Below are 72,089 nucleotides of genomic sequence, written 5' to 3'. Positions count from 1 at the left end.
GAAGAACAGTGACCAGCGGGCTTGCCTGGGGTTCAGCCGCTTGGCGGTCCTGATATACTCTAGGTTCCGGTGGTCAGTGAAAACCGTGAATGGCACGGATGTTCCCTCCAACAGATGTCTCCACTCTTCAAGAGCCTCTTTCACCGCAAGGAGTTCTCGATTGCCGACGTCATAGTTCCGTTCGGCCGGGGTCAACCTGCGGGAAAAGTAGGCACACGGGTGAAGGACCTTATCGGTCTTCCCGCTCTGGGAAAGCACAGCTCCTATCCCTGAGTCCGAGGCGTCCACTTCAACCACTAACTGGCGACTAGGATCGGGCTGCACCAGAACGGGTGCAGACGAGAAGCGCCGTTTCAACTCCTTGAACGCGGCATCGCAACGATCCGACCAGGTGAAGGGGACTTTTGGGGAGGTCAGGGCTGTCAGGGGGCTAACTACCTGACTGTAGCCCTTAATGAACCTCCTGTAGAAATTAGCAAAGCCGAGGAACTGTTGCAGTTTCCTTCGGCTGGTGGGTTGGGGCCAGTCTCTCACCGCCGCAACCTTGGCCGGATCAGGAGCGACGGAGTTAGGGGAGATGATAAACCCCAGGAAGGACAAAGAAGTGCGGTGGAATTCGCACTTCTCGCCCTTCACAAACAGCCGGTTCTCCAACAACCGCTGCAGGACCTGACGTACATGCCAGACATGGGTCTCAGGATCCGGAGAAAAGATGAGTATGTCGTCCAGATACACGAAGACGAATCGGTGCAGGAAATCCCGCAAGACATCATTAACCAATGCTTGGAACGTCGCGGGGGCGTTTGTAAGACCGAACGGCATGACCAGGTACTCAAAGTGACCTAACGGGGTGTTAAATGCCGTCTTCCACTCGTCTCCCTTCCGGATCCGAACCAGGTGATACGCATTCCTAAGATCGAGCTTGGTGAACATTTGGGCTCCATGCAGGGGCGTGAACACTGAATCCAACAAGGGCAAGGGGTATCGGTTACGAACCGTGATCTCGTTCAGCCCCCTGTAATCAATGCATGGACGTAGTCCGCCATCCTTTTTTCCCACAAAAAAGAAACCTGCACCCATCGGGGAGGTGGAATTCCGGATCAACCCGGCAGCCAAAGAGTCCCGGATGTAGGTCTCCATTGATTCGCGCTCAGGTCGTGAGAGGTTGTACAGCCTGCTGGACGGGAACTCAACGCCTGGAACCAAATCAATGGCACAATCGTACGGACGGTGGGGGGGAAGGGTGAGCGCCAGATCCTTACTGAACACATCCACAAGGTCATGGTACTCCACCGGCACCGTCCCTAGATTGGGCGGGACTCTGACCTCCTCCTTAGCCTGGGAACCGGGAGGAACAGAGGAACCTAAACATACCCGATGGCAGGTCTCGCTCCACTGAACCACTACCCTGGATGGCCAATCGATCCGGGGATTGTGTTTCAACATCCAGGGGAACCCTAGAATCACACGGGAGGTGGCAGAAGTCACAAAAAACTCGATCTCCTCCCGGTGATTTCCTGACACCACCAGAGTTACTGGTGGTGTCTTATGTGTGATTGGAGGGAGTAGGGAGCCATCTAGTGCCCGTACCTGCACAGGCGAGGTAAGCGCCACCAGAGGGAGCCCTATCTCCCTGGGCCATCTGCTGTCTAACAGATTCCCTTCAGAGCCCGTGTCCACCAGTGCTGGGGCCTTCAGGGTTAAATCCTCATAAAGGATTGTAACTGGGAGTCGTGTGGCAATATGGGTGTGTCCCACGTGAATGTCTCGGCCCACCCCTAGCCCAGTCTCTAGGGGCGGGCGTTGGTGTTTAACCGCTCGGGGCAGTCTCTTACCTGATGCTCTATCGAGCCACAAACAAAACACGCTCCGTGGGCCAGCCTCCTCTGTCTATCTGGTGCCCTAAATGTGGCCCTGCTCGTGTCCATAGCTTCGTCAGCAGGGGGAGCTGTAACCACACGGAGCGTGGGGGCCGTGGAGCGTGGGGAGGGCGGAACGCGGTCAGAACCGGAAGGGAGAGGGACAGCGCGTGCCCGGCCACGCCCTTCGTCTCGTTCCCGACGGCGTTCTTCTAACCGATTGTCTAATCGAATAACGAGATCGATAAGCCCATCTAAATCCCGTGGTTCGTCCTTAGCCACCAGGTGCTCCTTTAGGACCAACGACAGTCCGTTTACGAAGGCGGCGTGGAGGGCAGTGTTATTCCAGCCGGACCTCGCAGCCGCGATGCGGAAGTCGACTGCATAGGCAGCTGCGCTCCGGCGCCCCTGTCTCATTGACAGCAGCACGGCTGAAGCGGTCTCTCCTCTATTTGGGTGATCGAACACTGTTCTGAACTCCCTCACAAACCCATCATATGTCTGAAGGAGCCGTGAATTTTGCTCCCAGAGCGCTGTAGCCCAAGCGCGTGCCTCACCGCGAAGCAGGTTTATTACATAAGCTATCTTGCTGGCATCAGTCGCGTACATAACAGGACGTTGTGCGAAGACGAGCAAACACTGCATAAGGAAGTCCGCGCACATCTCCACACAACCTCCGTACGGCTCTGGAGGGCTTATGTATGCTTCCGGGGAAGGTGGGAGGGGTCGTTGAACGACCTGTGGAACGTCACTGTTACGCACAGGGTCGACAGGAGGGAGAGCCGCAGCGGCGCCCTGAGGGCGTGCTTCCACCTGCGCGGCGAGAGCCTCCACCCTGCGGTTAAGGAGGACGTTCTGCTCGGTCATTAAATCCAACCGAGCCGTGAAAGCGGTGAGGATTCGCTGCAACTCACCGATCATTCCTCCTGCGGACGCCTGTGCGCCCTGTTCTTCCATTGGCCGTTCAACAGCCGGTTGACGCCCCTCGGGATCCATGACGTTGGCCGAGATATCCTGTTGGGAAAGTGTAGGAACATGGACCCACAACAGGGGGCGCAAATGAACGGACAATGGAGGAAGTCAAATATCAACACTTTACTGTTGTGAAACATGGACAACAAACACAACCAATTACAATATCAGACAATAAGCCGAATCACAACGGTGTCATGTGGGCAGGCTCGAAGATAGGAGACGTCTGTCCAAGCAGAACCGGAACCACACGATTTCCTCCGCCACCGAACCCCGGTAATACTGGAGCCGCCAAGTCCCGAACTCCCAGGTGGCCACTGCCTCCGCTTGTCGGATCCGGTACTGCTGGCGAGGAACAGAAACAGTCAGATGTGGGTGCGTCTGCACCCAGCAACACGTATGGTGGAAACACCACCTCCACCTCTCGTCAGGAAAAACACTGTAGTGCAGGAATGTGAGTACTTATCCAAAATACAGTCTCTTGCTGTTCTTCTCTCTTTCTGTGTAAAGGCAAAAAGTATTTAATGGTCAAAAGATAATCCGTTAGGCTGGATACGTTACCTCCTTGGTAGAGCGATATCTCGGCAAAGAGGTGGAGACGTCGTCCTGCTGATATACCGCTGCGGATCAGAAGATTGGTAACAGCTGTCGTAGGTGACAGCTGTCACCCCGGCTGCTCCTGTGAGATGGCAGCGCCCTCTGGTGACTGGGGCCCGCACTCCAGGCAGGGTGCCCTCTGGTGGTGGTGAGCCAGCAGTACCTCCTCTTCAGCGGCCCACACAACAAAATTAGGATGTTTTCAGGTCGAAACAGGCTGATGACGGCACCTGGAAGCGCTACACGACGTCCCACTGTGTGGGAAGTCCTTACAGCGACAGAAACACCCCATAATCTCTCATCAGCCGTTAAACTTTTCACCGAAAACCAGCTTAGTTTCTCGAATAGTGTCCACTCGGATATTCCTCACAGGTCCAGAAAAAATTTTGATAAAGCAACGCGCGCCGTCTCGAGCAGCGTGTGAAACAAAGGAATTCAGCCGAGAGGGCGGGACCACATCTCACTCAAGGCCTGCCCACAGGGAAATGACGTGACCGACACGCGTGAAAAAACTCACGCATGCGCACGAGGGTTCAAGCATGACTGGTGTAATCGCACGTCATTCAAATCCATATAGTTAAAAAAAAATAAAAGGGTCGGTTTATTATCTAATAGACCTCGTATGTCTTCTTTTTTTTTCTCAAGGACCACAATGTAAATAAGCATCCATATTGGAAGCTTTCTTGTGTTATCTTTGGCAGTATTTTTTGTACTCTTATGTAATTTTATTGCAGAATAAATTCAAATCAAATCAATACTGACGGAGGGGTTGGTGAGTTAGTCTTTATTTCTTATGAATTTGCCATTGTTCCACCAACCATTCCTCAACCGTCTTTCCATTAGCATCACAAAGGCAAATGGCACTTGCGCAGCTACTACCGAACTCTGTGGTTTTTGGCTGTCCACACACACACTATACGAGGTCTATTAGAAAAGTATCCGACCTTATTATTTTTTCAAAAACCATATGGATTTGATTTGGCTGGACCACTCCTCCCACAAGGCGTGCTCACAGGTGAATGACGCAACCGACAGGCATGGAAAAACTCACGCATGCGCACGAAGGTTCAAGCTTGGCTGACGTAAAAACATATGAATCAAATCCAAAGATGCCAAAGATGATGATCCCCTTCATAGAGAAGCTACTCAGAGAAAACTTTGACATTCCCGAATCAAAGGACATGCAAATAGAGTGCACCGCCGCTAGCACCGTGACCCTCGCCAGATTCACAACCCAGATCCATCGTCGTGAGATTATTGAGCTACAGAATGAAAGAAGAGGTGCTTCAATTGATTCGGCAGAAGAAAGGCTTCATTCGAGATAATAACAAGATCAGTTTTGACCATGATTATGGCCCAGGAATTCTGCATAAGAGAAAAGAGTATGCTGAGGCACGAAAAGCCCTAAAAGATAACAACATACGGTTCCAGACCCTGTATCCAGCATGCCTCAGAGTGTATTTTGAGGACAGCATAATAACATACGAGACAGTGGAAGAGGCGTCGGCGGACCTAGTGGAGCGGGGAATGCTGATTAAAGTTATTGCACAACCAATGACGCTGATGGAAAGGATACAGAAGGCAGCGTGACAACCGGCGCGGAGGGGCGGACGAGCGGACGAGCAGAGCCAGGAAATCGAACTACAAGGAAAGACTGCAAGTATATAGACGATCACCAGTAGAAAATGCACACTGAAATTGATGAAAGATGGCGCTGCATGTTAATGAAAACTAAGTATAGTAATTATAAGAGACCTTTGTCAAGATACTGAAAAGGGACATAAAGAAAAGAGGACTTATTGTTGCAATGGGGGGCACAACGGGAGTAGATGCTATCCGTCAACCTTGGATCAGGTTGGTAAATGGACCACAAGGTTGGAAGTAAGGAAAGGAGCACTTCGTTTTCCAACCCCAATTCCAATGAAGTTGGGACGTTGTGTAAAATGTAAATAAAAACAGAATACAATGATTTGTAAATCTTCTTCAACCTGTATTCAATTGAATACACCACAAAGACAAGATATTTAATGTTCAAACTGATAAACGTTATTGTTTTTGTGCAAATATTTGCTCATTTTGAAACGGATGCCTGCAACATGTTTCATAAAAGTTGGGATGGGGCAACAAAAGACTGGGAAAGTTGATGAATGCTCCAAGAACACCTAATTGGAAACAGGTGAGTGTCATGACTGGGTATTAAAGGAGCATCCCCAAAAGGCTCAGCCATTCAAAAGCAAAGATGGGGTGAGGATCACCACTTTGTGAACACCTGTATGAAAAAATAGTCCAACAGTTAGAGAACAATATTTCTCAATGTTCAATTGCAAGGAATTTAGGGATTCCATCGTCTACAGTCCATAATATAATCAGAAGATTCAGAGAATCTGGAGAACTTTGTACACATAAGCGGCAAGGCCGAAAGCCAGCATTGAATGCCCGTGGCCTTCGATCCCTAAGGCGGCACTGCATTAAAAACCAACATCATTGTGTAAAGGATCTTACTGTGTGGGCTCAGGAACACTTCAGAAAACCATTGTCAGTTACCATAGTTTGTCGCTACATCTACAAGTGCAAGTTAAAACTCTACCATGCAAAGCGAAAGCCATACATCAACAACATCCAGAAACACCGCCGCCTTCTCTGGGCCCGAGCTCATTTGACATGAACACATGCAAAATGGAAAAGTGTGCTGTGGCCTGATGAGTCCACATTTCAAATTGGTTTTGGAAATCATGGATGTCGAGTCCTCCAGACAAAAGTATCTGTGACAGTATGGGGGTGAGTTAGTGCCCATGTCATGGGCAACTTACACCTCTGTGATGGCACCATCAGTGCTGAAAGGTACATCCAGGTTTTGGAGCAACACATGCTGCCATCCAAGCAATGTCTTTTTCAGGGACATCCCTGCTTATTTCAGCAAGACAATGCCATGCCACATTCTGCACGTGTTACAACAGCGTGGCTTCATAGAAAAGAGTGCGGGTACTAGACTGGCCTGCCTGCAGTCCAGACCTGTCGCCCATTGAAAATGTGTGGCGCATTATGAAGCGCAAAATACAACAACAGAGACCCCGGACTGTTGAACAACTGAATCCCTCTTGTTCAACAGAAGAATTCCACCTACAAAGCTTCAACAATTAGTGTCCTCAGTTCCCAAATGCTTATTGAGTGTTGTTAGAAGGAAAGGTGATGTAATACAGTGGTAAATATACCACTGTCCCAGCTTTTTTAAAACGTGCTGCAGGCATTTATTTCAAAATGAGCAAATATTTGCACAAAAACAATAACGTTTATCAGTTTGAATATTAAATATCTTATCTTTGTGGTGTATTCAATTGAATATAGGTTAAAGAGGATTTGCAAATCATTGTATTCTGTTTTTATTTACATTTTACACAACATCCCAACTTCATTGGAATTGGGGCTGTCTTTTATTATTATTATTATTCCTAATGTTTGATGTAGTTCTGTGGGATGTAGTTCTCTTTTGTTCTGCATTGCACTTACAGTCAACTCTTGAAGAGAAAGGTGTTATTAATGTCATTTTAAATACCCATGTCAGGAGAATCATTAGAAATTGTTTATTTTAATGTTCATGGTGTTTTAAATCCCATAAAGAGGAGTAACATTTTGTCAAAGTTAAAAAAGGAGAAGGCTCAGATCGCTCTCCTCCAAGAAACTCATCTGAGCAAACCTGAACATGAAAAACTAAGGATAAAGGACTTTAAGTATGTATTTTCCTCCTCATTTAAACAAGGTCATAGGAGAGGTGTGGCTATTCTAATTTTGAGTACAATAAATTATGAGCATATCTCAGAATTAAAGGATGGTGAGGGCAGGTTTATTAAGATAAGGAGAATAGAGGGAATTGAAATAACCATTACAAATGTATACATCCCCCAAGGAAGTGAATTTTGGCAATTTACAAACGGATCCTGGATGTTTGGGGGAACTTGCACCCGAAGAGTAGAGACTACACACATTGCTCATCTCCACACACCATTTATTCAAGACAAGAATACTTTTTTATGCTTGATGCTGACAGATTTAGAGTAAGAGATTGTAGTATAAAGACAACTGACCTCTCGGCTCACAGCCCAATCTCACTTACTATTTTCTTAGAGAAGAAGGCCTGAAAAGGGTTATGGAATTGAACACCAATAGTTTGAATGATTCTAAACTTAAAGAGAAACTAAAAGAAGAAATTAAAGAGTATTTTGAACTAAATGATACTGGAGAAGTGTCACAGACAATCTTATGGGACATGCTGAAAGTCGTACTGAGAGGCAAACGTATTTCAATAACATCTCACCTGAAGAAATTAAAGGGAAAAAAATTAGTAGACTTACAGGGAAACCTAAAACAGCTACAAAAAGCAGATAGTACCAGAGCAAATTCCAATGTGAAAAAGGAAATTAAAAAATGACAAGGTGAAATTGATGAGATTTACACACAGGAAACCCAGAAGAAAATAATTTTTTTGAAGCAAAAATATCATGAAATCGGGGGGAATCTAGTATATAAACTATGTAAACAAAGAATGGAAAATACCATTTATAAAATAAAGAACCCCCAAACCAAGACTATTGAAACTAAACTTCAGAAAATTTAGGAGAGCTTTGAAGTATTTTTCCGTGCCCTATACTCAGAATCTCAAGTTCCAAAGGAGATACAGTTTGAAGAATGTTTAAAAATCTCTAGACCTACCAAAACTCACAAATACTCAAAACGTGACATTATTACGACCAATAACAACTAAAGAACTGAACCTAGCCATATCTAAATTAAAGACAATCCCCAGGATCAGATGGTTACACTGCAGAGTGGGATAAGGTTCCGAAACAAGAATTATCCCCTCTTTTATTAAAGGCATTTAATTGGGTTATAGAAAAGGAGAAATTCCCTCATCCTAGAGAGATGCGGTCATTTCAGTCATCCCAAAGGAGGGCAGGGATAAACAGAAGTGTGGTAACTACAGACCTATTAGTGTTTTAAATTTGGATTTCAAATTATTTACATCTATCATGGCATGAAGACTAGAAGACATATTACCAGATTGATCAATTTAGACCAAACAATCTTTATTCAATGGAGTCAGACTTTGAAACCAAGGGCCCAAATTAAGATAAATGGAGATCTCTCCGATTCATTTGTCTTGGAGAGAGGTACGAGGCAGGGATGCCCAATTTCCCCTCTTCTTTTTGCCCGCTTTATAGAGCCTCTGGGCCAATTAATGAGACAGAGTGAGGTGATTAAAGGAATTACAGTGACAGGAGATGAGCAAAAAGTGGCGATGTTTGCAGATGACGTAATAGTCTTTATAGGGGAGCCTGAAAATTCATTTCCTGAATTGATGGCCGTACTATCCAATTTTGGGAATTTGTCAGGCTACAGACTAAATGTGTCAAAAACGCAGGTGATGACTTTGAACTTCAATGTTTCCAAATCATTACGTGACAAATTTGATCTTAATTGGGAAGCGGACTCATTGAAGTATCTGGGAATTATTTTGACAAAGGACCTTTCGAAATTAGTGCAAATGAATTATGGACCACTATCTTCAACAACAAAAACTGACTTACATAGATGGAATTTGATCCCCTTTCTAAACTTGAAAGCAAGGATAAATGCAGTAAAAATGAATACATTGCCACATTTATTGTATGTTTTTAGGACCTTGCCGGTTGAGGTGGATGATACACAATTCAGGGAATGGAATAAATGGATCTCCCGTTTCATTTGGCAGGGTAGGAAACTGAGAATTCACTTTACAGTCCTACAACTAGATAAGCAGAAGGGGTGGGGGGGATCACTCCCAAATTTAAGGTTTTATTACTATGCCTCACAATTAATTCCTATATTACATTGGTGAAGCCAAATGGAAAACAATAGAAATGAGCATAACATCAAATTTCCCCCTGCAGGCTGCAATCGCAGACAAGGTCCTAACAGATCAACTTGCAGAGTTGAATTTATGGATTAATGGCACACTAAACATATGGCAGAAAGTGGTCAAGACCTGTGAGATCAACAACATGTTAAAAAATATTTAGATGGTGTGCCTATGACACAGATTTCCAACCTAATAAAACAGATAAAAGATTTCAATCATGGACAAAGATTGGATTAACAACATTTACATACGGATCCTCGACCTCATGCTGAACTCCCAGGGCATAGTCATTTCTGAGGGAGACTCAAATCATGAACAGACTGCAAAGTTTTCAGAGTTTAAAATCTAAACACTCACTGGATAAGACAGATTTTTTTCAGGTTCCTTCAGATGCGTGCATATTTTATAAAGAATTGTAGGCTTACAAACCTGACACCAGATGAAATGGACTTTTTCAGGATTTTAAGTTTTCATACACTACATCTGTATGCAAAGCTATCTTTCGATTGTATAATGTGTTGCTTCAGGCCAAAAATGGGAGCACTTTACATATAAAGGACAAATGGGAACATGAAGCGGGAATAAATATAACTACAGAAGACTGGGAGAAAGTATGCCCTTCCATTGGTCCACCACCAACTTCCTGATGTGGAGGGAACACTGTTGGAAAAAATGTAATTAGATATTTTAGGTCACCCTACCAGGGCAAATATAAAGATACAAACCCTGTGTGTTGGAGACAATATGGCTCAACAGAAGCAAACCATTACCACATATTCTGGGACTGCCCCAAACTGAAGCAATATTGGGTTGACATTCATAAGGTGTTAACTTCAGTGTTTAAAACTCAAGCGACCGGTGATTTCAAACATTTGTACTTGGCTATATTGGAAATTTATAGAATGGAAAAATTAATATACTCTGAGAATTCAAAAGGACCATTTCTATGAAATTTGGAACAAATAGATCAATTTCATATCTCCTACCCATGCATTTACACGACTCCTCCAGGAATTTCTCATGTTGATCGCCGTTTGATTTCCCTTTCCTAATGAATGTTCCATGACTGTGAGTGCTTAGTTCAGATGCAATGTTCATGTTTATTACTGTTCTTAATTTGCTTGTTTTATAGTGTGTAAAACCAAAAACTAACTAACTGTAATTGTAAATGCAGAATATAACTGTGATGTTGCCTTTTTTGAACAAAAGGATAATAATAATAATAATAATAACAAAAAGAAGATTACCGCTTGGGTGGAAGCTGTCTATAGAGACCAGTGGCGACCGCTGGTCTGGATGCTCATTGTCGATTTACATCATAAAATTTGTCAATTTATTTATATGTAAATTCAAATATGTAAAATGGTCATAACAGTCCTTAGTTGCACAAGCATTTCAAAATTCACCCCTGATGATTTCCATGATTTTTCTTTATAAATCATTAGTTGTTTGGAACAGCAATTTAAATATATCATATAGCAGACAAACACTGTGATATTTGAGAAGTGAAATGAAGTTTTACATAAAGCGTGCAATAATTCTTTAAACCAAATTAGTCAGGTGCAAAAATTTGGGCATCAAATTTACATCAATGTTTTGTAGATCCTCTTTTGCAGAAATAACAGCCTCTAAATGCTTCCCATAGCTTCCAATGAGAGTCTGGATTCTGGTTGAAGGTATTTTGGACCATTCTTCTTTAGAAAACATCTCAGGTTTGTTGGTTTCCGAGCATGGACAGTCCGCTTAAATTCACACCACAGATTTTCAATAATATTCAGGTCTGGGGACTGAGATGGCCATTCCAGAATGTTGTACTTGTTCCTCTGCATGAATGCTTTAGTAGATTTTGAGCAGTGTCGTTGTCTTGTTGAAAGATCCAACCCCGGCGCAACTTCAACTTTGTCACTGATTCATGAACATTGTTCTCAAGAATCTGCTGATATTGACTGGAAGCCATGTGACCCTCACCTTTAACAAGAATCCCAGTACCTGCACTGGCCACACAGCCCCACAGCATGATGGAACAACCTCCAAATTTTACTGTAGCTAGCAAGTGTTTTTCTTGGAATGCTGTGTTCTTTTTCAGCATGCATACCACCCCTTGTTATGTCCAAATAACTCAATTTTAGTTTCATCAGTCCACAGCACCTTATTCCAAAATGAAGCTGGCTTGTCCAAATGTGCTTTAGCGTACCTCAAGCGACTCTGTTTGAGGCGTGTATGCAGAACAGGCTTCCTCTGCATTACAGCATCATACAGCATCTCTTTGTCCAAAGTGCGCTGTGTAGAGGAAAGATGCACAGAGACACTATCTGCAGCAAGATCATGTTGTAGGTCTTTGGAGCAGGTCTGTGGGTTGACTATGACTGTTCTCACCATCCTTTGCTTCAGCTTATCTGAGATTTTTCTTGGCCTGCCACTTCGGGCTTTAACTAGTACTGTGCCTGTGGTCTTCCAGTTCCTCACTATGTTCCTTACAGTGGAAACTGACAGCTGAAATCTCTGAGATAGCTTTTTGTATCGTTCCCCTAAACCACGATGTTGAACAATCTTTATTTTCAGGTCATTTCAGAGTTGTTTAGAGGCCCCCATGTTGCCACTCATTAGAAGAGATGCAAAGACAGGAAACATTTGCAAATGGCCACATTAAATACCCTTTCTCATGATTGGATTCACCTGTGTAAGGAGGTCAAGGGTCAATGAGCTTACCAAACTAATTTTGTGTCCCAATAATTAGTGCTAAATGTATTAAAATCAATAAAATGACAAGGGTGCCCAAATTTATCTGCCTGCCTAATTTTATTTAAGTAATTATTGCACACTTTCTGTAAATACTAGAAACTTCAATGCACTTCTGAAATATCAGTGTGTTCATCTGCTATATGATATATTTAACTGAAATTTCTGATCCAGACAACCAATGATTTAAAAAGGAAAATCATAAACATTATCAGGGGTGCCCAAACTTTTGCATACAACTGTATCTCTATTACATGCAATATTTTATGATGGCACAATTACCAAGTGGTTAGTGAGCTTGGTTTCAGTGCAGAAGGTTCCCAGTTCAAACCCCACCCCTGCTACATTTCTCCATGTACAACCTCTGGCAAAAATTATGGAATCACCGGCCTCGGAGGATGTTCATTCTGTTGTTTAATTTTGTAGAAAAAAAAGCAGATCACAGACATGACACAAAACTAAAGTCATTTCAAATGGCAACTTTCTGGCTTTAAGAAACACTATAAGAAATCAAGAAAAAAAAGATTGTGGCAGTCAGTAACGGTTACTTTTTTAGACCAAGCAGAGGAAAAAAATATGGAATCACTCAATTCTGAGGAAAAAATTATGAAATCACCCTGTAAATTTTCATCCCCCAAATTAACACCTGCATCAAATCAGATCTGCTCATTGACATTGACCCTATGCCATGACATTGACCCTATGTGTCTTTTTGCAAGGAATGTTTTTGCAGTTTTTGCTCTATGGCAAGATGCATTATCATCTTGAAAAATGATTTCATCATCCCCAAACATCCTTTCAATTGTCCAAAATATCAACATAAACTTGTGCATTTATTGATGATGTAATGACAGCCATCTCCCCAGTGCCTTTACCTGACATGCAGCCCCATATCATCAATGACTGTGGAAATTTGCATGTTCTCTTCAGGCAGTCATCTTTATAAATCTCATTGGAACGGCACCAAACAAAAGTTCCAGCATCATCACCTTGCCCAATGCAGATTCGAGATTCATCACTGAATATGACTTTCATCCAGTCATCCACAGTCCACGATTGCTTTTCCTTAGCCCATTGTAACCTTGGTTTTTTCTGTTTAGGTGTTAATGATGCCTTTCGTTTAGCTTTTCTGTATGTAAATCCCATTTCCTTTAGGCGGTTTCTTACAGTTCGTTCACAGACGTTGACTCCAGTTTCCTCCCATTCGTTCCTCATTTGTTTTGTTGTACATTTTTCGATTTTTGAGACATATTGTTTTCTGTCTTGACGCTTTGTCTTCCTTGGTCTACCAGTATGTTTGCCTTTAACAACCTTCCCATGTTGTTTGTATTTGGTCCAGAGTTTAGACACAGCTGACTGTGAACAACCAACATCTTTTGCAACATTGCGTGATGATTTACTCTCTTTTAAGAGTTTGATAATCGTCTCCTTTGTTTCAATTGACATCTCTCGTGTTGGAGCCATGATTCATGTCAGTCCACTTGGTGCGACAGCTCTCCAAGGTGTGTTCACTCCTTTTTAGATGCAGACTAACGAGCAGATCTGATATGATGCAGGTGTTAGTTTTGGGGATGAAAATTTACAGGGTGATTCCATAATTTTTTCCTCAGAATTGAGTGATTCCATATTTTTTTCCTCTGCCACAATCTTTTTTTCTTGATTTCTTATAGTGTTTCTTAAAGCCAGAAAGTTGCCATTTGAAATGACTTTAGTTTTGTGTCATGTCTGTGATCTGCTTTTTTTCTACAAATTAAACAACTGAATGAACATCCTCCGAGGCCGGTGATTCCATAATTTTTGCCAGGGGTTGTAATATGGAGTTGCATCAGGAAGGGCATCCGGCATAAAACTTGGATCTGCTGTGGTGACCCTAGAGTGAAAACAAGGGAGCACCCAAAGGGTCTTACTTTATTATTAATGTTTTTAAACAAAAATATTAACAAAAATTTCAAGAAGCACATAGAACCTTTATTATTAAACACAGATAACAAGGTCTGTTTCATGACATAGTTCCATGCAAATATTATTTTAAAGATTGGCCAGCAGATGTCGCCATATCTAATTGAGTCATTGGTTCAAAAGGCTTCATTTTCTCTCTCACTAATTTTCATAAATAAAATGCATCAGCAACCATTAATTATTACCACATATGCCTGGATAGACTTATAATTATGAATACTTTGATGTTGTGGTGCGAACCCAGACGTTAATTAACGTGCGATGACTTTTAAACACTTACTGAAGAACGAAGCAGAGAGAAACTCATACGGCTTTCACAGAACGTCTAATCCAGTGTGCTTCTCTGTGTGTCTTTAAAACAGACTGATTTACAGTATAGCGCACGAAAAACACTTTGGCATAAATTTAAAATGCATAAATATGCAAAATGTGCAAACTAATTCTCATATTCCAGTAGCTGTCAATCAAAACGGGATTCAGCCTTTCGACTGATCATCCAATCATTGTGCAGAACACCAGCGTCCAGGCCCGCCCTCAGCTCCATTCACCCCCCAGAGACGCTCAGCATCCGGGGGTGGGACAAAATCATGGCTTTATCCAATGACTGTCACGTTTCGTGGCAATAAAAAAAACAGGCAGTCCCATTGAAGTGAACGGACACTCAGCTTCTACAGGAAAATGCACTGACCACAGACCTATAAGAAAAAGATTTATGAGAAGTTAACAAAATGCGAGGTCTGTGAGAAAAGTATCCAACCTTATTATTTTTTTAAAAAACCATATGGATTTGAATCACGTGTGATTACATCAGCCATGCTTGAACCCTCGTGGGCATGCAAGAGTTTTTTCACGCCTGTCAGTGACATCATTCGCCTGCGAGCACGCCTTGTGGAAGGAGTGGTCCAGCCCCCTCGTCGGAATTCCTTTGTCTGAGAAGTTGCTGAGAGACTGGCGCTGTGCTTGATCAAAATTTTTTCAAAAACTGTGAGGCACATCCGAGTGGACACCATTCGAGAAATTCAGCTGGTTTTCGGTGAAAATTTTAACGGCTGATGAGAGATTTTGGATTGTTTCTATCGCTGTAAGGACTTCCCACGGAGCGGGACGTCGTGCAGCACTCCGAGTCGACGTCGTCATCTTGTTTCAAGCTGAAAACCTCCAAATTTAAGCCTCTGTTGACCCAGGACGTCGTGAGAGAACAGAGAACTTTCAGAAGAAGTCGGAATCAGCAGTTTATCCGGACATTCCACTGTTAAAGGAGATTTTTTTAATGAAAGACGTGCAGACGGATTGGCGCGCCGGCGCGGCGTGCCCGCCACAGGAAAAGCACCATTTGTAAAATCCAGGCAGCTTTTGGTGGCTTTCAGTTGAGTGAGTATCTGAGAAATTGTTTAACAGCAGGGCATGTTCCAACTTGTCCTTAAGGCTTCCAACGGAGGTGTTTTTCCTGTGGCGGGCGCGCCGCACTGGCTGCGAGCCGACGCACCAATCCGTCCACACGTCTTTCATTAAAAAAATCTCCTTTAACAGTGGAATGTCCAGATAAACTGCTGATCCGATGAGGGGGCTGGACCACTCCTTCCACAAGGCATGCTCACAGGCGAATGACGTCACCGACAGGCGTGAAAAAACTCACGCATGCGCACAAGGGTTCAAGCTTGGCTGATGTAATCACACGTGATTCAAATCCATATAGTTTTTAAAAAAAAATAAAACTGTCGGTTTCTTTTCTAATAGACCTCGTAGAGTCAATTGATGTGTGATAAATAGCTGCTTCTGAATGAACTCGTCTTCAAGATTGTGTTCTAACACATTTGTAGTCAATGATATGATAACAAACTACATATTTCACCATTTAATTTTTTGACATTTGACATGAAGCTGAGCTTCCCTTGCAGTCTTAGAGAAACCACCTCTGATAGAGACCAAAACAGTTTTTTTGTACCAGGCTGTAAACTTGTTTATTTCTGTTCTGAAGCTGGACATTTTAACATGGAGTCCTATGGGAAAGTGCTCTGTTTTGGAGCCAGCCTCAAGTGGCCAGTCAAGGAACTGCACTTCCACGTTGGCCCCATTTCAAAGGGTCTCAGTTTACTGCTTAGTTCTAAATGCATTATATACCCTTATGACACCACAAACTCAGCGACATTACTGACCTGGTTTCTTCAAAATAAAAGCGTATGAAACAGTAGGATGTTTATCTTTTTCAACAATAATTTACTGTGCAGGACTACAAATGATCCCTATGTTTCTGTGCAGTTACAACAACACATTACATGGAAGAGTAACATCTAAAGTAACTGAAACCCAGAATAAGGGTACTAGAGACTGAAATGATATTTAAAATAAAAAATTCTGTCAGTATTTATTCCAAATAATTCACTTTGCCTCCAAAGTAAAAGTGAATTTGTGAAAAGAATACCTTTTCTGATAATATAACTATGTTGCCAGCAGGGGGCACTTCAAGTATTACATATCGAGGTTAAGACAGACAGGATTCCAGTCTCTCCAGTCACAAGACTCATCCATGAGCCACTGGCCAGATTCTGCCCTTTTTGGCTAAATGTACACAAAGACTTTAACCAGTTAAGAATTACAGACATTTTAATGTACAGCCCCTCAATTTTAAGAGGCCATAAATATTTGGATGAAGTAAATATTATTATATATTGTAAATATTATATTATTATTATATAAGTATTATTTCATATACTGATGAACACTTTTAACAGCATCTTTTTTTTTTTTTTTTGCCATCTCAAGGGTAGACACATAATCATTTCCAAGTCACTGAATATGCCTTGGACTTCATTTACATCAGTCATTAATAAATGTAAAATGTATGTCGCTAACTGTGCAGGAAAGAGACCAGTGAAGCAAGCCACCAAGACACCCAAGACAACTCAAAATTGAAAAACAATGTGTGTGTTCAACTATTTATGCACCTCATTCTGTTGTAGAATTTGACACAACCACTCCTACACTGGAGGATGTTTTTTTTTTTTTTTTTTTTTTTGGCCAGCTGTTGCGAAAAAGCCTTTCTTCACCAGAAATTCTTCTGTTTTCCACTGTCTGTGTTTTTTTCATAATCACCTCTGTCTTTTGGCATGCCCAAGCTCAGAAACGGTTCTTCATTTTAAAGACTGAACAAACAGTTTATATGGACACTCCAAATTGTTTTTGTTTTCTCTTTGTTTGATTTCTGTTTGTTTTTCCGTGAATAACCACTTGCTTTACAGGCAGTTTGTGCAGGATTTGGAGATATTTAAAATCAGCATCAAGAGACTTTGGATAAAATGTTTGAAATTAAATGTTGACATTTTAACTGCTTGCTTACAGATGAACTAATGACTAACACAAAACTGAACATGGACAGTTGAGCAGCTGTTTCTCCAGTAACTGCTGGTTCCTTTAAAAAGATGATTTTTCTTTTAAATTGTGCCGTAATTTCGACACTGTTCATGTGGTTTAATGTCACTTCCCGTCAGATGAATGTGCTAAATTAGTTGTTGCAATAAAATAACATTTTTTTTTGGGGGGGGGGGGGACTTGAACCATTTTGAGTGTTGAGCCACCTGAAGGTCATCACAGGACCCCTGCTGGACCCTGTGCAGTTTGCCTACCAGGCAAACAGGTCAGTTGAGGATACAGTCAACATGGGTCTGCATTACATCCTGCAGCACTTGGACTCTGCAGAGACATACGTGAGGATCCTGGTCGTGGACTTCACCTCGGAGTTCAACACCATCATCCCCGACATTCTCTACCAAAAAAAAAACCTCTCTGTGCCAGCTCCCACCTGTCAGTGGATCTCCAACTTCCTGACAGACAGGATACAGCAGGTGAGGCTGGGGAGCATCACATCCAGCACAGGGACAATCAGCACTGGCGCCCTTCAGGTGTGTATTCTCTCCCCACTGCTCTTCTCCCTCTATACAAATGATTGCACCTCAGGGAACTCCTCTTGAAGTTTGCAGACAACACCACAATCATTGGTCTCATCCAGGATGGTGATGAGGCTGCAGACAGGAGGTAGAACAGTTGGTCCTTTGGTGTGGTCACAACAACCTGGAGCTGAACCCGCTCAAGACTGGAGAGGATAGACTTCAGGAGAAACTCCCCAGCAGTTAAATAAACAGTCGATAAAGGATACCATCCTACATAACACTCTCAAATATGAAAGAAATTCGATCTTCTTTGACACAGTTATATATTTTTGAAAATTTGTTCAATGTTAAAGATAGGAATTTTTCCAGACTTTGATCTTTGACCTTGAAAATTGTATCACTTCTTGCCTATGAGGATATGAATCTTCACTAAAAAAATTCCATAATGATATATGAAAAATTGTGGACTCCAGGCTGTTCACAAACAAACAAACTGGCGAAACATAACCTCCGTCCAACTTCATTGGAGGAGGTAATAAAGTTCTGGTAAATACTGGTTCAGATCTTTTGAACCATGTGGCATTTTATCATTTCTAAAACTACAGGTATCATTTGAGATATGGAACAGATCCTGACTAAGCAAACCTTAAGTTAAACACAAATTGAGTTTTGCCAGATGTCTGTCACATGAAGTATGTTTACATTTAGGTGGACAGCAATAATCTGACTACTGACCTTATATTAAATAAGACAAATAAGACATGGTGTTTACGTGAGAAGTTTATAGAATGTTACATTCATATTTTTGTTTACATGTTGCAGAACACTCTCGGATTAATGATTCACAACCACATTATGTCCCCTGTGCCTTATGTGCTGCAAAATGCTCTTAAAATGCCAACAGGAAATCAATCTGAGTCATGTGTTTACATGACTACTCGTCACTGTAATAATCTAATTTTAGAATACTCCACATTTTAATTACAGTTGTAGATTATTGCGTAGTCTGATTATAACCTTATTCAGGTTTAGGTAATCATAAGATGCTGTTTATATTGCAGTGTCTTATTCAGAATATTGTCTTAATCAAGTTAAGATCAGAATATTGCCGCCCATGTACATAGACATTACGGAAAAAATAGCCAATTTTTACGGCTCAAACAATCTGTATTCACATTTTCCTTGTTATAACCTCTTGTGTCTGTGTGGATATGTGTATTTCATGGCAAATAGAAGGTTAGTCAGGTTTAGCGGTGCTCCTGGCACTGACAAGAAACCAGCTGAAGCAGGATCTTCATATCCATGCAGTGTTCCTATTTATAACAGCACAGCATGGAGCTAAGGTTTCTCTGTAGAACTATTAGTCCAATTCTCCCTCACTGGAAATAGTGGCATGCAGTCACTCAACAAACGACGAATCGTTTCACCATCACTGACACACTATACTTTTATTTAAAGCCAGTTATAATACAAAACAGTTCCATAGAAATAACTTACAAAACATGTAGTATTTACTATAGGAGCTATTTAAGTGCTGTGGTTAGTGAGCAGCCTTACTGTAGTTGGATGTGACAGCATGTTGTCTGTTTCATGAGATCACTTATGAGTCAACCCTCTTGCCAGGAAGAGCTCCACTCCCTTCAGTCAGCTTGGCTACATGGAGGAAGTTGACTGAATATGAGATAATGGGAAACTGTAAGAAAAATAATTCCACATTCGTGCTTCCTGTTAGTTCTAATTGTTTTGTTAAATAAACCAAGGTCTCTCTGTACTTTTATTGGATGTCCTCGTTTCCTCCAGTGCGTGTTTGCCTGTAAAGTCTCTGCATTCGTCCTGATGGTCAGGACATTAAAGAGATGGAGGCTCTGATATCATCAGAGTTGGTGTCCAGAAGTTGAAATGTGTTTCAGAGATCCAGCCATATTCACCTGCGCATCATTTTTAGGAAAACAGACAACAACCAGAATGTGGTTTGTCACACAGTCATTTCTCAGAGGCAGAGCTGTGCCGCAGGATGTAATACTCTCATTTAAATTATATCTATAACACTGTAGCATGCAGTGCTGGTGTCCCGATGAGATGAACTACTCGTTGAGATGAGCTCCACCACGCATGCGCATCTCTCTCTACCCAGGACTTGAACACATCCGTCGAGTTGAGCTACCTCGCTTTACTGTGCTACTGTGCATCTCCCCGTCGAGATGAGGTGCGCAAGTGCAGTTGCATGGTGGAGCTCATCTCGACGGGACACGGTCACCCATCTAGATGAGCTCCACTACCGAAGAAAACCCACATACGGTCACCCATCTAGATGAGCTCCACTACCGAAGAAAACCCACATAAGTTTTGTCTTTACATAAAAATATAGTAATAAGTGTCTTTTCAATTTAAAAAAGTAAAGATTTACATGTAGCAGAATATTGTCGTTAGATGACGGGGAGCTCAACTTGACACATAACTGTCAATTTACACTACGGGGAGCTCAACTCAGCGGGGGAGCTCATCTCGACAGAACACCGGCCCAAACCAATTTAGTGCCCTAGGCAAGATTTTTAATGGCGTCCCCTCCCCCACAAATAATTCATCATATGACTGTGACAAGCTGCATGGAAAAACAAAGACCAAACCAGAGCTTTTGTCTTTTCTGCACTCAAAGACGTGCTATTAATTTTACTTACAACAAGGTGCTATGATTTTTTACACACAACAATACAGAGAGAGACAGAGACATACAGAGACAGAGACAATGGCAGAAGTCATCAAACACACTACATTTTACACTTACGGTACTGAACTCCCATAATGCATTGCAGCACAACAATTTACAGTCTTAGCGACCGGCCCGGCGATCGCTTCATTATTTTTATTGTCTCTGTGTTGTTGTGTGTATAAATAATAGCACCTCCTTGTGGCAGAGTGCAGAAAAGACAAAAGCTTTAGCTTGCTCTGTTCTTCCACGCAGCTTGCCACACTATTATCATTATTTTTATTTAATAGGCGGGCTTATATTTATTTTATATTAAAAGGTAAATAATAGTAACTAGTTTTAGTATAATAACAGTGAAAGTTGACTTTATTTTTTTTCCTTATTTGTGCACTCCCTGGATGGACGTCACCCTTAGCAATGGCCTACACTGCCTATAGGCTGGGCCGGCCCCGGTAGCATGTCATAACTGTAAGACACTGTCAGTAGAAGTGCCCTCTTGAAAGAATTTTATCTCAACTAATTTGTCCTCAATAACTACATCAATCTAACACATTTGGATGCTATTGATGGTTTTGCATCCAGGGAAAATGCAGTTTTGCTAGACCTGGGATGTCAGCTACCCAATTAGATAACAAGTCCACCCCTATTTCTTGAAAGTACCCATCTATCAGCCACAACCAGGTGACATGTAAGCAACCCCTTGGCCTGTTCCAGTTGTTGGGGTCCTCAACACGCCCACAGAACTGCACCACATGGCCAAAATACCAAATGCAAAAATATAAGCTTAATTCTGTGACATCACCACAGGATTCAGGTATGTTTTCAAGGATACATTACAGGCATATGAATCACCACTATTTTGATTTTGTCAGTGGAAGAAAGCAACTCCGAATGTCCTTTTGAGAAATATACACAAAATCTTTGTCAAGTTATTGCATACACAACTTTCAAAGCCTCAGCCCCCTGGTGGCCATAACTACAAAAGAATCCCACTCAACATCAAACCTCTCATGGTTTTGTGAGCTGACTTTGTGTACCAACTTTCACCTGGATACACAAAGACTCTGTCAAGTCATTGCATACACAAGTTTTCAGAGAGAGTAGATTCGTACATTATGCATATAAATCTTGACAGCAAGTTTGACATAGCTGTGGTGTCTTTCAAGTCTGGTTCAGCACAGTCTGAATTAGTTTCACTGACTGCTGCAGCATATCCAATCAACCAGTCAGTTTCCAAAATTAAGATTGCAATATCAATCCTACCTGTGACTGTCACCCTCAAGTCTGGGAACATGTCCTGGTGCTGTGCTTTATTGCATCTATGACACCACAGAACCACCTTGGGTCCTGGATGGCAACCACTCTGGCAGACAACCGGTGCATCCCCACATCGCTAGAATAACCATTTATCTGCTGCAGCCAGGTGAAGTGTGGACATTCCCTTGGCCATCTCCAGGCACTGGGGTACTCAACACTGAGGCACCTATGTGCTGGATCATGCGCAGAGACACGCGCCATGTCTGAAATATCGATGAAAAGTCGTTACTATTTATATTTGAATATTAATATGGAGCTGGAAGGGCTCTGTGCTTATGTTTAAAATCATCTGGTTATAAATCTTCTGCCTGCACAGAAGCTCTGCCTCAGAACTGTTTATTTAACTAAAACTACAGTCAGCTGCAAAGACAAACGGGATGTTATGTGTAAATCATCCACATAGGCGAGGCAGCGTTAGAGGTACGTCTCCTTTTCAGACCTCCAGGAGGCTCTGCGGCCGTTCTGGTGCTTGGGGAGGTTCTGGCTGGAGGCGACAAATGGGCTTGTTGCACATGGGACAGACACTGCGGATCTCTAACCACTTCAGCAGACACCTGGGAAACACAAAAAAAAGTACAAAACATTATCAAAGGGGGATAAAAAGAAGAAACAAACAGCTGAATTGTGAGGTGTGAAAGAGAATTCAGCAAACAGTCACTACTGGATATTAAATTTGTTCCATTCAGAAGAGCTGGTGTTGCAGTTCAAGAGGCATACCGGTCTTAAAGTGCTACTGTCAACACCACGCCTAAGCTACAGGGCAAAAAAACAACTCTGGCATTGAGCTTGTTCATGTTCAAACATGCAAGCACATATGCTGCGAGGAACCCCTACATAAAGCTTGTTTTTCTCTTTTCTAGTGTTTCAGTCATCAACTTAGGAAAACAAAAATTCTTAAAATAGAATTCCAGAGGTCTGCCTAGTCTAGATTTTTGTCCTTTAAGATGTCCTCACCAATGCAGTTTAACTTTAAACTTCAACCCTGTATGCTCTTGTGTTGAGGTCAGCTTCCAGAGCTTAAACAAGTACAATTCCATCATGAGCAAATGTGTAGATTTTGATGGTTTATGAAACAAGGCTTTAGAACTTACTTCTTGTGAAAAGCATGGGCACAGGGGCACACTCCCAACTCGTCCCTGCTGCGAAACTCTTCCAAGCACACTGCACATGTTTGCTGCAAAAGGGAAACGACAGGTTGTGAAATCAGTTCTGTCTAAAACTGATGCACTATCCATGCTAAAGGCAAATTACATTTTTGCTACAGTTAGGTGGTTTCATTTTTCTTCGGGGACCTGACAACACGGTCAGCCCAGCAGGGCACAGAAGAGGTGGAAGGGTCAAATTAAATGTCAAAGAGGCACTTTCACCAGGTTAACCTAACCTTTTGAGTTTTAAAAATCAAAAAATGATACATTCAACTAAAACTGTGTGGTAATGGAATTTGTCATGTCAGAAACTAATTAACATTTGCAAAATACCAGATCTACAAATATTTTGTGGATTATTTTTAATTTTTTTCTCAAGTAAAAGTGGTTTAAAAAGGAGATTTGCCAACAAGTAACATGATTGTCTATCAACATTTTTTTTTTTCTGATTAGCCTTTTTATTATTGCAGTGAAATTCTGGCATTCAGAGGTCTCAGCAAGAGTGTCAGGGAGTAAATTATTACCTAAAGGAATGCCGACTAAAGTTATAAGATAATACTCAGGCTGAATGAAAAGTGGAATGCTAACCAATCAAAGTTAATACAATACACGGTTAAAGAGAGCAGCAGAGTACCCAGACCAAAACACAATCACAACTCCTCAGTTCATTCTGTGTATGCTTACAGATATCCAGCCATATTATGATTTTGTTAAATTGACCATAAACTCCCCAACAATAATTATTTCTATCCTGTAAAATCTGATGAGTTACTTCAACACAACCAGCTTGAGCAGAACTTGATTGATTTTTGTTAAATGATCTTGTGTGGCCTAACAACGGAAATATGGAATAACTAAGTTCACTTACAATTTACTTTGCTTTCAGCAACCCAAGGTTGCTCAGTGTCGCCACAGCAGATCTGTACTGGGATGTGGCTCAAGTCTTACACTGGGTGCCCTTCCTGGCACAACTCCAGTTCTACTATGAGAAACGTGTAGCTCTTGGTGTACCTAAGAAGTCTTCCAAGTATTAATCAGGACCTAGTCTGCTCAACATCTGAGCTCTGACTGGATCAGATGTGCAAATGTAAATGCATTTTTTTCTGGCTATTTTGTGGTGTTGATGTGCTTTTAAATGTTTTTTTAGCCAGATTTTTTCAGGTTAGTGTCTTATGCCAGTCTTCCATTGCTTAATTCTGACGGCGACTGCTGTCTTGATTGCAAAAATGAGAAAACCGGGCTAGGTTGTCCACAACAGAAATCTAAAGTTGTGTGTCAATACACACACCATCAAGCATCAGGTTAGTGTTTAATGCAAGCACCATTAAATATAGCCCCCATGATATAGGAGCTACTGGGCATGCTCCTATAGTACTGTGTGCAATCCATGTACTAATGTCTGTGGTTATAACAACATGCTACCTTTAAAGGTACAATGAATCTGGTAACATCTGAAAACTGTATTTTGCTGAAGAGTGCAGCATGCCTTTCATGGAATTTATGTATATATAATTCCAGAAAATACTTTAAGTGATCAGTGAACAGTCAAAGAAACCACCCACCACTTTTAACAAATAACACAATCATTGTATTGTATGTTTATTGCATTGTATGTTAATTTTAGCTTTTAAAGTTGTATGGTCTTTGGGTTTTTTAAGATTCAAATCATCATTTGGAATCACTATAATTTTATTCCTTAGCATTTACATAAGGAAAACATAATATTATATTGCCAATATGATCAAAGTTCACACTGTCTGGAAACAATTTAGAATTTCAATGCCTGATGAGTAGAAATTCAAGCGATTAGATGTCATGAACTGCTTTTGGAAAGGACATCATAGATCATGTGGGGGCTTCCCGAGCTGTGCGAGGACTGTGGGAAGGCCATGGTGACTGTCAGCTAGCTGCTCACTCAAACAAAATAAGCCAAGATGGCAGAAAATGCTCTGAAACAACTCATTCCTGTAAAAATGTAAAATGTTTCTCACATATTTTGTGAAAGTTAGAGAGAAATACAATTCTAATTCCAAAAACACTGTTTTTGAAACCAGATAACATTTCTGAAGTGATTTACAAGACATTTTATGGATGTTAGTGTGCAGGTCCTGGAAACGCGTATCGGGGGTACGTGGGTCAGGTTACAGGTAATCTCAAAACCTCACACATGTACCCACAAGCTTTCTCCTGCAATTCATCTGCACAATGCCATTAGAAGGAAAAGACAGTATTTGCTGTGATATTGTCCCCAGATAAATATATTCACTTCATTAAAATGAGCTGTAATTTTGTAAAGTTACAAAAGGGTGAGATGGAAACGACTGATCTGCTGTGGCGACCCCTAACGGGAACAGCCGAAAGACAAAGAAGAAGACAAAAATAAACCTACAACATAATGCTTGGATTTTGGTAGAAACTAAATTTCATGAGTTTTAAGAAATTTTAAAGACTGTACAGCTTTAATTGTAGCCCGGCTGTGCAGGCAAATCCATATTCAAGCAGAACTATTTATTTCAAGATGTACTAATGAAACAAAAACCAAAATTGCAGTAAAAGACTCATATTACCCCCGATTTGCACAGATTACTTCCAATTATTCACTTTTTTGAATCATAAGGTCATGAATAGTATGCCCCAATTGGGTAAGTTATTTATTTATTTATTTATTTTATTTATTTTTTTATCAAAAAACATACACAATCGGGTGTCAGAAATCAGCAAAGGGAGACTGGCTTTACTCAGTAACATTTTCATATAAAGGAGTAGTCAGGAAATGATCCACCAACCTTTCAGTTTACAAGACAACACATTCTACTACTTGAGCCAGAATTATCAGATAGTGTGAACTTTTTAGACGAATATTACTTTTTTGAGCTTGCTTCGGTGACTTTTCTTTATTTTGTAAAGTAAGCTTTCATTTTATTGATGCTGCCCAGTATTCCCTTTAAGACTACTGTCTTAATTTAGAGGGACATTAAATGTTATTTACTTCCTTTTATGGATCCAATCCCAAAAAATGGGAAGTAAATGTAAGACATTGAATCTAAGCCTCAACCAAAGTATAAAAAGCACACACACACACACAAAAAAAAACAAAAAAAACAAAACAAAACAAACAAAAAAAAACTGCGAGGAGCACAGAAAAGTGTAAATATAATATATGCAGATTTTTCTTAATTGGATCAGAATATTAATTAGCTGATGAAATATTATGAATTAGTGTGAAATAGTTCAGTCTGTTAAGTTTGACATAATTTGAATGGAATTAGTTAACACATATCAACTGAGTTTATTTATTTATTTATTTGCTATTAAAATAAATTATTTTAATATATGCTTGAATTATATGATTGAACTAAATTTAAATGGTTTCCTCAAATTGTCCTTTCAGGTTTGCAGTGCACAGTAAAGAATTCAGATCAAAACAGAATCATTCCTCCACAGTTCAGTCTGTGTACATTTCCAAAGACAAAAAGCCCCATTCAGCCATTATTATGATCCCTTGCTAAAATTACCACATACCTCTCCTAATCTCCAGCAGTAATTATACCTGTTCTGCATCTGTTGTGCAATACATCTTAGCTGGCATTAGTTGTGTAAAAGTACCAAAGCCATAGTGTAAAAGTAGTAAAAAGAATTTATTCAAAATATAAATTCACGAGTACGATCAGCAAACCAAGCTTAAAAATATTAAATTAGAAAGTAGAAGTAGTCTGAATTTATTTGTACAGAATGGGCCCTCACAGGTTAGTGCAAAGTGCAATTATGAATAATAAGCTGTTAATGACTTTCTTTTGGCTTCTCTTGTTTTTAGGTTCCGCATGTCAATTTGGCACATGTTTTACGCAAGGTGCTCTTCCTGGTGGTTTCGAACCAGATGCCATCTTCCTTGGAAAACAAGCGCACTAACCACATAAAGTAATTTTTCATTTCTATCGGTGTAGAATGAGTGTTCAGTGTGTGTGCTGGCTGGGAACACGAGGTGAATAAGAGAATTATAACCATTTAATAGACAAAGCTGTTTTTGTCAAAGGATGATTCTTGGCAAGCACATGCTATTGTTCTATGATAAACCATTATGCATTGATAATTAATTAAGATAATTCATTAAATTGTTAATTTTTAATAATGGGTAGAATTTTTTCCAGGATGCCTTGTTAGCATGTTGCATAAAGCACTTTATTAGTTGGTCTAGGTAGAGCTAATGATGGGGGAGTTTATTTTATGTATTTTCTATAAATTCATCATATATTCTGTTGTAAAATCTTTAATAATCCAAATATTCGACTTACACCAAGAAGGCTGAGTTTCTTTCCTGCACCTTTCAAAACAACCTGTTGACAAAGATGGATTAAAGTTTACTTCTAGAGGGCAAATAATATTATTGTCTAAATTACAATATAATAAGACTGAAAGTTGAAGTAGATGTTGCACTTCATATTACCTCATTGTAGCCATACTGTTCTCTTGTTCCTTGTCGCCTCAGTCTGTAAAACACAAGAACGGTCAAAAAACAAAAACCACATCCTCTGCCCAATAAAATGTGGCTGACTGCTCAAGATCTGTCATCTGTAGGGCTTGTCTGTACAAGATGTATGAATCAAAACATTCCTGGACGTTGTATATTGTCAAACTCAAGGAACAGCCTGTGCATCAACAGTATACATGACATGAACTGATCTGGAACACTTTAAAAAAGCAAATGTATGTACCATATGTATAATTTTGACCCTGTGTGGACTAGAGAAGATCCAAAATATTTTTCAGAAATCCCATAAAGTGACAATAGTAAGGTTCTATAATCTGACGCAGCCTGTGATTGCTTTCAGAAGTTTTCACTTTTGCCTTTGAGAGTATTTGAGAATTTTGTTATTGCAACCCAGTCTGTCGAGTGCAGGAAAATGCCATCTGTTAACCCACAGAATCAGCCACTGGGATTTAAACGCCACATGCTCATGTGATGCATGCCAGCTATCACATGTCAGCAGCACCTAATACTGAAAGATGCTAAAGGAATGACAGAGAACAACAAATTTTTACACAGAATAATGCACCTTTGATAGAAATTTTGACAGACGGCACATTTGCTCACTGTTAAAGACTGTAACAGTGGGCCTTAGGTCTTTTTTCCCCCCACTTACTGTGTACCATTTGCAGTTTCTCAAACTCAGCTTGTATGCAACCTACATGTATTTCAGAACATTCTGATGTCTGACACAGGTGTTTAACTCTTAGAGCCCTAATGATGGTATCCTGCATCCTGGTCAACTTTTCAGAACTGCATTTCCTTGATTAAAAGCCTGGACATTGATTTTTTTCCAAACCGTGCTCAGACCCGGTGCCTAAACAAGGCAGGCCTTTATTCAAGGCCGGCGATGATTAACAAAATGCTGTTTGCTGCCTGCACTGTAACAGTTGTTAAATTTCACACATATCCCTGGATGTGACGAACCAAAGACAACCGCTTTAGATCAGCGCCTTCTGCATGGCTGCAAACCTTCTCTGTAGCCTGGTCGAAATGACGGAGACTGCAAACGCTGTGATTGGTCAATTTTCAGCTTTCACTCCTAACTTTCCCCTCATATTTTAAAAGTTTTTGTAGTCCGCATGCTGATTACATTCTGGATCAAACAGAAGAACCTCTGGCAGAAAAGTCCGCATATATGACCAACTTTACAACACGGAGTCGGAAGAAGACGCTCAAATGAGTTCATGGAAGAAAACTACACATACCGTACCGTTGGTTTGGAGGTTGATGGGTGTATAAAGAAGTGGAGCTCGTTGAGGGACAAACTGAAGCAGAAAAAGCCACTGCTCCTGTTCTGTTTTATACATATAGTGGATTGAGATTATAATGGACAAAATTCACTGGTCCACCTGAATCCCTTATATGCAAGTTTTACTGCATATTTTAGGGCCCCTTCACACATAACACAATTTAAGCCGACTAGCACATGAAGGAGGAATTGCATGCCATTCGTGAAAAATTGGAGCTGCCTTCAACGCCTTGTACATGTGTCGCTACAACTATTCGCGCACATCAGCGGCTAAAAGACACAGAGGGCCCTGTGAGAGCCCATTCGATCCCTCTCGTGGCAGGTGTCTGCCAAATTCCTACTTATTTGTACTATGTGTGAAGGGGCCCTTAACAAAGTAGCCTAAACATATACTATATGCTATATGCAACACATGGGAATCATATTTTTTTCAAAAAGCTTTAAAAGGGGAATTACTTAAGGGCCCCTTCACACAGAACATGAAAGACGCAGAAACCGGAAAAAAATCTGTGAACCAAAAATGAAATGGGGAACCACAAAACATTCCACCTGCTGTTGGGAGGGACATATGGTCGGACAGCCATGCACGATACCGCTGTGACAGTTTTGTGCACGCTCGTGTTCGCGCACATGAACACAGTGCGAGCATGTGGAAAGTCGCGCACACAGCAGCGGAGGGAAAAATGAATAAAACACCACAATTTATAATACTTAATTCCTGTTATAAAGAGCAGACTTAGTCTCCACCTAGACGTACACCAGGAAGTAATGAAATGACGCAGATTACTGCCCTCTTGTTCATGTTTTACATGAATTACCTGATGCACTCTAAATAGCAAATTTATAGCATAGCTGACCAACTGGGATGTATGTAAAAGCTCTAAGTGCTGTACCTGAACAGGTAGCAGCAGAAAATGAGACTGAGCATGAGGATGAAGAGGCCGATGCCGAGGATGATGATGTAGACATTAAGTGGCAGGTTGAAGAACTCGCCAGCCGTCATCTTGCAGTAAGGATTGGAGTTCTGTAATCCAGAGATGCACAGACAACCTGAACAGGATGGAAATAAAAAAAAAAATACACTTTAAATGAAAAATTTTCAACAGAAGTGGCCGAAGTTTATATTCATATAAATATTTTACTCCTCCAATTAGGTAATTGAGTCTTCCCAAGGGATTAATAAAATTCTATCTAAACTAATATACACACACATAAGTCAGTGCAATGACGCACCCAAATGTAAGTCCCTTTCTGTTGTTTATAAATGAATATAATATCAAATGACAAGGATCTATTTTAGCCATTATATAAAACAAATAATGAATGTTTTTACATTCTTTCAATGGAAGGAATATTTAATCCGGTGAAAGCTGGAACATACCATTCAACGAGGCTGCCTCGTTGAATGGTATGTTCCAGCTTTCACCTCATGAAATATTTGTACCATTTAACTCATAAACATTCATTATTTGTATAATATACTACTTGTACAAAGTCAGAGATTTTGTAGGGTTATAGCCAGGTGTATGATCAACCAGGAACAGTGCATCCAGAAAGAATTCACAGCGTTTCACTTTTTCTACATTTTATGTTACAGCCATATTCCAAAATGCATGAAATATTTTTTCCCCTCAAAATTCTACAAACAATGCCCATAATGACAATGTGAAAAAGTTGTTTTTTTTTTTTTTTTTTTAGATTTTTTGCAAATTCATTAAAAAAACAAAAACTAAGGAATCATGTGTACATAAGTATTCACAGCCTTTGCCATGAAGCTCAAAATTGAGCTCAGGTACATCCTGTTTCCACTGATCATCCTTGAGATATTTCTACAGCTTAATTGGAGTCCACCTGGGGTAAATTCAGTTGATTGGACATGATAAGGAAAGACACACCTGTGTACATATAATGTCCCACAGTTGACAGTGCATGTCAGAGCACAAACCAAGCATGGAGTCAAAGGAATTGTCTGTAGACAGGATTGTCTGACGGCACAAATCTGGGGAAGGGTACAGAAACATTTCTGCTGCTTTGAAGGTCCCAATGAGCACAGTGGCCCACATCATCTGTAAATGGAAGAGGTTCGGATCCACCAGGACTCTTCCTCGAGCTGGCTGCCTGTCTAAACTGAGCGATTGGGGGAGAAGGGCTTCAGTCAGGGAGGTGACCAAAAACCCAATGGTCACTCTGTCAGAGCTCCAGCATTCCCCTGTGGAGAGAGGAGAACTGTCCAGAAGAACAATCATCTCTGCAGCAATCCACCAATCAGGCCTGTATGGTACAGTGGCCAGATGGAAGCCACTCCTTAGTAAAAGCATAGAAGTAGAGAGATGGAATGCCAACTCAAGATCTCGCTCCACTGAGTTCTGTTTCTGAGCTTGCAACCTGCGAGAGTTGGGGTAATTTACTTCCGGTTGCCTGCCAGCAATGCACTTGTAAAGAACTGTTTCTGTGTGTTTTCTTGCGTGTTCTGCCGTGGCTTCAGCAAGTTATACCCTCGAAGTATATTGAAAGTGTAGCTTGAATGAAGTTCTTGTTGATTTTAAATCATATTCAGGACAAAACGTGCTAATATTATTGATAAGAGCATGCAGACTGTCAGGAACTGAGGCGGAAAATCATGGTCAATAATCATTAATTATTCATAAAACGTGTATAAAAATATAATAAAAACACACATTATTCAACATTTTAAAAAAGCATCATAGTAAAACTCAGAAATATAACCATATAAATAGCACAGTAAAAGTCATCAAACACCATCATAAAATCATCAATCACAATAAAAATCAAACACCGTAAAAATAATCATAGTATTTCTATTTCTATTTCTAAGTAATAACATTTGAATCATTTACCACATGAGGAGGAAGGCTGTTCCACAAACTTACAACTCTATTTAGAAAAAAAATATATTGTCTTGAGTCATATCTGCACCTTTGCACCTTAAAAATGCGAGAGTGACCTCTCAAACATGAATAAAGTCTATTTTGGGAAAAAATAATCCGACCTGAAAAAAAAAAAAAAAATTGGGGGGTGGGGATTTTAGTCAATCCAACGGCAACATGCAGAGATCTGTGCGATATCAGAAGGTTGTCAGCCTCACTGCAGCAATTATTATATTTTTCTCAGGATTTCAAAGAAATATAGGCTGGGATCGTTCTTAAAGATCCTGATATTGTTCCAGAAGAACCATGTTCTTTTGCTGAACAACAAAACTCATTGTTAAAAAAATTCACATTTTATTTTCAGTCATAAATTATTTCGATATCACTGAGGTATCACACAGTCAGTAGGATGAAATATGCATTATTTACTTTAGTCCACACAAATCAAAGAAAATATGAGAGGCATCACGAAGGCTCTGACACCTGCCTTCAGTTTCTATCAAGCTGCCAAAACTGTGTAAAAATCACCAGCAAGCCCATCAGTTTTGTATGATATAACATGATTTAAATTGACATAAATGGTTAATGGACTGCATTTATATAGCGCTTTTCCATCTGCATCAGATACTCAAAGCGCTTTACAAGTAATGCATCACATTCACCCCGATGCAAGGCTGCTGCCATACAAGGTGCTCACTACACATCGTTAGCAATAGGGGATTAACGACCTTGCCCAGGGACCCTTAGTGATTTTCCAGTCAGGCTGGGATTTGAACAGAGGATCTTCTGGTCTCAAGCCCAACGCCTTAACCACTAGACCAGAAGTTGGCATTACATCTCTCTACTTATATGGTAAAAGGCATGTGGCATCCCACCTGGAATTTGCCCTGAAGGACTCTCAGACCATGAGAAACAAAATTCTCTGGTCTGATGAGACAAAGACTGAACTCTTTGGTGTCAATGCCAGGCGTCATTTTTGGAGGAAACCAGACACCATCCCTACCGTGAAGCATAGTGGTGGCAGCATCATGCTGTGGGGATGTTTTTCAGAGGCAGGAACTGGAAGACTAGTCAGGATTGAGGAAAAGATGAATGCAGCCATGTACAGAGACATCCTGGATGAAAACCTGCTCCAGAGTGCTCTTGACCTCAGACTGGGGTGATGGATTATCTTTCAGCAGGACACTGACCCTAAGCAAACATCCAAGATATCAAAGGAGTAGCTTCAGGACAACTCTGTGAATGTCCTCGAGTGGCCCAGCCAGAGCCCAACCATGAATCCATACATCCAAAACATCTTTGGAGAGATCTGAAAATGGCTGTGCACCGACGGTGGAACGGTGATGGAACTTGAAAGGTGCTGCAAAGAGGAATGGGCAAAACTACCCAAAGATAGGCACACCAAGCTCCAGGCATCATATTCAAGAAGACTTGAAGCTTGCTGCCAAAGGTGCATCAACAAAGTATGTAGCAAAGGGTGTGAAAACATATGTGCATGTGATGTCTTAGTTTTTTTTATTATTATTATGTTTATTCAATTTTCTCTTAATACAACAAATTCAACACAAAACAAAACACACATCTGCTCAGCAACACACCAACAACAGCACATATAGCCATATGCAAACAGCAACATCATCAGTACCAAACAGCACAGCATTGGCCCATGGGATGTTGAGATGGCATCTCAAACCGATCAATACATAAACCATTAGACAAGAGCGCGGGACAAAATAGAAGAGACATTTCCCTCAAAATAATCTAAAAGGGGTTTCCATATGAGATAAAATGTGTCAGTCTTGGCATGGCTCAAAGCTGTCAGAAAAACAAGTGGAATATGTGTTGTGAAAGTGTCGTGACACGGACCCACAACAGGGGGCGGTAATGAACGGACAATGGATAAGCCAAAAGTAACAATTTAATGTTGTGAATCGCACAACGACGTACAGACAATGACAATATGGTGACTGTCAATCATACACCAGGTGACGTGTGGGCAGGCTCGACGATAGAAGACGCCTGGCGAGAGAAGAGCCGGATCCCCACACAGCTTCCACCACCAACGGAGCTGAAGAACACCGGAGCCGCCAAGCCCTGCGCCCCAGGTGGCCGCTGTCTTCAGCAGTCAGACCCGGTACTGCTGGCAGAAAACAGAGACAGTCCTGATGAGTGCGAGTTCGCACACTCAGTAATCCCACAGTCAGTGTTTAGTTAAGGAGGGAGAACCTCCACCTCCAATCACACACTCGTGCAGCTCCTGTCTAACCACTTATCTGGTTGGAGTGTGAAGCAAAGCCGTCGCTGATCACACCAAACGCCAATCTCACAGATAAGGACACACCACAGGAAAACGGCTGCAAAGAAGTACAGATTATTACTCAATGTTTTGAGTCAGCAGAGAAAGTTACCTGAATGGTAGCTGATTTCTCGGCGAGGAGGTGGAGTTGCAGTCCGGCCTTTATGGTGATGGTGATGAGATGAATGAGTGACAGCTGGTGCTGAGGATGAGTGACAGCTGTCACTCCCAGTGGCTCTGGCGCCCTCTCCTGCTTGAAGCCCGCACTCCAAGCAGGGCGCCATCTGGTGGTGGTGGGCCAGCAGTACCTCCTCTTCAGCAGCCCACACAACAATATGCTCCACAATTAACTTTTTCCACCCAGAAATAGTGGGAAGCTGTGGAGATATCCACTGAAGGAGAATATCTTTCCTGGCGCAATAAGTTAAAATATTATACAATTTACTGTTGTGTTTATTTTTTATGCATTTATTAGGTAGACCAAGGAGAAGAGATAAAGGATCAAGTTCTAGTTTTTATTTTTAACAAATTCGCAAAGAAAACAAAAAACAAAAAAAAACTTATGTTGTCATTATGGGGTTCTGTGAGCAGAATTTTGATAGAAAAAACTGAATTCACTCCATTTTGGAAAAAGGCTGTAATATAACAAAATGTGGAAAATGTGAATTGCTGTGAATACTTTCCAGATGCACTGTATACCAAACAGGTGCTAATGAACATTAATTTCAAATATAGCTTGAAACACAGTCATTAACTGAAACAGAAACAGCTGTGTAGCAGGCTTAAAACTGGGTAAGGAACAGCCAAACTCTATTACCAAGGTGAGGCTGTGGAAGACCGTTTCATGTCACAGGTCTTATACCATGGCAAGACTGAGCACAGCAATAAGACACAAGGTAGTTATACTGCATCAGCATGGTCTCTCCCAGACAGATTTCAAAGAAAACTGGGATTTCCAGATGTGCTGTTCAAGCTGTTTTGAACAAGCACAAAGAAACAGGCAAAGGTGAGGATCTCAGACAGAGTAAGTTGTGTTGTGTGGGCCGCTGAAGAGGAGGTACTGCTGGCCCACCATTCAGAGGGCGCCCTGCCTGGAGTGCGGGCTTCAGGCACGAGAGGGCGCTGCCGCCTCACAGGACAGCCAAGAGTGACAGCTGTCACTCATTAACTCCTGACAGCTGTCACCAATCATCAACTCATCAACCACTCCATATAAGCTGGAAGACATCTCCACCCCGCTGCCGAGATATCATTTGCCTTTGGAGGTATATTCTCAGCTGTGTTCAGTAGGTGCTACTGTACTCGTTATTGTGTTCCTGTTTTGGAGGTGGAGGTGTCTTACCCACCATTAAGGAACTGTCGCTACTTGTATTTGCTGGGTGTACACACACCCACACATAACTGTTTCTGCTTCCTGCCAGCAGTACCAGATCCGACAGCCGGAGACGGTGGCCACCTGGGGACTCGGAACTTGGCGGCTCCAGTATTCTCTGGGTTCGGCGGCAGTGGAAATCGTGTGGGCTCCGGCTCTTCTCTGGACGGATGTCTTCTATCCTCGAGCCTGCCCACACGTCACCTTAGTAAATTTGACTCTGTCCAAATTCTGTATTTGTCTGTATTTCGTTGTGCACACTTCACAACAGTAAAGTGTTGTATTTTTGGCTCATCTATTGTCCGTTCATTTACGCCCCCTGTTGTGGGTCCGTGTCATTACACTTTCACAACAGGATATCTCGGCCAACATCATGGATCCCGAGGGGCGTCAACCATCTGTTGGACAGCCAATGGAAGAGCAGGGTGCACAGGCGTCTGCAGGGGGCGTGATCGGTGAGTTGCAGCAAATCCTCTCCGCCTTTACTGCTCGGTTGGATTTAATGACCGAGCAAAATGTCATCCTCAACCGTAGGATGGAGGCTCTCACCGCGCAGGTGGAAGCGCGCGCTCAGGGCATGGCTGCAGTTTCTCCTCCTGTTGACCTGGTGCCGAATATGCAGTCGACTTCTGCATTGCGGCTGCGAGGTCCGGCTGCGAGGTCCGGCTGGAATACGGCTGCGCTCCGCGCCGCCTTCATGAACAGATTGTCATCGGTCCTGAAGGAGCACCTGGTAGCTAAGGATGAGCCGCAGGATTTGGATAGTCTAATCGATCTAGTTATATGTTTGGACAATCGATTAGCGGAACGCCGTCGAGAGCGAGACGAAGGACATGGCCGGGCACGCGCTGTCCCTCTCCCTTCCGGTTCCGACAAGGTTCCGCCCTCCCCACGCTCCACAGCCTCTGCGCTCCGTGTGGCAACAGCTCCCCCTGCTGACGATGCTATGGACACGAGCAGGGCCAGATTAAGATCATCTTACAGACAGAGGAGAATGGCCCGCGGGGAGTGCTTTTTCTGCGGCTCAAATGAGCATCAGCAGAGAGACTGCCCCAAACGGTTAAACACAAACGCCCGCCCTTAGAGACTGGGTTAAGGGTGGGTCCAGACATTCACGTGGGACGTACATGTATTTCCACACATCTCCCAGTCACAATCCTGAGCGGGGATTTAACCCTTCAAGCCCCAGCACTGGTGGACACGGGGTCAGAAGGGAATCTGATGGACAGCAGATGGGCAAGGGAGGTAGGGCTCCCTCTGGTGGCGCTTCCTTCACCTTTGAAGGTACGAGCACTAGATGGCACCCTTCTCCCTTTAATCACACACAAGACACAACCAGTAGTTCTGGTGGTGTCTGGGAATCATCGGGAAGAGATAGAGTTTTATGTGACTCCTTCTACTTCCCGCGTGATTTTGGGCTTCCCGTGGATGGTAAGACACAATCCCCGGATTGATTGGCCAACTGGGGTTGTGGCTCAGTGGAGCGAAACCTGCCACCGGGAGTGTTTAAGATCCTCAGTTCCTCCCGGTTTAAGTGCTAGTGAGGAGGTTATAGTTGCCCCCAATCTGACAGCGGTGCCGGTTGAGTACCACGATCTTGCTGATGTTTTCAGCAAAGATCTGGCTCTCACCCTTCCCCCCCACCGTCCATACGATTGTGCCATAGATTTGATTCCGGGCGTTGAGTACCCGTCCAGCAGGCTGTACAACCTCTCACGTCCGGAGCACAAATCAATAGAGACCTACATCCGGGACTCATTAGCTGCCGGGCTGATCCGGAACTCCACCTCCCCGATGGGTGCTGGTAAAGACGGCGGACTCCGTCCATGCATTGATTACAGAGGGCTGAACGAGATCACGGTTCACAACCGATACCTGTTACCTCTGTTGGATTCAGTGTTCACGCCCTTGCATGGAGCCCAAATTTTCACAAAACTTGATCTTAGGAATGCGTACCACCTGGTTCGGATTCGGAAGGGAGACGAATGGAAGACAGCATTTAACACCCAGTTAGGTCACTTTGAGTACCTGGTCATGCCATTCGGCCTCACTAACGCCCCCGCGACGTTCCAAGCTTTGGTAAATGACGTCTTGTGGGACTTCCTGCATCGATTTGTCTTCGTATATCTGGACGATATACTCATCTTCTCCCCGGACCCTGAGACTCATGTCCAGCATGTACGTCAGGTCCTGCAGCGGTTGTTGGAGAACCGGCTGTTTGTGAAGGGCGAGAAGTGCGAGTTCCACCGTACTTCTTTGTCCTTCCTGGGGTTTATTATCTCCTCCAACTCTGTCGCCCCTGATCCGGCCAAGGTTGCGGCGGTGAGAGACTGGCCCCAACCGACAAGCCGTAGGAAACTACAACAGTTCCTCGGTTTTGCAAATTTTTACCGGAGGTTCATTAAGGGCTACAGTCAGGTAGTTAGCCCCCTGACAGCCCTGACCTCCGCAAAAGTCCCCTTCACCTGGTCGGATCGGTGCAAAGCCGCGTTTAGGGAGTTGAAACGTCGGTTCTCGACTGCACCAGTTCTGGTGCAGCCCGATCCTTGCCACCAGTTTGTGGTTGAAGTGGACGCCTCTGACTCAGGGATAGGAGCCGTGCTGTCCCAGAGCGGGGAGTCCGACAAGGTCCTCCACCCTTGTGTCTATTTTTCTCGCAGGTTGACCCCGGCAGAGCGGAACTATGACGTGGGCAATTGGGAACTTCTTGCGGTGAAGGAGGCTCTTGAGGAGTGGAGACACCTGTTGGAGGGAGCTTCGGAGCCGTTCACATTTTTCACGGACCATCGGAACCTGGAGTATATCAGGACCGCCAAGTGGCTGAACCCCAGGCAAGCCCGCTGGTCACTGTTCTTCGGGCGTTTTGACTTCCGGATCACCTATCGCCCCAGGACCAAGAATCAGAGGTCGGACACCTTGTCCCGGGTACACGAAGACGAAGTCAAAACAGAGCTGTCGGATCCACCGGAATTCATCATACCTGAGTCCACTATCGTGGCCACCCTCACCTGGGACGTGGAGAAGACCGCCCGGGAGGCCCTGGCACGAAGCCCGGACCCAGGCACAGGTCCGAAGAACCGCTTATATGTCCCACCAGAGGCCAGAGCTGCAGTCCTGGACTTCTGTCACGGTTCCAAGCTGTCCTGTCACCCACGGGTGCGAAGAACCGTGGCAGTGGTCCGGCAGCGCTTCTGGTGGAGTGTGGTGAAAACATTACATTTAAAGACTGAATGCATTTGAAAGCATTAAGAGGTTTAGCCACATTCACTGTTATATACACAGAAGATGTTCGCATAAATCTCTGCATAATTTATAGATGTGTGGGTGAACATCCATATTTTAAATTCAGGTCCCAACAAGTGAAACCATTTACCTTCAGGCTTACATTCATATTTTAGATTAAGGGTAAAATTCAGTTCTGTTATGTTTTTTTTTCTAAATGGAATGATATGATTTGAATTTCGGACAAAAGGGATTACACAATGTACTTGTGCAGGCATATTCTTGTTCTCTTTTTGACAGTAAACCATTTTGGTCTGACTAAAGCACAGGTCAGCCACACTGACCATCTGCTGTCGGTCAGCTGTAGGCGTTCCTGTCATCTTTCTCTGGGTGACACGTTGACTCACTCAGTTTCACCAGAACCCTACAACACCATGCAAGAGAATTGTATGGTTTTCCTGCTAGAACACATTAAATGTGACAGTGTTGAATCAAGTTGGTTTAACGTGTTAATGTAGTTGATTTAACACTATTACAGTTCTGGGTCTTCCTGATCTTGCTCCATCTTCAACACTTGATCTGACCCTCTTGAATTTGGCTGACCAGCATTTTCCTCCCAGACAAAATTATAATTTTTTTTTTTTTTACACATTTTACAATCTTCATGTCTTGACAGTAGCAAGGGTCCCATTTTGACTTAAATGGGAACTGGTCAGTAATTCATGCAGATACAGTTTGTCCACAGTAGGTCTGTGATGATGATGATCCCTAGTGTCATTACCATGTCCTCATGGATTTCCTTTGGAGACATTCCCTTTTTTGTGAGATAAATAATCACAGCACACCCTTCAGCTTTGTCCATTTTGCCAAACTGACACACCCTTGTGCACTTCACAGAAATATTGTCTGCAACATTGTACCCAGTGAGTCAAAATTTCACACATTTTCAAAAGAAATGTTGGTTTCTCAGAATACAAAACACAGAGAACCATGCCCTACTTTTTCTGGGTCAGGCTCGCCCCTTGTATATGCGCAATCAGGTTTTCCTATACTATGAACTTTTAGGCCATATACAGCGTTGCTGCTGCAACCTGTTACCACACGTTACGATTAATGGCACGTGTTGCTGGAGAATTATCAGAACCATTACGCACGGTCAAGAATAGTGTTCCGTGTTGTTGCGCACTATTGCGCGTAACAGCAACAGCGCATCGTTAAGTTCTGTCACATTGTGAATGAGGTGAATTGTCTCCACACACACACACCCGTATTCATCCAACCGAATTCAGATCGCTCCAGTTTTTCAGAACTTTGTGACTGCATGCGTAGTTGGGCTCTGTGCCATGGAATGGCGCATGTCCAATTGTGCTGTGTTTGCACTTGTGATGGAGGGCTGTATGTGGGGTTAATCTACTGTCTCGTGTCGTTTCTCAGATCAGTTGTTGGTTTGGTTTTGTGGTATGCAGGAGATCACTTGACCGAGGGTCTATACGTTCAAATAATAATTTAAAAAATACTGTCATCACTCTTTACTCTTACTCAGTCAGTCTCTTACAACGGTGTAGCCTGAATACATGAGCTTTCCAGGAGCGCACCCAATTCATTATGCACGCTCAGAGGCACGTCCCCTCCGGTGCGCACTTTTTTTTTTGGGGGGGGGGGGGGGGGGGGGAGGCGACCCCGCACCCTGTGATAAACTCATCGCCCCCTTAATATTTTTTTCTGGCGCCAGGCTTGCTATTGTCTCTGCTAAAATGTCATCATATATTAATTTGTTCTTGCCTGGGATTTCTGCAGAGATCATATTGAATGCTGAGGAATATGCAATTTAAGGAGTGTCAGCCACCGAGAACACAAATTCAGGTTGGGTGACTCATATTTAGATTTGAGATGGCTGAGATGCACTGTTTGCAGGCTGAAATTATGCTGGTGCATACTTCAGCAGTGTTTCCTTCTACCTGGATACTCCCATGACCATGGTGGAGCACAATCCGGCTTCCCATTTTAATGCTGTGGATGAAAATAAGAATCTAAGATATCAAGAAGAGTTCCCATGCCTGGAGAAACACAGAGATACATCAGTCTGTCATGAGCCATCTGAGGGCTGAAATGAGGTGGTAGTATACAACTTGCCACACAATTTTATTTTGTGGAGCACAAGAAAAAACAGTGATAGCAAAACCAGTTTGCCAGCCTGTAGGTATGTGGATACACAGAGAGGACCTTAGTGGGGGGGCTTTATCATGATTTTTGCCAAATGGTGAGGATGACTTGGCTACTCCAAACTGCTCTGAACACCGATCGTCAGCTGTTTTGGAAATCAGGTGAGCTGTGCTTTTACTTGATCCATTACAGTAAATTAGCAATACCAAATAAATAAATAGTAATTGATGTATTATTAATTTATGAGTGAACATTTTAATATGAAAATTAAAGTATGTACAAAGTACAATACCCACCCACCCCAGATTTCATTGTCCATTGTAATGTTTTACTGCAGACATCATGATTTTCCAATTAAGTAGACATTACCCAACACCAATCAAAACACACACACACACACACACACACACACACACACACACACACACACACACACACACACACACACACACACACACACACACACACACACACACAAAACATGTTTCAGTGAACATCTGCAAATTTATCTACAAAAAATTATCAAGTCGACTGAACGTCACTGTCAGATTAACAGTACTCTACCAGTTCAATACTTGAATGCTTGGAGCATTAGTGCGCCTTCCTGTTATTTCTAACAACTTTTAGCCACAAGTAAATGTGTTTTAAGCTTTTGCACAACAGTGTATATTTAAGTCAGATGTAAGCAGGATCAAGCTGAAGAATTTAAAGTTTCTGCTGGTTGTTTTCCACATGATACTGGTTGTGGTAGCTGAAAGACAAACAACAACATGTCGCCACTCATAATCAAGCTTCAGCTGGAGAGAACACCACACATACTTGCAGAAGTGCTCAGCCCAAGAGCAAAAACACTTGTCTGACACTGCACAGCACTTTGCTGTGAACATTTAACCCATTGCGTCACACAGGAATGCGTTCCCACTTGTGTGGGAATACTTGCCAATGCTGGGGCTCAGAATGAAATAATTAGTGCTTTTCAACTTTATGACTTTGTGCAATATTTATTCTACATGACACACATCGGCCTTAAAACATATGAGTTAAACTGAATTAATCTGTCATTTTTGGGTTGAAAGACTGCACACTGGTAGGCAGTGGTCTAGGACGTAGGGTACAGTCTCATCACACCCCCGTTACACAATGGGATATGGCGGGAGCGACAGGTTTGGATAAGCGAGAAGAGCACTGTAATCAGCACAATGTTAGTAAATCATTGATAGTGGAACATTAAAAGGTAGCCCACTGTGCAAATGCAGGCAGTCCTGAGGAGGACTTTACCCAAGCGGTGAGCACAACTCCTGGAGTGTTAAAATTTTAAGTCACATATTTTAGAGTTGATTTGAACTCTTAAAGAGTTACTTTAACATATCCTGCATTAAAGCTTACAAAGTGTTGCAGTTGTTTATCAGACATGATCATATTAGATTTCATTCAGCTCTTTATAAGCGTTATTTAACTCTCTGAAGGTGTCATTTCAACACTCCATGCTAACAGTGAGAAATAATGAAAAAGGAGTTTATGACGTAAATTTTGTGCTCCCACATTTTAAACAGGTTGTGGGTCTGAACCCAACCTGAGGATTTTGTTGTATTTCTATCAAATGACTCCCAAACCTTTCGATGTGGACACTGTTAAAGTGCTCTGCATGGGTTTTACATACACGTCACCCAGCAACAACAGCAAGTGTCAGAAAGTTAACATTTTTAATAAGACTAAAAGTGTGTGCCCTTAACTCAGAAACAGAAGCATACAAACAAACATCATGCGAGTTGCATTAACACTGAGGGTTTGTCTGTGTGCTGATTAGAAAAATGGCAGAACATAAAGTTGAAATTCTATTTATGCGCATTACTGCATTAGTCATATCATCCTGTACGGTAATTACCCATCAGGCCACTTACCGGTACAGAGATGGAGAGGATGCATCAAGGGTGCATCAACTGTGTTCTGTCGGAAATCTTTGGGGCTGTGACTTCTCTGAAGTCCTCTGGGTTTGCAGCTTGCGCTCGACAGTTGCGGTCTGTCTGTCCACTGCTTTTTATTTTACCTTGACAGCAGTGCCGGTTCCTTAAGAGGTCATCAACCAGCTGCTGATTTGCAGAAATATTACAGAGTCAATGCTGGCATTAAACCTCAAATAAGGCTGTTCTTCAAAGTCAGATTCAGCTTAATCCAGGTTGATATTTTAAGACAAATCCCAGGGTTGTATGTCATATTCAGGCATGAAACTCCTGTGAGCAAGGTCAGTCTGTGAGATGACCCTGTGAGCCTTGAGGATGAGAACACATCATCACCAGGGAAGATACTCCAAATTCCATCCAGCTCTGTGGACTGGCTCTCCGTTTTGTTTTTCCTTGTCTTCCCTTCAAAACATTGTCACAAGGCGCTCCCTCCCTCCCTCCTCTTCCTTCCTTTCTTCTCCTTCTGTCCTCTGCTTTGGCGCTGCTTTGCTTTACGTGTCGCTTTCTCCTTCTCGAGCTGTGAAATCCTGCTGTGGCTAAATTTGTAGGGACAAAAGGAAGGACGTGGACGGATTCTCCGGCAGTCAGCCTCAGTCGTCCTGCAGAAAGCAGCTGTTCATCTCACCCCTGGGTTTGAACAGACAACACAGGGAGGTAACACAGGAAGACACTGCGGCTCATGTTAATTCAGATCCAGGCTGACTCTCTCCTCTCATCTCCCTTCTGTACTTCTCCTCTACAGCCCTCAGTTTGTAAACAGATCCCTACTCATGTGATTCGCACACTGCATCACAGCTCTACTTTCACCGCCCCCTGCTTCCTTCTTCCTACGTCCTCGCTCCCCTGCCCTCCTCTCACCCCCTCACCCCATGACTTTTTCCTTATACACCCCCTTCCTTTGCAGCTGCAGAGCAGATGGCAGATGCACCATCAAATGTGAAAGCAGTGACGAGGAACTGCTGCTGTCTGTCTTGTTTATGATTTATTTTGATTGACTGGCTATTATTTGTGGAACTGATCATTTTATGTCCACACAGTCAAATTCTGTGAAATCATTCAAATCAAGATGCATTTATCACTAGTTCAAATTAGTTAAGCACTAAACTATGTAATGTTAAACATTTAAATTGTGTTTGATGATTTTATGTGTATTTTTTATTTTGTTGTTTTTGTGAAGCACTTTGGAACAGTTGTTTGAAAATGCTATATAAATAAATTGCATCATTATTTATTCTTGTTGTTGTTGTCATGAGGGCTTACTAAATTATTCCAATGAGTTTATTCCAAGCACCCTCTATTTTTATGTTTCCAGTTTTGTTTCTACCTCATATTCTGTTAAAAAAAAACACTTTTCTTGATATAGGCTAAAGTTTTTATTTATTTATTTATTTATTCAATGTTTTACCAGGTAAGTCAATTGAGAACACTTTCTCATTTACAATGACGACCTGGACAAGAGGCAACACAACAGCAGGAGAGAATAACAGATTCACAATCTCCACATACAACAGTGAAAAACATACAGTAAAACAACTGCAGAAACAACAACAATACGAGTAAAACAGAAAATGTTAAGAATTAAGATATACATTATTAAAAACATGCAATGGTCCTGTAAAATGTTAGAAATTGAGTTTTTAAAAGTAGATAGAGGTAAAAACAAACTAAGCTTTAGAGACTAAGTTATTCCAGTCACTTGCTGCAGAAAACTGGAAAGAGGAGCAACCAAAGAGTGTGCGAACTTTTGGGACAACCAGACTGATGTAAGTGCTGGAGCGGAGAGCGCGACTAGAAGTGTGGATGTTTAAAAAGAGCTCAAATAGGACGGAGCCAAGCCAACCAAACATTTGTAAATACACAATAGCCAATGGATTTGTCTACGTGTGTGGAGAGAGGGCCACTTCACCATTGAGTACAAGTCACAGTGGTGCGTGGTGAAAGGTGCATCTGTAACAAAGCGTATGGCAGCATGATATACAACATCCAGTTTGTGGAGCAGAGTCTTTGATGCCATTCTGTAAACTAAGTCTCCATAAGCAAGGATGGGGAGAACTGTAGTTTTTATCAAAAGCTCTCTTATTGGGTGAGTGAAAGTGTTTTTGTGGTGGTATAAAAAGCCAATTCTCGCCTTTGCTTTGGTGAGCAGATTAATGATGTGGGTTTCAAAAACTAGAGAGTTATCAAGCCATACACCTAGATACTTATAGTGCGAGACAGTCTGAATTTCTGATCCGTCCAGGGATACAATTTTACCTGGACTCTCAGGGAGCGGGAGGTTTCTGTTAAAGAACATACATTTGGTTTTTCTTGTATTTAATGTTATACTTTACTCTGTAGTCTATGCTGCAATTCATAACTATGTTAGGCACATTGTTTTGCACATGTTATTTCCAGCATTATTTCTCTGTACAAGTTAGCCTGTCCATGAAAAAAAATTGAAGTTTATGTCAATGACCAACATTTATAAGGTACACAGCACAATATTTACCTCCTCTGGTTGGAAACAAGGAAAGATTTTATTTTAATCACTTGTTGATGGTAAATTTCTTTCCAACATTCTAAGTCATGCATAATGTTCATAGGACATGAACTCGGCACCAAGTTATTGCAAGCAAAAAACATTTAAATTTATAATAATAATAATAAATAATAAAAAACAAGCCATAATGTTATGAACCAGTTACTTTTTTTTCCAAATAAATGTTTCTGATGTGGAGCATTTTTGAAAAAAATTTAAATTTTCTGATTTTTTTTTTTTTTTTTTTCTTGTCAGGGTCAGCAAGTGTTGGAGGCGGAGGAAACACAGGAAACAAAAGCAGAAGCAGCCTCATGATCCAGTATTTTTCTTACCAATACCAGATCCATCACCAACAAGACAGATCAGTTGAACCTCCAGATTTACAAGAACAAATTCATTGAGGACTCTTTTATTTTGCTGAGAACAGGGATGTGGCTTTACACTGATGGAATTAAAGTGTTAGTACGTACCTATAGGCCCTGAGGTCCGTTAATGCTGGTGCTTATATATAGTGCTGACAGGGTGCACGGGATTTTGCTGGAACAAAAATAAAGACTCTGGTAAGAGCAAAGCAGAGAGGTATGCATTTACGTCCACAAGAGCTGGTGCACAAATAACAAAATCAGACAGTCACTGTTCTCTTGATCTGGAGTAACTAACTGTTAAATGCAGGCCTTACCTCCTGCAAGAGTTGTTTGTAGTTCCAGTCACTACTGTTTACATTCCAACAGATGCTAATGCTAGCATAGCATTGGGATACCTGCACAGTGCTATTAAAAAGCAACAAAGCACCAACCCTGACGCTGCTCATATTATTGTCAGTAATTTTAACCACACAGTCTCACAGTCAGTTCTCCCCAAATTTACACAACACATCAAATACGTTCCTCGGCATGCATACACTCCCCAAACCTGTTAGGCAAGACCTACTCAAATTTTAAAACCTATTTTACATCAAGATCACTACCCCACTTAAGCGCCGGTCACAACCCACCGTGCGTTTTTTTTCACCGTACGTTTTCTGTGGATGCCACGGCCACTACGTTTTTGTGAAAACGTATGGAGGCAGTAGCAAGAGGAGGGAGGGAGTACGTTCAACGCACGTCTCTAGGAGTGTAACGATAAAGAGAGGCGACAATAAGTGAAAAGTCACACAAGGTGTGAAACACTGATAGAGGAATATATTCACTACACACTTGATTACCAGCTTTTAAAATTTCAACTTAATTTTAATTTATATATGTGTATCACAATCTTCAAGATCTGATACCTACAATTTAATTCCATAGTATGTGGTGAGTAGCCTACTGCCTCCGTATGGATTTGGTTAATTCAATAGTAATTGAATGAAAATGTGCTGCTTTGAATCTGTACTGAGGCAGTACTCACAACGTGCGTCATCTGTACTGCTGGTGAATCTGCAGCCTGACCGCAGCGTGAAAGTTCTGCATGCACTAAAACCTCTACGGCGTGTCTGCGTGCTCCTAAATTCGTACTGAGGGAGTACTTACGACGAACGGATCTCCAAATTTAGCCTATGTTTTTGCAAGCAGACTGCACGCACGTGCAAGTAAGGCGGGTTGTGACCACGGCTTTAGCCTAATCAGGCCATCTATTCTCTTAACACCAGCAAGAAGAAAAGCTCCATTCACTTTAAATACCACTAAGGAATGTTTCAAACAGATGAACTTGTTATGTGTCGACGCGGGTTGAGGAGCGGACCTGCGTCTGACAGAACCCAGCGGTCAAAATAACCAGAATGCGGTTCCCAACAGAAACAATTTATTTTTCACCTGTGCTTACAAATATAAAACATAAAAAGCGTCCCTCTGGTGGAGTGATAAGTGGCACGTTCTCCAGCGCCCGCAAGGATTAAAGTCCGGCGCTCCTGGACTCACTACCACCGCCAAACAGCCCCCAGGTGGACACGACGAACCGATTCTCTGTGGAGCAAAGAGAAGGTGAGGTGAGTCAGCAGATACAACTCTATCTTTCGCATAACACACGCTATCAGCAACACACTTAGGTCAATGTTTCTTTTTAACTTTATGCAAATGAGCAGCCTCTCACAACAAGTGGAGGATCACTTATCCTGCACGCCACCGCAGTGAGAAGCAAGCCGCACAATTCTCTTCACAGTCTCAGTTTACTGTGTAACAAAACACCAAGATACTATCAACAATTACTTAATCACTTAATTACCTTTAGCGTGTGCTGACAGCATGTGTCCTCACCCTTCCCTGCTTCACGGGCTCGATATGTCAAACCCAGGCGCGGTCCTCAGCGTCTCACAAACAAACGTCACAAGGTCGAGTTCCCGGCAGTTCTGCTCAAATCACACGACTTATATGCAGAACGCCATCCAATTATCTGCTCCAGCTGCAAGTCTTCAAGGCCGCACGTGAGCCCCTGCCACAGGTGTTCCACATGACGCTAATAAGGGTGAGGACTCTTCAGCCAGCACTTTCTCCACAGACAAATCAGCCCTCATGCCACCTGGAGAGCAAAGAAAAGAAAAGAACACCAACACAACCAGCCACACCCCCCCAACACACAACAGAACTGGGACATTTGAGGATGAGGACTTGGATGTTTATGCCACCACTGTAATCTTCTACATACATACCTGTGTTGAAATTGTCACAGTCAACAAACATATGTGGATATATCCCAACTAAAAGCCCTGGATGACAAGGGAGGGCTACACTCTACTCAAGGAGTGCAACACCACCTGCTGGTCTGATGACAGTACCCTATACAGTGTTACATGAGCCAACCTGAAAAAAGCATCAGGGATGCCAAGGCTGCTCACAACAGAAAGACTGAGAAGCACTTCAACAGCAATGACCCATCGTGGATGTGGCGTCCTCAAGTGACACTGTATTGTGACCACTACACCTTCTCACAAACAAAGAATAACCTTTATATGACCATTTGTTGACTAAAAAGGCAGCTGCAGCAGATTTGCATGTTGATTTGGCACAAGTCTTACATTGGATGCCCTTCCTGATGCAGAAGGTTGGCACACCCTGAGTGAAAAACAAGGGAGCAGCCAAAGGGACTTACTATAGTCAGGTGATAGCCTTTTTGGTCATCAAATGGTGACAGAAAGGTTATTTTTTGGTTGTGAGAAGGTGGTGTAATGGTCACAATACGTCACTTGATGATGTAGGTAAAATGTAGCTGGGAGTGTACACAATGATGTCATGATGTCACCATAAAACTTCATGTTGACCAAAAAGTGATGTCACACCAAAGTCACAGCAACGTAGAAATGTTTGCTGGGATATTCAATAACCAATGTTTTGCAACGTTTACATGACGTCTGCTGGATGTCATTTTATGGATGTCACAGGATGATCCATAAAATGCATCCAAATGTCGTCACATGACAACTGAATACGGATGTCATTAAATGACATTAACTGTTGACGTTAGATGATGTCAGGATGATGTCATGTTTTGATATGACTGCATATCGACCAAAACTTGATGTCACCAATATGTCATGTGTTTGCTGGGAAAGCACTACACGACTGCTGACTGTGACACCTCACTGGCAGAAAATCTGTGAACCCACAGAAAGCAGCAGGCCCAGACAGAGTGACAGGAAGGATTCTGAAGGACTGTGCAGACCAGCTTTCAGACGTCTGCACAAAAACATTTTCAGTAGGTCCCTGTCTAAATCCAACATCCCACCTTGCCTAAAGTCTGCGACAATAATCCCTATACCAAAAACACACAACAGAAACAAAAACCTGCCATTATCCGTCTAAATGACTACTGCCCAGTGGTGCTCAATCCAATCATCACAAATTGTGTTGAGAATTTGGTCAAGAGTCACATTAAAGCCAGCCTCCAGGCCACACCACTTCCCACAGAATGAACAGGTCTACAGAGGACTCCATTACCACTGTTCTTCACAATGTACTGACCCACCTTGATGACCAAGGGTGATATGTGAGGATGCTTGTCACAGACTTTAGCAGAGCTCTCAAGTTGAGATACGCTCAAGGAGTTATTTTCCACTAAATCTTGTCTTGCAGGTCATTTTGGTGGAATGTCATGCATTAGCATGAGAGCATGACAGCATAGAGTCTCACGCCGAGTGCGTGAGACCTGACAGGATCGTTTTAAAGCATGAGTCTCACTCCAAATGAGTGAGACTTGAGAATTCTGCTTTAGATCTGCATTTAGTACCATCACTTCAAGAAGGCTGATCACCAAACTGAATCACTCTAAAGACCTGTATGCTTCTGGGTATTTCATTACATCACTGGCTTTGACCTAACATGATTAGGTTGTATTTTTGTGCTTAGCTTGTATTTTTTTCCCCCAAGATTGCACTGTTACAGACACCTGCCAGAGTGCTCCTCATTACTGTGTCTTTTAACCATTTTTTACTATTGTTTTTCTTTCTCTACTTTCTTTTAGTTAATAGTTTTTAATAACTATTAACTAAAAGAATACTGCTTCACTTGGTATTCATCATTTCCCTGGTGTTTGAAGTACTTTTCCCGAGTGGGGTCCCAGCCATGGTGGAGCAGCACCAGAGCTCTTTTCTCTACATGAGGGAGCAGCTGATGGAACTCCAACGCAGTAGCCCGAACACGGAAAGACATGATATCCCTCAAGAACTGCGGAGGAAATACTGGGAGGAGATGGTGACAAAGGAAGAGGAGATATCAGCCGCATCTTCCTTCCATTGTGATGAGAAACATAAGATCATTGGCGTACAAGATGGACGAATTAACATCACTCATGAGGAGCAACTGTGTGTTTCGTGAGGGCTCAGTCTTGTGCTTCACAGAGACATGGCTGCACGACAACAAACCGGACTCTGTAGTGAGTTTACCCAGCTTTCAGTTGGTGCGAGAGGACTGGACCTGCACCGACAGTGGCACAAAGAAAGACGGGGGAGCCACTGTCTATGTGAACAAGTGGTGCAATCCCGGACACGTTACGATGAAGGAGTGTGTGTGTAAATCAGACATTAAGCTGCTGGCAGTGAGTCTTCATCCTGATTATTTGCCGAGGAAGTTTTCACATGCCTTACAACATCCCTTCCCACTTTCAAGCAGTTTGTTTATTGTAAAACAAGAGACAATAAGACTATAGACCTGCAGTATGCTAATGTCAAGGAAGCATACAGTGCCACAGCCCTTCCCGCGTTTGGCAAAGTGGACCATAACCTGGTCTATTTAGAGCCACTTTACACACCTACAGTTCGGCAGCAACCTGTGATCACCAGAGTGGTACGGAGGTGGTCACAGGAAGTAGAACACAGTCTTCATGGATGTTTTGAAGTGAACAACTGGGGTGTGCTCTGTGATGCACAGGGGGAGGACGTTGAAAGCATTATGGACTGCATAATGGATTATTTCAACTTCTGTACAGACAATATCATCCCAACCAAGACTGTGTGCCATTACCCCAATAACAAACTGTGGGTGACCAAGGATATCAAGGCACTGAACAGGAAGAAGGCTGCATTCAGGAGTGGAGACAGAGAGGAGCTGAAGAGGGTGGAGTGTGAACTGTGGAAGATGATCGCAGAGTGGAAGGACAGTTACAGGAGGAAGCTGGAGAGCAAGCGCCAGCAGAACAACATGAGGGAGGTGTGGACTGGGATGAGAACCATCACTGGTCATGGTACGAAGGTGGACCAGATGATAGAAGCAGACCTACATTAGGCCAATGAGCTAAACCTGTTCTTCAACAGGTTTGACAACATGGACTCTGCCCACCCTTCCCCCAGCCCCTGTCATTGCTTGCCCTTACCTGGGCACTCAACTTACACCCCAATTAGTACTACTCCCCTCCTCCCACCAACCTGTCCCCATTCCCCTAACTCCACTACTCCCTCATTCTCCTCAACACCTCCCATCACCATCACTGCTGAGGATACGAGAAGAGAATTTAGTCGCCTGTGTCAAGGAACAACTGCGGGTCCTGATGGCTTTAGCCCCAGAGTGCTGACAGGTTGTGCTATCCAGCTGTGTGGAATTTTCCAGGACATCTTCAACTTGAGCCTGAGTCAGATGGTTGCTCCTGAGCAGTGGAAAACCTCACGTCTGATGCCTGTGCCCAAGAAAAAGAACCCCAACACACTTAATGACTGTGGCCCTAACATCACATTATGAAGTCACTTGAGAGGCTTGTCCTGAGGCACCTCCGGCCTAACTTGCTCAGCGATAAGCTACATGACAGGAAGGTGGAGGCTCCACTGGTGGCCTGGATTTCCAACTACCTCACAGGCCACCCACAGTATGTGAGGCTTCGGAAAATTACATCCAACACCATCAAGAGTAGCACAGGGGCACCACAGGGGGTGGTCCCGTCTCCCTTCCTGTTCACACTCTACACCTCAGACTTCAGGTTCTGGTCATAGTCCTGCCACCTGCAGAAGTTTTTGGATGACTGTGCCATTGTGGGCTGCATCGGCAGTGACCAGGAGGCAGAGTACAGGAGTGTAATGGACAGGTTTGTGGAGTGGTGTGGACTCAACCACTTGCAGCTCAGTGTATCTAAGACAAAGGAGTTGGTGGTGGACTTCAGAAGACAGAAGACCCATCTGAACCCAGTGACCATCAATGGAACAGACGTGGACATTGTGGACTACTACAAGTACCTGGTTGTCCACAAGGACAACAAACTATACTGGACTGTAAACACAGATGTTGTGTAAAAGAAAGGTCAGAGCCGACTGTATTTCCTCAGGAGACTCATATCTTTCAATGTCTGCAGAAATATGTTGCAGATGTTTTATCACTTGGTTGTCTCCAGCATCATCTTCTATGCTGTAGTGTGCTGGAGCAGTAGACTGAAGGCAGCGGACACGAACAGACTCATCAAGCTCATCAGAAGAGCTGGCTCTGTACTGGGGGTTGAGCTGGAGTCTGTGGTGGAAGTGTCAGAGAAGAAGATGTTGAGGAAACTGTTCAGCATCCTGGACAATGCCTCCCACCCCCTGCATCCCACAATGACATCCAGTCAGAGTACCTTCAGAGTAACCAGAGTTATTCAGTTACTCAGAGTTATGCGCAATATTGTGGTACATCTTGTGCAAATGTCTGCCAGTCATTTTGCATAAATTTGTTGCACTTATTGTAAAACAAAAAAAAAAAAAAAACTATTGTTCACTTTTTTGGTACTCTGGCAAAATAATTTCCTTCGGAATAATAAAGTTGATCTTATCTTATCAACTACATTGTTTTTACACTTTGAATTAGAAAAACATTGTTTTCCCTGTACTGACAAACTAAAGTATCCCACTGCCAATTAAATCAAGTTGTTAAAACTTCAACGTGAGATTTTACAGCAGCACGTGTCCCCCTAAAAAGGTTTGGCGACACACATGCTGTTAACCTCGGGTGGCTGTGACATCAACAGTGAAAGAGAAACCACTTTTCAACTTGCAATTGGGCAATTCTACGGTAATGGAATTACAATCTGAGCTAATCTGTCATGGTTAGATGCCATATGTCCAGATTTTACTGCTGTTGTAATTCCTTTACCATAGAATTGCCCAATTATTCCAACCATTAAGTTTGTGTGTGTGTGTGCAGCAATGAACAAACTAGCTAGTAACAACTGTTGCAAATCTTACGAAAATTAAAAGAAGATCCACAATGGTGATCATTTAATGAAATGACTCCAGAATCATCTTCTTTTAGCTGCTCCCATTAGAGGTCGCCACAGCAGATCAATCGTTTCCATCTCACCCTGTCCCCTGTAACTTCTGTCACACCAACCACCTGCATGTCTTCCCTCACCACATCCATAAACCTCCTCTTTGGCCTGCCTTTTCTCCTCATGTCTGGTGGCTCCATCCTCAGCATCCTTCTCCTGAAATACCCTGGATCCCTCCTCTGCACATGTCCAAACCATCTCAATCTCGCCTCTTTGATGTTGTCTCCAAACCGTCCCACCTGATCTGATATGTTCATTCCTAATCCTGTCCATCCTCATCATTCCCAAAGAGAAGTGCAACATCTTCAGTTCTGTCTCCTGTCTTTTGTTAGTGCCACCATCTCTAAGCTATACAACATAGCTGGTCTCACAACTGTCTTGTAAAGTTTCCCTTTTACTCTTGCAGATATTCTTTAATCACAAATCACTCCTACCACCTTTCTCCACTCATTCCACCCTCTTCTAGTTTCACTGCTTCTCTTCCTTGTAACCACACAATTCCACTGGGCTCCCTCTCATTCACACACGTGCTCAGTCTTGCTCTGACTGACTTTCATTCCCCTTCTCTCCAGAGCAGATCTCCACCTTTCCAGACTAGACTCAACCTGTTCTCTACTCTCACTGCAGATCACAATGTCATCTGCAAACTTCATAGCCCATGGAGACTCCAGTCTGATCTCATCAGTCAACATGTCCATCATCATTGCAAACAAGAAAGGACTCAGAGCTGATCCTTGGTGTAATCCCACCTCCACCTTAAATGAGTCTGTCATTCAGCTTGGGACTCCAGCAAGGACGGTCGCATTGTCTGAGTTAATTGGAGTGTAAACGTAATTTCGTTGTTGTTGCACTCGTGTAATGACAATGACAATAAATCTCATCTCATTCCTACTGTGCATCTCACCGCTGTCACATTATCCTTGTACATGTCCTACACTACCCTCACATACATCTCTGCCACTCCAGACTTCCTCATGCAATACCACAACTCTTCTCTTGGCACCCTGTCATAAGCTTTCTCTAAATCCACAAACACACAATGTAACTCCTTCTGGCCTTCTCTATACATCTCCATCAGTATTCTCAGAGCAAACACTGCATTTCATTCATCAGCTCCTCAAAATATTCCCTCCACCTTCTCAACACACTGTCCTTGCTTGTCAGCACATTACCATGCACATCTTTTACCACCATAACCTGCTACACATCATTTCCAGCTTTGTCCCATTGTCTGGCCAAATAGGAACAAGTCCTTTTCTCCTTCCTTACTATTCAACTTCTTGTATAGCTTGCTAAATGTCTTTTCCTTAGCTTTTACCACTTCTCTTTTTGCCTTACGCCACATCTCCTTGTACTCCTGTCTACTTTCTTCATCTTTCCGACATCTTCATTCCACCACCAAGTCTCCTTGTCTTCCTTCCGCTGTCCAGATGTCACACCCAGTACCTTCCTAGCTGTCTCCCTCACCACATCTGCAGTACTTTTCTAGTTGTCCAAAATTGTTTCCCCTCCATCCAGTGCCTCTCTCACCTGCTTACTGAATTTCACACAACAGTCTTCCTCCTTCAGCTTCCATCTGATCCTTTGTTGAGTTCTCACTTTCTTCTTCTTCACTTCTTAGGTCATCCTACAAACCAGCATCCTATGCTGTCTAGCTGCAATCTCTCCTGCCACCACCTTACCCCTCACTCACACTGCCTCCGGTGTTACCGGATGCGGGACCCGCAGAGAATCCAAGTCATTAAAAATATACAAACCTCTCTCAGTGGCCACGAAGCTCTGTGGCTTCGGTTACTGAGACCCTGCAGATTTTTCCGCAAGAAGTCTATCCTTGCAGGCTGCCTGAGGGCTCTGCATCAAAACAGCGAGCGTAGTCTCTGGACCTGTTGCTGGAGTTGGCCGCAGCTCCATACAGCAGACAGGGAGGCAGTGCCGGAGTTTGGCTGCAGCTCTGCTCTGCAGACGGGGCGATGTGAGTGGCCCGCTGCGGCGTTTACCGAGACCACAGACTCGGCAAGCGCATCGGAGGCAGTGAGAGCAAGGCCTTACAGTCCCTAATTTCTTTTAGCGTGCATCTCCTACAAAGAATGGAGTCTACCTAGGTGCACCTTTGTCCACTCATATGTCACCCTGTGCTCCTCCCTTTTTTTTAAAGTAGGTGTTCACCACAGAAATTTTCCATACTTTTTGCAAAATCAACTACCATCTTCCACATTCCTGTCCTTGCTACCATATCTACCCATTACTTCCTCATCACCTCTGTTTCCTTCGCCAACATGCCCACTAAAGTCTGCTCCTATCACCACTCTCTCATGCTTGGGCACACTCTCCGCCACCTCATCTAACTCACTCCAGAAATCTTGTTTCTCATCTCGCAACCTGCCTGTGGGGCATATGCACTGATGATATTCATCATCACCCCTTCAATTTCCAGCGTCACACTCATTACCCTGTCAGAAACTCACTTAACCAATCATACGGTGACTCCAGAATGTACATATAAATTGGCCAGTTTTGCATGTGTCCTGTTATGAATTTTAAGCAGTAACTGCTAATGTTACAGTAATTGTAGGAATTCACAACATTTCAGATTCTGAGTGAATGATCTGAAACAGCCTCTCTTATGTCGGCAGTTTCAGATCATTCACTCATTAAGTCTGAAGTGTTGTTATCTTGTCCACTGAGACTGGATATCTGTATATCATCACAGCTTCACATAAGCTCCTCTACCATAACTCAACTTCTGAATTGATATTTTGGGGTCTCTTTCTTAGCATGGCCAATTTAGTCGATAGTTTTGCAGATTGCTTGAATTCAGCGCTTATGAGTCTACTGGATTAGACTGCTCCAACTATGATAAAATCTTGTTGCCCTGAACTGCAACTGCCTTGGTTTAACAAGAACCTACGCAACCTGAAATGTAAGTGTCGGAGCCTGGAGAATAACTAGCATTGCACAAAACTAGAAGTCGTTCATCTTGCATGGCATGACAGCATTTTGGAATAGAAGCATGTGTTACTGGCTGCTAAAAGGGCTTATTCTTGTGATTTAATTAGCAAAACAAACATAATCCATAATTCCTGTTTGACACTGTGGCTAACTGCAAGTTATCATTTCCTACCCAACAATTCTTAGACTACTTTGAAGAAAAATCAAGGATACGAGGTCTGTCCAAAAAGTATCGTACCTTTTAATTTTTTTCAAAAACTATATGGATTTGAATCACGTGTGATTACATCAGCCAAGCTTGAACTTCGTGCGCATGCGTGAGTTTTTCCATGCCTGTCGGTTGCGTCATTCGCCTGTGGGCAGGCTTTGAGTGAGCACTGGTCCACCCCCCTCGTCGGATTTCTTTTGTCTGAGAACTCGCCGAGAGACTGCCGCTTTGCTCCATGAAATTTTTTTCAGAAACTGTTAGAGACAGACAGTTGGAAACCATTCGAAAGATTCAGTTGGATATCGGTGAAGATTCTGTCAGCGTCACGTGGATTATGGACTGTTAAAACCTTTTTAAAGACGGCCCACAGTGGCGGAGGGCGCGCGGTGCGCCGAGCGGCCATTCGACAGGCTGGATCGACCATATCATTTCTAAACTGAACGCTGTGTTGATCCGGGACATCATGTGACTACCACAGAAATGGCAAGAGAGCTGGACATAGCACTTTTGCGGCACATTCCACTGTTACAGGAGATTTTGTAATGAAAGACGTGCGGAGGATTTCGCGCATCGGCACAAAGCAGCTCAGGACGCGCAGCAAAAAAACACCTCCGTCTTGGAAGTCTCACAGGACATGTTGGGGCATGTCCAGCTGTTACACAATTTCTCGGATACTCACTCGACTGAAAGCCATCGAAAGCCGTCTGAATCTTCTGAATGGTTTCCAACACGGAGGTGTTTTTTTTTTTTTTTACTGCGCATCCTGAGCTGCTTCGTGCCGACGCGTGAAATCCTCCGCACGTCTTTCATTACAAAATCTCCTGTAACAGTGGAATGTGCCGCAGAAGTGCTATGTCCAGCTCTGTTGCCATTTCTGTGGTAGTCACATGATGTCCCGGATCAACACAGCGTTCAGTTTAGAAATGATCTGGTTGATCCAGCCTGTCGAATGGCCGCTCGGCGCGCCCTCCGCCACTGTGGGCCATCTTTAAAAAGGTTTTAACAGTCCATAATCCGCGTGACGCCGACAGAATCTTCACCTATATCCAACTGAATCTTTCGAATGGTTTCCAACTGCCTGTCTCTAACAGTTTCTGAAAAAAATTTCATGGAGCAAAGCGGCAGTCTCTCAGCAAGTTCTCAGACAAAAGAAATCCGACGAGGGGGGTGGACCAGTGCTCACTCAAAGCCTGCCCACAGGCGAATGACGCAACCGACAGGCGTGGAAAAACTCACGCATGCGCACGAAGGTTCAAGCTTGGCTGATGCAATCACACGTGATTCAAATCCATATAGTTTTTGAAAAAAATAAAAAGGTCCGATACTTTTTGGACAGACCTCGTATTTACTCAAATGCTTTCATCACAAGAAGTGATCCTATAATTGGTGTAGGCAGCATTTCTGCAGCAGAAATTCTGCCATGAAGCTAACACAAATTTTGACAGTGTCTCGCTTAGTATGCTGTCACAATTTGTGAACACTGCGAAAAATACATCTTCTCTGTTTGACTCCACATGAACTGAATTGTTTAATGACTTGTGGTTTACACTTGGACCTGCTATGCTGAAAATTATCAATCTGTCAATAACATTTGGTTCTGTTCCTAGATGTTTTAACTCTGCAGTGATCAAACCTATTCTGAAGAAACCCAACTTAGATCTGGGTTCAACTGATAAATTATTGTCAGATGTTGAATCTATCCTTCTGCTCAAAAATTCTTGAAAAAGTGGTTTCATGGTGAGCTTCTGGATTATCTTGCTGATAATGACCTCTTTGAGGTGCTGCAGTTAGCGTTTAAAATGCGCCACTCCTCAATGACAACACTTACTAAAGTGGTAAATGATCGGCTTGCCATGAATTCAGATACCACCACAGTACTGGTACTGTTAGATCTCAATTCATCATTTGATACATTTGACATCATATATTGCTGAATAGGCTTGAAAGTTATCTTGGTATTACTGGTCAGGTTCTCTCATGGTTGTCAACATATTGTGTCATGTATAATAACGTTAATTCAAATCTTGTATTTAAAAAAAAGGTACCGCAGGGGTCCATACTGGACCTCCTGCTATTCTCTCAGTAGATGGCACCTCTGGGAATGATACTGCGACATGATAGAATTACTTTTCACTGCTATGCTGATGATACTCAGGTTTGAATAAAAGCAGATCATTTCACCCACACTAAGACTTTATAGGATTGTCTGGCATCAGTGAAAACTGGATGTCCAGTCAATTCCTACTCTTTAATACTGACCAGACTAAGATGATAGTCATTGGTCTTGCAAGACACAGACACCTTCTGATCAGCTAACACTAAGATTAGATATGTGACATCCATCACAGCAGTAAAGCAAAAATAAATAAATAAATGAAAAACAAAAAGATTCAACCTATTCTGTCCAGGGCAGATGTAGAGAAACTAATTTGTGCCTTTGTCTCTTCTATAATAGATTACTGAAATGTGTTATTTTCTGGTTTACCACAGACAAGTATAAGAAGTCTTTAAATGGTTCAAAAATGCTACGGCTAGGAGTTCTGACTAGGAGAAGAAAGTTTGATCATATTACCGATTGTGGCCTCCCTTTACTGGTTTCCCATCCATGTGAGTTCTGATTCTAACACTTTGTTATTAACATATAAAATCCTTGGTGGACTCGCACCTCCCTCTCTGGCTGAGCTACAGTAAATAAATCTTATTCTTATCTTCATCTTATTCTCTGGAATAGTCTACCGGCAGAGATAAGACAGTTTGATTCTGTGGAGTAGTCAAATCCATATTAAATACTGTTTTCACAATCTTATGAATAATATAGAGTTGGCTGTATTGAATAACTTTTCTCTCGACTTATTATCAACAAAGGGTGACAAAAAGTTTGAAGCTTGACCCAGAAAAAAGCAGGGTGTGGTTCTCCATCTTTTGCATTCTAACAACCTACATTTTTCTTGACTCACTGGGTGCAATGTTGCAGACACAAAATTTCAGTGAAGTGAGTAGGGGTGCGTCAGACTGGCAAAACAGACCAAGCTGGTGGCCCTGCTGTGATTCAGTATCTCACGAAAAAGGAAATGTCTCTGAAGGAGATTCATGAGAACAATGACATTAGGAGAGGTTGCCCCATCTAATGCTACAGCTAACCGCTGGTCAGCCCAATTCAACAGGGGCAGAACAAGTGTTGAAGAAGGAGCAAGATCAGGAAGAACCAGAACTACCACCTCGATCAAAGCGATCCATGATATGGTCTTCGCTGACAAAAGAGTAAGTGAGCATCACATAGCCAGTACTGTAGGCATTTCCCAGGAGAGTTCATTCAGTTCTGATGGAAGAACTGGGAATGACCAAACCTTCAGCATGGTGGGTCCCAAGGCTTCTCCTGGCCAATCAGAAACATACAAGGTTCCGGATGTTCAGAGAGAAAATTTGGCTTTTTGAAGCAGAGCCGGATTAACTTCTGCTGGAAAGTTTATGGCATCTGTCTTCTGGGATGGTGAAGGCATCATAATGGTAGACTATATCCAAAAGGGACAGACCATCAATGAGGCCTGTGCTTCCTTTTTGAGGCAATTGTGGGTGAAAATAAAGCAGAAGGGGAGTTGACTGCTCCGACAAGGTGTTCTGTGTCACCAGGACAATGTTCCAGTCCACACATCGGTCATCCCATTCGGGTATGTAGCTTCAAACTTGTTCCTGACAGGTGGGTTAGTCAAGGAGGTTTGCACAAAAATGTGAGGCTCACAAAAGACTTTAGTGGGGTGGATAGCAGTGGTCAGTACACAGAAAGGAAGTCCAAAATACACAGCAGAAGTACAAAAACAATCAGGCAATGGCGAGGTCAGAAAAACGGGCAGGAGGTCAAAAAACACACCGAGGCAGGCAGGACTATGGAATATGAGAACGAGAGCTGGAGAGAAGGCACAAGGTGCATCAATCTGGCAAGGAGAAAATGCACCCAATGAGTTTATATAACCCCAGGTGATGAGCTGCAAATTAGGAACAGGTGTGCATGTAAAGTAACAGAACAAAGGCATGGCCAGAGAAAGAGAGAAACGCCCACCACCAAGAACCCAGAGACAGACAAGAGAGATAGAAACAGACAGACCCAAGCAGAAAAACCCAGCAAGAGAATAAACACACAAACGAATAAATCAATGAAAATAATAAAACATACCAGATGACCAGTTAACACTCAGCCTAGGCTCCTGTGTCATACATCACACTGACAAAGTGAGGAACCTTGGGGTAATTTTTGATCCTTCGTTGTCCTTTGGCCTCCATATTAGAAATATTACTAGGACTGCTTTCTTACCTGCAAAATATAGCGAAGATTCGTCCCATCCTGTCTATGGCTGATGCGGAGACCCTGATCCATGCATTCATCTCTTCTAGATTGGACTACTGCAATGTTCTATTTTCTGGTTTACCACAGTCTAGCATTAGGGCTCTCCAATTGGTTCAAAATGCTGCAGCCAGACTTTTGACCACATTACACCCATTTTGGCGTCTCTTCACTGGCTTCCTGTCCCAGTGAGATCAGATTTTAAGGTTCTGCTACTAACCTATAAAATTATTCATGGACTGGCATTTCCCTACCTAGCTGACCTAATTAAACCTTACGTACCGGCCCGGGCTTTGTTCTCAGGGTGCAGGACTACTTTGTGTCCCTAGGGTGAATAAGAAGTCTGCGGGTCACGGAGCTTTCTCTTATCGTGCCCCTGTTCTGTGGAATGGTCTCCCTGTGTCAATAAAACAATCAGATTCTGTGGAGACTCTCAAGTCCGGACTTAAGACACACTTCTTTTCCCTTTCATATGGCTAGCATACTGGTACAGTTTTGTTTTACGCTTTTTACTCTTTTAATTCATAGTATTAGTAATTGGAGCGGGCCGCGGCCTCAACTTTACCTAAATTCTGGGTCTTTTAGTGTAGCTTAGGGCTTGCGGCCGGCGATCACCTTAGTATTTCTTCTGTTCTTCTTGTTGATTAATGCTGGCAATTATACAGTATTTTTGTCTTTCTGATGCCTGATTCTGTTTTTTCTCTGTTTAAGGTGCAGCTCCATCTAGAGATGGGAGTTGTGGTTGTGTTGGCGACCCTCCTGTCCTGTGCACCAACAGCAATTCTTGTATATTCGTCCGTGAATTGTTCTGTGAATTGTTTCTGTAATTTATGTTTGTAGCATGGCCCAAGCAGAGGGTCACCCCTTTGAGTCTGGTCTGCTTGAGGTTTCTTCCTCAGAGGGAGTTTTTCCTTATCACTGTTGCTCTTGGGGTTGGTAAGGTTAGACCTTACCTGTGTGAAGTGCCTTGAGGCAACTCTGTTGTGATTTGGCGCTATATAAAGGAAAAAATTGAAAAGAAATTGAAATAGATGAAAATAAAACAGACAACCAAGCAAAACCTTAAACCCTGACAGTTACGCACCCATCTTATTCCCCTAATTTGGCTCCTTCGGACTTTCATTTGTTTCCAAACATGAAAAGGCGTCTTGCTGAAACTCATTATAATACTGGTAATGATGTCATAGCTGCAGTGGATGACTTCCTTGAGATCCAGGATAAGACCTTCTATGAGAACAGTATTAAGGCACTTCAGTGATGTTGGAAAGGTATGCTTTTTTAATACTCCCATCATGAAATAAGTCACATTTTTGCAATACAGTTTTTACCTGAGGCCAAAATATGTCCATGGGGTATTGCGAAGACCTCGCGTTTATCTGTCCATCTGTCTGTGCTCAGCGTAAGTCCATTCCTATTACTGCCAGGGTATTCAAATTCACAGGGAGCATTCTTGGGACACAGACCTTGGATAAGTTCAAACATGGCTAACCTTGACCTTTTTTAAGAGGTCAAAAGGTCACATTCTGTTCCTACTTTTATGCTCATATGGCCGGGGGTATTTCTGTAAAGTTAGACCATACTTTTGTAAAGTACATTGCTGCAACTTATGTAGTGATTTGATGCTATAAAAAAATAAACAGAATTAAACATGTATGGAACAGTCACATTTACTGCATATTGTGTCACCCACCACCAGAAAAAGCTCTGGAGCTGCCGCTGACAAACAGCTGTCAGAGTAAGCGAAAAGTGCATCATTAATATCTTTGTTCAAACTGTAATTCTCAAGATCAGTTTTTAATCAGAATGAATCTGACCACATTGTGGAACTTCCCTGTCTAATCACACAAAGGAAGGAAATTTACAATCACTCCTTTTGCAGATAAATCACACCAGCCTTGTGTTAGTAACTTGTAACTAGTCAGCAGTCAGTTACTGAGAAAGTTAATCAGCAGAGTGTTTTGGAGACTCTCTTCAGTCTCTGAAGTTCCTCTGAGGGAGACACATTTTAGTAGTTTTTTTTTAATTGTTTGTATTCCCCCTTAAACATTTTAATTCATGTATTCTTTGTGCCTTTTAAAAATATGGACATATCATTGTAGGCTGCAAATTCTTTCTGTTAAGACGAATCCCTACTGAAATTTGGTTCTATAACCTGTCGAAGCCCCCTGTATGTTAATCCCTTACTCGCCTGCAGATGGGGCTGTAGGATCACAATTTAGACTCAACCAGAAGACACACTTCACTTGCAGCAGGTGGTGCTATTTTTTGTTTATGAAATGCCCTGACTGAAGAATGGACAGAGGCAGCGGGCAAGTCAAAAGCCATTTATGTAGTTTTGCCTATTCTGCTGAACGACGCAGCATGCAATATTCAAAAGCAACAGTTTACAATTACTACAAATTGAATTAATTTCAACAGCCCAAAAGATCAAGAGCAATTTCAACCAAACAGAACACGATTTAACCAGCCTGATCCTAACGGATTTTGCATAGGCTTCCCAGTGTCACACATATGTATCAACAAATTCCAGCACAATTCTTAACGCTCAGCTGTGCTGACATTGAAGATTCACAGACAATTGGCTTCCGATAAGAAAATTAGTTTAGAAATAACTTTACCTCTTTATCACCATGTCACCATACCTAGTACTTTTGAAAAGTGCATGTTGGCCTATTTCCTAATGTATTAAATAGCTGGGTACTGAGAAAATACCTTATCATACAAAGATTTAAAGGGGTCCTATCGAACATAAGAAGTCCTAATTGTTATTATCTAACTTTTATAGTTAAATATTGTTAGGGTTTCATGTTCATTTCTCAAAGTTCTTCAATTATATGTCTGCCAATGTAGAAACTACCATGCTATAAGCACATTTTATTCCTGAAGTACCTTGTTTTCGATGGCTGTGGCATATGTTATGGAAGCTACTCCTGCTTGCTGTGAGACATGTCCACTGAACTAGTCTGTATTCTGTATGAAATGCCCACATGGTTTGTGAGAGAGGATGGAAAGGTGGCTCCCCTCTACAAAAAACAGGCAGCTTCTTTACAGTAAAGCTACAGAAACAGGTTGTTGAGAGTGTTTTTTAAAAGATGTATCGCCCCAACTTTTTTTTTTTTTAGATATTTGGATTAACTGGTTCCACTACCTGTGTCTTTGGACACAGGTAGATTAATAAATGGAATAGTTTTTGACTGTGTTGAATGTTTGGCCTCCAAAGTAAAGGTCAAACAAGGTTGGCAGCCATTGGATTTTGTGACATACGTATAACAAATGTTACCCTGTAATGCAATAAATAAGGATGACAGATGGTGCAAACTATTCCTTTTTAGAACCCTGTTAACTAAACAAATAACTTTCATCAGTTTCCACCAAAATTGGAACAACTTTAAGTTTTGACCCCTGTACAAATTGAATGTGAGCAACTGAGAAATACAGAGTAACTATACATTTTTGGAATCTTCATGATCAGACAAATAATGTGGTATACCTTTCAATATGACTGCAGCACTTTTTTTTTTTCAAAATTTTACCCCTTGTATCCCTTCATTGACCCCTATCTGGGTACAGCTACCATGCTGGGATGGTTGTCATACATTTTTGTCTTGGACATTGTACACTGAGGCTAGATTGTAAACGTTGTTTGGCCACCTTAACTGGTACCGATAATCTGCTTGGCCCATGAGGATGTATGCACACTTATGCTCTCCACTTTTGAGTTTCACATATTTTTTTTATTTAATTGATATCATCCATCCATCCATCCATTTTCTTCTGCTTTATCTGGAGTCAGGTCGCGGGGGCAGCAGCTCAAGCAAAGCCGTCATGGTTAGAGTTATTTTCACATTGATACCAAAGGGCATACTTTTTTAAAGTTGCATAATGTAGCATGATTTTTTTAATTTGATGTCATAAAATTATAAAAACATAAAATCCGGGGGGTGGGGTGGGGAGAATAATACTTTCCCAAGGCACTGTATGAATCAGCTCAGCTAATAGGCTTTGAAATCTTGTTTGCTAATACAACCCCTGGCAAAAATTATGGAATCACCGGCCTCAGAGGATGTTCATTCAGTTGTTTAATTTTGTAGAAAAAAAGCAGATCACAGACATGACACAAAACTAAACTCATTTCAAATGGCAACTTTCTGGCTTTAAGAAACACTATAAGAAATCAGGAAAAATAATTGTGGCAGTCAGTAACGGTTACTTTTTTAGACCAAGCCGAGGGAAAAAAATATGGAATCACTCAATTCTGAGGAAAAAATTATGGAATCATGAAAAACAAAAACGCTCCAACACATCACTAGTATTTTGTTGCACCACCTCTGGCTTTTATAACAGCTTGCAGTCTCTGAGGCATGGACTTAATGAGTGACAAACAGTACTCTTCATCAATCTGGCTCCAACTTTCTCTGATTGCTGTTGCCAGATCAGCTTTGCAGGCTGGAGCCTTGTCATGGACCATTTTCTTCAACTTCCACCAAAGATTTTCAATTGAATTAAGATCCAGACTATTTTTTGACCCTATGTGTCTTTTTGCAAGGAATGTTTTCACAGTTTTTGCTCTATGGCAAGATGCATTATCATCTTGAAAAATGATTTCATCATCCCCAAACATCCTTTCAGTTGATGGGATAAGAAAAGTGTCCAAAATATCAATGTAAACTTGTGCATTTATTGATAATGTAATGACAGCCATCTCCCCAGTGCCTTTACCTGACATACAGCCCCATATCATCAATGACTGTGGAAATTTACATGTGCTCTTCAGGCAGTTGTATTTATAAATCTCATTGGAACGGCACCAAACAAAAGTTCCAGCATCATCACCTTGCCCAATGCAGATTCGAGATTCATCACTGAATACGACTTTCATCCAGTCATCCACAGTCTACGATTGCTTTTCCTTAGCCCATTGTAACCTTGTTTTTTTTCTGTTTAGGTGTTAATGATGGCTTTCGTTTAGCTTTTCTGTATGTAAATCCCATTTCCTTTAGGTGGTTTCTTACAGTTCAGTCACAGATGTTGACTCCAGTTTCCTCCCATTCGTTCCTCATTTGTTTTGTTGTGCATTTTCGATTTTTGAGACATACTGCTTTAAGTTTTCTTCTTGACGCTTTGATGTCTTCCTTGGTCTACCAGTATGTTTGCCTTTAACAACCTTCCCATGTTGTTTGTATTTGGTCCAGAGTTTAGACACAGCTGACTGTGAACAACCAACATCTTTTGCAACATTGTGTGATGATTTACCCTCTTTTAAGAGTTTGATAATCCTCTCCTTTGTTTCAATTGACATCTCTCGTGTTGGAGCCATGATTCATGTCAGTCCACTTGGTGCAACAGCTCTCCAAGGTGTGATGCAGGTGTTAGTTTTGGGGATGAAAATTTACAGGGTGATTCCATAATTTTTTCCTCAGAATTGAGTGATTCCATATTTTTTTCCTCTGCTTGGTCTCAGTAACCGTTACTGACTGCCATAATTTTTTTTTTCCTGATTTCTTATAGTGTTTCTTAAAGCCAGAAAGCTGCCATTTGAAATGACTTTAGTTTTGTGTCATGTCTGTGATCTGCTTTTTTTCTCCAAAATTAAACAACTGAATGAACATCCTCCGAGGTCAGTGATTCCATAATTTTTGCCAGGGGTTGTAACAAAGACATATGTCTGGGATGGCAGGCTGATTCAAGGACACACAGGTACACCAGGTGAGATCATGTGCACAATAAGTCTGTAAATTATTTTACAGACTTGATGGTTGTGAGTATTTCTGATCAGCCGCATGAATACAATGCACTTCTGAAAATACAAAATAAAATGTGAAAAAGCAACTGGCTTTTGACACGAGTTTGCACAAAACAGTTTCACCACACTTCAAAGTGTGTGCACGATCGGCCCATATTTCTGAATGGCATGGATATACGTGGTAGCCAGTGTTGCTGGGTAAAACAGTAAATGCTTTTGAAAAAAGAGACTTTACTGGGCTGTGTACTGTCTCCACTACACACTAAAATCCAGTATTTTTCCATCAAGTAGCTCGCCGGATCACGTGACCACACACAGCGAAAAGGGGAGTGGGGGAGTGTGTGAACGCTGTCATGTTTGTATCATTTGACAGCAATGCACAGTGTCTACGGCTATCAATTTAGCAAAAACAAAACGTAGCTAGTTCTTGTACATGTTTTGTCTCTGGCGCTGCTCACACGGTAAATAACGATGTCTGCTAATCACTTTAGCGCTGTTCCAAGTCGCTTTACTAACCCTGTGCGTTCATGATCATGTAACCCCGCCCACCCGAGGCTGGTGGAAAATTACCAGCTTACAAGCAACAGGCAAATGAATGGTACTTGCGGTGTGTCCCATCGTTCAACCCCACGGTGGACCTATGTGAAAACGTCTACAAATAATGCTCGAATATAAATACATTTCAAAGTAAGAGAAGGTGCATGCGCACGTGCTAGGTAAAAACATGAAATGGTCCTGCGTTTGTCGTTTTAATGTACGTAGCGCGGAGCTGTTATTTCGTGCGTTTACATAAATTACAATGATAAAGTACGACATTTGTTTGTGCGTAATTTACTGTTGTGATGAGCAGAGTGACGACGAAATCCATTCTGCAGCAGAGTCTGCCCTCTTTTTCTCTACGGGCGGAGTAGTCGCGTGGGCGCTCGAGCGAATTGAAATAAACTGACAGGCAAGTGAGCCAATAGGCCAGCGACTAGGAAGTGCCCGCTGAAGTGGTGGCCAATTATAATGCGCTGCAGGCGTGACCTCAGTCCAAACTTTCAGCGGCGCCATCGGCTGAAAACTAAACCGAGATGGAATCTCCCAGTCTGAACCGGTTTCAACCGGTTGCGAGTTAGTTGTTTGAGAGAGGAACGAAGGCGCAGGCATACAACCTCTGTACCGTCCCGCTGGAAAATTATTGGCGTAATTAATTAGTAAATCAGGGTTTAGTTTGTTCTGTAAAATGTATGAGAGTGACATATTCCAGGGTTTGCCGTGGTAGTAGTTATTGGAATCCACATCAGTGGTTCTTAGCAGCCAGACATCACACACTACAGGAGCTGGTGATAAGTCAACGCTGCAGAAATATTTTTTTCCCCTCATCAAAAGGAATACAGAAATATTTTGTCTTATAGCTTTTTTCTTTTTGGCAAGCGCCGCTTTTTCCAAACAGAGCTACGGACTTCAGGTAGGTAACTGGTTTGAAGTGCACAGCAACAATGCTGTAATTAACCTTACTTCTCTTTACATTTATAGTGATTAAATAGTATTTTATCCCGAATATATAGTTAGAGGACTTACAGTTTTCATGCTCGCTGATGCTAAAACAACGCACTAATTTAGACTGCACAAGAAATAGCCACTGGCCGTCCGCTAGCTTACAATTGCCACTTTCAGTGGATTTGCTAACATTAGCAGTCAGAGAAAACGCAACTAAATGCACGGTGTGCTCTCTCGCCCAGGATGTTTTGTTTTGCAAACACACATTGCAGATGAATAACTAAGTGCTGTATGATTTAAATCGGTGCCTCTCCCACTACAGCAACGTCACTCGTGCGCCATGTGAGCGGATGCGAAGTTGATTTAGTTAAAAAGAAAAAAAAAGCAGTGGCTATCCTGCTGCTGGCACAATAATCGTCTATTTTTTTCATCTGCTGTTGTCACGTGGCCAGGTTTAGTGGTCATGTGATCAATTACGTTTCACACCGTACGGAAAACTTTATATAAAGACGAACTCTACCTTCACCTTAACCTAAAAGTGAGAAATTGCACCACCACCATGTGACGTTATTGACAGCAGAAGTCAAACTGAAGTCATGTGATAGCCACAACGTTAAAAGTAAAATATCTGACAAGCATTAAAAATCGTATATTTAATTGCAGCATTGAATTAAAATTCTATTCTATATGTTGTTAATGTTACTGAAGTTAACGTGCACAGTCATTCGTGGGAGTGGTTAGAGTAGTCTCACATAAGTCCAAATATGAATTGATTTTGCAACTGCTTATTAAAATAGCATGCGTGAGGTTTAATGTCAGTAACTAAACAGCTTATAGGGGTAGGAAACGTTAGTCTGGGTCACCTGCATCAGAGGTGGGAGAAGTCACCAGCAAGTCACTCTCAAGTCAGAATTGGCAAGTCTCAAGTCATAGTGACCACCAATTGTTTGCAAGCTGACTTGAGACTTGCCGATTCATTACTTGAGAATGACTTGACAGTGACTTCGTCCCATCTCTGACCCGCATGAACATTTTTTTTAAGCGCGCATGTGTTGTAGTCAGCATTTGGAGGAGCCCTGCTCACATACTGATGTAAACAATGTGACAGTCTAGCATATCCAGCACGTGGCTCTTGACCTTAATATGGTCGTGGAAAGACTGGCCTTATTTGTAAATGTCAGGATGTGCGCACACACTGTGACAGTAGTGTTAATTATTACTACTATTCATTGTGTAGACCATTACAGTGTGCTTTTTATTGTATTCATTTTTTTAAATAAAAAAGTTGTCTTTGGAATCCACTCAATTTTTTACATAACAAGTAGTGGTGGAGATGCCTGTTCCTTATCACCAATAAATTAAGATTACCTGAACTTGACACATTTTTACAGTAACTGCATTATACAACGTACTGTCAAATTCTGCAGAGCTGAAACAATTGATTGATTGATTACTGAGGAAATGATTTGTTATAACCTCAGAGATGAGAACATTTGCTGCTTTTCTCACTTCTGCACCATTGGAAAGGGTATATGTTATGGTTTTGGCCTGCTGCTTCAGCAAATCATCCATAGATAGGCACTTGGATAATAGGGCTGCACAGTCTCATTTGAAACCTGCGTGATATCGCGGGATTTGGCTACGTAGGGGGACAGCCGCTCCCGTTACGCAACATATACACAGCATAACTTCACACAGGAAAATGGTGTACTGTTTTGTTTTCGGCTGCAATCACTGAAGCAGTGGCGAAAAGTGCATTTTTTTTTTTGGTTCCTAGTGGAGAAGGGAAGATGAGGCAAATGGGATAGTTTGTGTTGGTAAGTGTTAGCCTACACAGCTAACCAGAGTAGCTATGTTCTCTCACCTGCACAACTGCCTCAATGCGTTTGTGCTCCGGGTCATAAACAAACTGCAACACGTCCACTTTCCACCAAGTGTAATTTGCCCAAAAACTCAGAGAAAGTGCCCTGTTTCTGGCCCTGGAAGTAGAGAAATTACATCATATGTGTCATATTTTACCCCTTTAGTGCCTGCCCTCAAACGAGACTGCGCTGCCCAATTGTAATATTAATTTCTTCTTATGCTGTGACATTTTGTAATGGGATTGATGCATATATTTATTCAAGGCACGGGTCTTGAGAGCATCCACTAGTGCTGTGCATTGCCGAATCCACCACGCTGCTGAAATGCCCTGGGTCCTATAGCAACCACCAAGCAGACAACTGGTCTTTGTCCACCTCTAGGAAGTAACCATCTATCTGCCGTTGCCTGATGTAACATGGACCTCCCTTTTTTAAGTTGCTGGGTTCCTCAACATTGAGACACGTATGTGCTGGCTCATGGCAAAAAATACACCACATGGCCAAAATTCTGTCATTGACATTCCTGCACAGTGAAAGTCACACACCTTATCTGAGTCTCCCTAAATAACGATTCATCTGAGACAAAGTCATTCCAGCATAGGAATGACTTTGGTCAGATGTAGTGTGACATGCACTTATTGTATGTTGAGTCCACTTTGCCATGGTTCTAGGTAGGAATGGGTTTCTTCATTGTGGCATGAAGAAAGAATATTGTGGACAGTCTCCTTGTTTGAATTTCTTCTGAAGTACGTTTTATATGAAACTCATCAGAATCTATGGCAGCAATCTGATAACTGGATTTATACAGAAGGGTGAGATTTGATGTAGCCTGCTGGTCTTTACAGGGTTTCCATCCTGTTTCAAATATCAAGGAGACACTACTGATTTTTCCTTGAGTTTTTATAGGCAAATCTAGTGGCTCTATGCGGCACTGCTTTCAGTCGGTTAAAGACTAAAGTTTTGTAGGCAGTCTTTCACCTTTTAAAGGCAGATGTATGTGTCTCTGCAAGAGACAAAGAATCTTGGTTGCTTTGGACTCAGTCGTGTTCGCGTGATCCGTCCAGCACATCTTATTGCTTATTTCAATATGTTAAGTGTTATTTGTGACAGATTGAAGGTGTTTTTAATTCATACTCAGAGTTTCCACTTATGGATGATATGCATAACACTGAATTTGTGAAAAATTTCAACTACCATTGGGCCACTTAATTACACAAGATACTGATGCTGTTCAGTGGGACCTTGCTGACATTGTGCAACATTCTTGCAACTCTCGTAATAAGATATGCAATCATTCGCAAAGAATTGTACTTAAGAACAAAAGCATTGGCATCGGTCCCTAACAGAATAACAAGGGTCCTAAAAATGCTAACCTCATGGCTTAAACATTTTAAACTAAGAAGTTAGAAAAATATCCCCCCCCCCCCCCCCCCCCCTTACAGTTGTCATGGAGGCAATAACTACTTATACAGACCATCTTTTTGTACCAGTATGTTAACATGTTTATTTCTGCTCTAAATTTGGGCATTTTAACATTGAATTGAATGGGAACCTGCTCACTTTTGGAGTTAGCCTCAAGCGGACAGTCGAGGAACTGCAACTTTTTCTTCTGGTCGGGCTTCATCTGAGACCATGCAACTTCCCACTTGATTGTCACTGTGAAGTGAAAAAGCGCCTTTAGTGAGGAAACTGATAAACCAGCTGTGTAAAGGGTCTGTAATATGTGACTGTATTAGCTTCAGAACGAGTCTGAAAAACTGAGTCATCTGCTTGACCTTGGTAGTTTTTATTAGTTGTAACTCTCTTGTGTATATAAAATGGTAAAAAAAAAAAAAAAAAAAAAGTATCATACATAAATCAAAACAAGAGCCAAAAGAATGACCTGCACTTTGTGCTGCTTGCACATACACAACTTTGAGCCTTATTTTCTACAACGGGTGACAACCAGAGTCACACTTGTTTCTGAAATGTAGTTTGTGCATCTCTTTGGTATTTTCATGCCAAAAGCAGAGCACATGGTGTAGTGGTAGAAAACTCCGCAAGTTGTATCGGAAATTTCTGATCCATGAATTACGTTGGTATCAGAAGCCGATACGATATTGGCTCAGATTGGCCCCATCCCTACTTTGGTTAGTGGTTGTGCCTTTCCCCAATTTCTTAATTTTTTTTTAAATAAGCTACCAACATTATTTACACCAGATGCCTGTCTTTTGCTGCAGTACTTTCATCAGTAAATTTACAAAGATACAGTACTTTACAAGTCAAAGTGATCTTAATACTTTAACATTCGGTGTAGTTTTTCACATGCCATTCCCCAAAACTCAGGTAAATTCTGAAAACATTGAAAGGTATGTGAGTGATCCGCAATAACTGAGCCACATTCTCTCACATATTTTATTCTTTCTCGTCATTTACTTTTCACCTTTGGTTTGATTTCAAAAAAAAAAAAAAAAAAAAAAAAAGATTTTTCTGTGCAAAGTTCTTAAAAGTACATGAAGTGGTGCTTGTTGTTTATGTTGTGTGTGTGGTTTTTTTCCTCCAT

General features: G+C 42.2%; 2 protein-coding genes across 2 annotated transcripts in view; one reads left to right on the top strand and one right to left on the bottom strand.

Moving 5' to 3' along the window:
- Positions 1-19,327: 19,327 nt before the first annotated feature.
- LOC117523350 (RING finger protein 122-like) lies at positions 19,328-43,580 on the bottom strand. Its single transcript, XM_034184837.1, has 6 exons — positions 42,695-43,580; positions 29,746-29,902; positions 27,520-27,562; positions 27,368-27,409; positions 23,022-23,104; positions 19,328-22,484 (listed from the first exon to the last, which is right to left on the bottom strand). The coding sequence occupies exons 1-6, from the start codon at positions 42,717-42,719 to the stop codon at positions 22,364-22,366; spliced, it is 471 nt and encodes a 156-aa protein (XP_034040728.1). The 5' UTR covers positions 42,720-43,580; the 3' UTR covers positions 19,328-22,363.
- A 23,703-nt stretch (positions 43,581-67,283) lies between these two features.
- The window catches only part of LOC117522780 (exportin-1), a 98,319-nt gene continuing 93,513 nt past the window's right edge, over positions 67,284-72,089 (top strand). Inside the window, exon 1 of the mRNA XM_034184167.1 lies at positions 67,284-67,653. The gene's annotated coding sequence lies outside the window, so the exon portion shown is untranslated. The remainder of the gene's footprint in view (positions 67,654-72,089) is intronic.

The sequence above is a fragment of the Thalassophryne amazonica genome, chromosome 13 (assembly GCF_902500255.1).
Source record: "Thalassophryne amazonica chromosome 13, fThaAma1.1, whole genome shotgun sequence".
NCBI lineage: Eukaryota > Metazoa > Chordata > Actinopteri > Batrachoidiformes > Batrachoididae > Thalassophryne > Thalassophryne amazonica.
This window is presented reverse-complemented; position numbering and strand designations above follow the sequence as displayed.

What these genes read in the sequence shown, in the direction of transcription:
- LOC117523350 (XM_034184837.1), bottom strand. Translation starts at nt 42,719, where the DNA reads ATGCATCCTCTCCATCTCTGTACCG. An exon ending in TTCTGCTGCTACCTGTTCAG is followed by an intron (nt 27,563 to 29,745) that starts GTACAGCACTTA and finishes TGTGTTTTACAG; the next exon opens with ACTGAGGCGACAAGGAACAA. An exon ending in GCCCATGCTTTTCACAAGAA is followed by an intron (nt 22,485 to 23,021) that starts GTAAGTTCTAAA and finishes TGTGTTTCCCAG; the next exon opens with GTGTCTGCTGAAGTGGTTAG.